This window comes from Carcharodon carcharias, chromosome 20 (genome assembly GCF_017639515.1).
Source record: "Carcharodon carcharias isolate sCarCar2 chromosome 20, sCarCar2.pri, whole genome shotgun sequence".
NCBI lineage: Eukaryota > Metazoa > Chordata > Chondrichthyes > Lamniformes > Lamnidae > Carcharodon > Carcharodon carcharias.
This window is the reverse complement of record NC_054486.1, coordinates 37,609,216-37,680,244: the sequence shown is the minus strand read 5'-3', so window position 1 is coordinate 37,680,244 and position 71,029 is coordinate 37,609,216. Positions and strand designations below refer to the sequence as shown.

The 71,029-nt window shown below is 48.4% G+C and overlaps 1 protein-coding gene across 1 annotated transcript; it reads right to left on the bottom strand.

The window, feature by feature from the left end:
• Positions 1-35,308: 35,308 nt before the first annotated feature.
• crip1 (cysteine-rich protein 1) lies at positions 35,309-55,114 on the bottom strand. Its single transcript, XM_041214685.1, has 5 exons — positions 54,963-55,114; positions 42,933-43,027; positions 42,774-42,831; positions 41,413-41,460; positions 35,309-35,830 (listed from the first exon to the last, which is right to left on the bottom strand). The coding sequence occupies exons 1-4, from the start codon at positions 55,000-55,002 to the stop codon at positions 41,420-41,422; spliced, it is 234 nt and encodes a 77-aa protein (XP_041070619.1). The 5' UTR covers positions 55,003-55,114; the 3' UTR covers positions 35,309-35,830; positions 41,413-41,419.
• Positions 55,115-71,029: the final 15,915 nt, after the last annotated feature.

Sequence of the window (71,029 nt, the reverse complement as noted above, 5' to 3'; positions counted from 1 at the left end):
GGGGAGTGAGTGTGAGGGGGAGAGGGCGGGGAGTGAGTGTGAGGGGGAGAGGGCGGGGAGAGATTGTGAGGAGGAGAGGGCAGCGAGAGAGTGTGAGGGTGAGAGGGCGGGGGAGAGTGAGAGGGGGAGAGGGCGGGGGGAGAGTGAGAGGGGAAGAGGGCGGGGAGAGAGTGTGAGGGGGAGAGGGCGGGGAGAGAGTGTGAGGGGGAGAGGGCGGGGAGAGAGTGAGAGGGGAAGAGGGCGGGGAGAGAGTGTGAGGGGGAGAGGGCGGGGAGAGAGTGTGAGGGGGAGAGGGCGGGGGGAGAGTGAGAGGGGAAGAGGGCGGGGTGAGGGGTGAGCGAGAGATGGCGGGGAGTGAGTGTGAGGGGGAGAGGGCGGGGAGAGATTGTGAGGAGGAGAGGGCAGCGAGAGAGTGTGAGGGGGAGAGGACGGGGGGAGAGTGAGAGGGGGAGAGGGCAGCGGGAGAGTGAGAGGGGAAGAGGGCGGGGAGAGAGTGAGAGGGGAAGAGGGCGGGGAGAGAGTGTGAGGGGGAGAGGGCGGGGAGAGAGTGTGAGGGGGAGAGGTCGGGGGGAGAGTGAGAGGGGAAGAGGGCGGGGAGAGAGTGTGAGGGGGAGAGGGCGGGGAGAGAGTGTGAGGGGGAGAGGGCGGGGAGTGAGTGTGAGGGGGAGAGGGCGGGGAGTGAGTGTGAGGGGGAGAGGGCGGGGAGTGAGTGTGAGGGGGAGAGGGCGGGGAGTGAGTGTGAGGGGGAGAGGGCGGAGAGTGAGTGTGAGGGGGAGAGGGCGGGGAGAGATTGTGAGGGGGAGAGGGCGGGGGGAGAGTGAGAGGGGAAGAGGGCAGGGAGAGAGTGTGAGGGGGAGAGGGCGGGGAGAGATTGTGAGGGGGAGAGGGCGGGGGGAGAGTGAGAGGGGAAGAGGGCGGGGAGAGAGTGTGAGGGGGAGAGGGCGGGGAGAGAGTGTGAGGGGGAGAGGGCAGGGAGAGAGTGTGAGGGGGAGCGGGCAGGGAGAGAGTGTGAGGGGGAGAGGGCAGGGAGAGAGTGTGAGGGGGAGAGGGCAGGGAGAGAGTGTGAGGGGGAGAGGGCTGGGAGAGAGTGTGAGGGGGAGAGGGCAGGGAGAGAGTGTGAGGGGGAGAGGGCGGGGAGAGATTGTGAGGGGAGAGAGCGGGGAGAGAGTGAGAGGGGGAGAGGGCGGGGAGAGATTGTGAGGGGGAGAGGGCGGGGAGAGATTGTGAGGGGGAGAGGGCGGAGAGCGATTGTGAGGGGGAGAGGGCGGGGAGAGAGTGTGAGGGGGAGAGGGCGGGGAGTGAGTGTGAGGGGGAGAGGGCGGGGAGTGAGTGTGAGGGGGAGAGGGCGGGGAGTGAGTGTGAGGGGGAGAGGGCGGGGAGAGATTGTGAGGAGGAGAGGGCAGCGAGAGAGTGTGAGGGGGAGAGGGCGGGGAGAGAGTGTGAGGGGGAGAGGGCGGGGGGAGAGTGAGAGGGGAAGAGGGCGGGGTGAGGGGTGAGTGAGAGAGGGCGGGGAGAGAGTGTGAGGGGGAGAGGGCGGGGAGAGAGTGTGAGGGGGAGAGGGCGGGGAGTGAGTGTGAGGGGGAGAGGGCGGGGAGAGATTGTGAGGAGGAGATGGCAGCGAGAGAGTGTGAGGGGGAGAGGGCGGGGAGAGAGTGTGAGGGGGAGAGGGCGGGGAGAGAGTGTGAGGGGAGAGGGCGGGGAGTGAGTGTGAGGGGGAGAGGGCGGGTAGAGAGTGTGAGGGGGAGAGAGTGGGGGGAGAGGGCGGGGAGAGAGTGTGAGGGGGAGAGGGCAGGGAGAGAGTGTGAGGGTGAGAGGGCGGGGAGAGAGTGTGAGGGGAGAGGGCGGGGAGTGAGTGTGAGGGGGAGAGGGCGGGGAGAGATTGTGAGGAGGAGAGGGCGGGGAGTGAGTGTGAGGGGGAGAGGGCGAGGGGAGAGTGAGAGGGGAAGAGGGCGGGGGGAGAGTGAGAGGGGAAGAGGGCGGGGAGAGAGTGTGAGGGGTAGAGGGCGGGGAGAGAGTGTGAGGGGGAGAGGGCGGGGGGAGAGTGAGAGGGGGAGAGGGCGGGGAGAGAGTGTGAGGGGGAGAGGGCGGGGAGTGAGTGTGAGGGGGAGAGGGCGGGGAGTGAGTGTGAGGGGGAGAGGGCGGGGAGTGAGTGTGAGGGGGAGAGGGCGGGGAGAGATTGTGAGGGGGAGAGGGCGGGAGAGCGATTGTGAGGGGGAGAGGGCGGGGAGAGAGTGTGAGGGGGAGAGGGCGGGGAGTGAGTGTGAGGGGGAGAGGGCGGGGAGTGAGTGTGAGGGGGAGAGGGCGGGGAGTGAGTGTGAGGGGGAGAGGGCGGGGAGAGATTGTGAGGAGGAGAGGGCAGCGAGAGAGTGTGAGGGGGAGAGGGCGGGGAGAGAGTGTGAGGGGGAGAGGGCGGGGGGAGAGTGAGAGGGGAAGAGGGCGGGGTGAGGGGTGAGTGAGAGAGGGCGGGGAGAGAGTGTGAGGGGGAGAGGGCGGGGAGAGAGTGTGAGGGGGAGAGGGCGGGGAGTGAGTGTGAGGGGGAGAGGGCGGGGAGAGATTGTGAGGAGGAGATGGCAGCGAGAGAGTGTGAGGGGGAGAGGGCGGGGAGAGAGTGTGAGGGGGAGAGGGCGGGGAGAGAGTGTGAGGGGAGAGGGCGGGGAGTGAGTGTGAGGGGGAGAGGGCGGGTAGAGAGTGTGAGGGGGAGAGAGTGGGGGGAGAGGGCGGGGAGAGAGTGTGAGGGGGAGAGGGCAGGGAGAGAGTGTGAGGGGCAGAGGGCGGGGAGAGAGTGTGAGGGGAGAGGGCGGGGAGTGAGTGTGAGGGGGAGAGGGCGGGGAGAGATTGTGAGGAGGAGAGCGCGGGGAGTGAGTGTGAGGGGGAGAGGGCGAGGGGAGAGTGAGAGGGGAAGAGGGCGGGGGGAGAGTGAGAGGGGAAGAGGGCGGGGAGAGAGTGTGAGGGGTAGAGGGCGGGGAGAGAGTGTGAGGGGGAGAGGGCGGGGGGAGAGTGAGAGGGGAAGAGGGCGGGGTGAGGGGTGAGTGAGAGAGGGCGGGGAGAGAGTGTGAGGGTGAGAGGGCAGGGAGAGAGTGTGAGGGGGAGAGGGCGGGGAGAGAGTGTGAGCGGAGAGGGCGGGGAGTGAGTGTGAGGGGGAGAGGGCGGGGAGAGATTGTGAGGGGGAGAGGGCGGGGAGTGAGTGTGAGGGGGAGAGGGCGGGGAGAGAGTGTGAGGGAGAGAGTGTGAGGGGGAGAGGGCCTGGAGAGAGTGTGAGAGGGAGAGGGCAGGGAGAGAGTGTGAGGGGGAGTGGGCCTGGAGAGAGTGTGAGGTCGAGAGGACGGGGAGAGAGTGTGAGGGGGAGAGGGCGGGGAGAGATTGTGAGGAGGAGAGGGCAGCGAGAGAGTGTGAGGGGGAGAGGGCGGCGGGAGAGTGAGAGGGGAAGAGGGCGGGGTGAGGGGTGAGCGAGAGATGGCGGGGAGTGAGTGTGAGGGGGAGAGGGCGGGGAGTGAGTGTGAGGGGGAGAGGGCGGGGAGTGAGTGTGAGGGGGAGAGGGCGGGGAGTGAGTGTGAGGGGGAGAGGGCGGGGAGTGAGTGTGAGGGGGAGAGGGCGGGGAGAGATTGTGAGGAGGAGAGGGCAGCGAGAGAGTGTGAGGGTGAGAGGGCGGGGGGAGAGTGAGAGGGGGAGAGGGCGGGGGGAGAGTGAGAGGGGGAGAGGGCGGGGGGAGAGTGAGAGGGGAAGAGGGCGGGGAGAGAGTGTGAGGGGGAGAGGGCGGGGAGAGAGTGTGAGGGGGAGAGGGCGGGGGGAGAGTGAGAGGGGAAGAGGGCGGGGTGAGGGGTGAGCGAGAGATGGCGGGGAGTGAGTGTGAGGGGTAGAGGGCGGGGAGTGAGTGTGAGGGGAGAGGGCGGGGAGAGATTGTGAGGAGGAGAGGGCAGCGAGAGAGTGTGAGGGGGAGAGGACGGGGGGAGAGTGAGAGGGGGAGAGGGCAGCGGGAGAGTGAGAGGGGAAGAGGGCGGGGAGAGAGTGAGAGGGGAAGAGGGCGGGGGGAGAGTGAGAGGGGAAGAGGGCGGGGTGAGGGGTGAGCGAGAGATGGTGGGGAGTGAGTGTGAGGGGGAGAGGGCGGGGAGTGAGTGTGAGGGGGAGAGGGCGGGGTGTGAGTATGAGGGGGAGAGGGCGGAAGAGATTGTGAGGGGGAGAGGGCGGGGAGTGAGTGTGAGGGGGAGAGGGCGGGGAGAGATTGTGAGGGGGAGAGGGCGGGGGGAGAGTGAGAGGGGAAGAGGGCGGGGAGAGAGTGTGAGGGGGAGAGGGCAGGGAGAGAGTGTGAGGGGGAGAGGGCAGGGAGAGAGTGTGAGGGGGAGAGGGCAGGGAGACATTGTGAGGGGGAGAGGGCTGGGAGAGAGTGTGAGGGGGAGAGGGCAGGGAGAGAGTGTGAGGGGGAGAGGGCGGGGAGAGAGTGTGAGGGGGAGAGGGCAGGGAGAGAGTGTGAGGGGGAGAGGGCGGGGAGAGAGTGCGAGGGGGAGAGGGCGGGGAGAGAGTGTGAGGGGGAGAGGGCGGGGAGAGAGTGTGAGGGGGAGAGGGCGGGGGGAGAGATTGTGAGGGGGAGAGGGCGGGGAGAGAGTGTGAGGGGGAGAGGGCGGGGAGAGAGTGTGAGGGGGAGAGGGCGGGGAGAGAGTGTGAGGGGGAGAGGGCGGGGAGTGAGTGTGAGGGGGAGAGGGCGGGGAGAGATTGTGAGGAGGAGAGGGCAGCGAGAGAGTGTGAGGGGGAGAGGGCGGGGGGAGAGTGAGAGGGGGAGAGGGCGGGGGGGAGAGTGTGAGGGGGAGAGGGCGGGGAGAGAGTGTGAGGGGGAGAGGGCGGGGGGAGAGTGAGAGGGGAAGAGGGCGGGGTGAGGGGTGAGTGGGAGAGGGCGGGGAGAGACTGTGAGGGGGAGAGGGCAGGGAGAGAGTGTGAGGGGGAGAGGGCGGGGAGAGTGTGTGAGGGGAGAGGGCGGGGTGTGAGTGTGAGTGGGAGAGGGCGGGGAGAGATTGTGAGGGGGAGAGGGCGGGGAGTGAGTGTGAGGGGAGAGGGCGAGGAGAGAGTGTGAGGGGGAGAGTGTGGGGGGAGAGGGCGGGGAGAGAGTGTGAGGGGGAGAGGGCAGGGAGAGAGTGTGAGGGGGAGAGGGCGGGGAGAGAGTGTGAGGGGAGAGGGCGGGGAGTGAGTGTGAGGGGGAGAGGGTGGGGAGAGATTGTGAGGAGGAGAGGGCGGGGAGTGAGTGTGAGGGGGAGAGGGCGGCGGGAGAGTGAGAGGGGAAGAGGGCGGGGTGAGGGGTGAGCGAGAGATGGCGGGGAGTGAGTGTGAGGGGGAGAGGGCGGGGAGTGAGTGTGAGGGGGAGAGGGCGGGGAGTGAGTGTGAGGGGGAGAGGGCGGGGAGTGAGTGTGAGGGGGAGAGGGCGGGGAGTGAGTGTGAGGGGGAGAGGGCGGGGAGAGATTGTGAGGAGGAGAGGGCAGCGAGAGAGTGTGAGGGTGACAGGGCGGGGGGAGAGTGAGAGGGGGAGAGGGCGGGGGGAGAGTGAGAGGGGGAGAGGGCGGGGGGAGAGTGAGAGGGGAAGAGGGCGGGGAGAGAGTGTGAGGGGGAGAGGGCGGGGAGAGAGTGTGAGGGGGAGAGGGCGGGGGGAGAGTGAGAGGGGAAGAGGGCGGGGTGAGGGGTGAGCGAGAGATGGCGGGGAGTGAGTGTGAGGGGGAGAGGGCGGGGAGTGAGTGTGAGGGGAGAGGGCGGGGAGAGATTGTGAGGAGGAGAGGGCAGCGAGAGAGTGTGAGGGGGAGAGGATGGGGGAGAGTGAGAGGGGGAGAGGGCAGCGGGAGAGTGAGAGGGGAAGAGGGCGGGGAGAGAGTGAGAGGGGAAGAGGGCGTGGAGAGAGTGTGAGGGGGAGAGGGCGGGGAGAGAGTGTGAGGGGGAGAGGGCGGGGGGAGAGTGAGAGGGGAAGAGGGCGGGGTGAGGGGTGAGCGAGAGATGGTGGGGAGTGAGTGTGAGGGGGAGAGGGCGGGGAGTGAGTGTGAGGGGGAGAGGGCGGGGAGTGAGTGTGAGGGGGAGAGGGCGGAAGAGATTGTGAGGGGGAGAGGGCGGGGAGTGAGTGTGAGGGGGAGAGGGCGGGGAGAGATTGTGAGGGGGAGAGGGCGGGGGGAGAGTGAGAGGGGAAGAGGGCAGGGAGAGAGTGTGAGGGGGAGAGGGCAGGGAGAGAGTGTGAGGGGGAGAGGGCAGGGAGAGAGTGTGAGGGGGAGAGGGCAGGGAGAGAGTGTGAGGGGGAGAGGGCTGGGAGAGAGTGTGAGGGGGAGAGGGCAGGGAGAGAGTGTGAGGGGGAGAGGGCGGGGAGAGAGTGTGAGGGGGAGAGGGCAGGGAGAGAGTGTGAGGGGGAGAGGGCGGGGAGAGAGTGCGAGGGGGAGAGGGCGGGGAGAGAGTGTGAGGGGGAGAGGGCGGGGAGAGAGTGTGAGGGGGAGAGGGCGGGGGGAGAGAGTGTGAGGGGGAGAGGGCGGGGAGAGAGTGTGAGGGGGAGAGGGCGGGGAGAGAGTGTGAGGGGGAGAGGGCGGGGAGAGAGTGTGAGGGGGAGAGGGCGGGGAGTGAGTGTGAGGGGGAGAGGGCGGGGAGAGATTGTGAGGAGGAGAGGGCAGCGAGAGAGTGTGAGGGGGAGAGGGCGGGGGGAGAGTGAGAGGGGGAGAGGGCGGGGGGAGAGTGTGAGGGGGAGAGGGCGGGGAGAGAGTGTGAGGGGGAGAGGGCGGGGGGAGAGTGAGAGGGGAAGAGGGCGGGGTGAGGGGTGAGTGGGAGAGGGCGGGGAGAGACTGTGAGGGGGAGAGGGCAGGGAGAGAGTGTGAGGGGGAGAGGGCGGGGAGAGAGTGTGAGGGGAGAGGGCGGGGTGTGAGTGTGAGTGGGAGAGGGCGGGGAGAGATTGTGAGGGGGAGAGGGCGGGGAGTGAGTGTGAGGGGAGAGGGCGGGGAGAGAGTGTGAGGGGGAGAGAGTGGGGGGAGAGGGCGGGGAGAGAGTGTGAGGGGAGAGGGCAGGGAGAGAGTGTGAGGGGGAGAGGGCGGGGAGAGAGTGTGAGGGGAGAGGGCGGGGAGTGAGTGTGAGGGGGAGAGGGTGGGGAGAGAGTGTGAGGGGGAGAGAGTGGGGGGAGAGGGCGGGGAGAGAGTGTGAGGGGGAGAGAGCGGGGAGAGAGTGTTAAGGGGAGAGGGCGGGGAGAGAGTGTGAGGGGGAGAGGGCGGGGAGAGAGTGTGAGGGGGAGAGAGCGGGGAGAGAGTGTGAGGGGGAGAGAGTGTGGAGAGAGGGCCTGGAGAGAGTGTGAGGGGGAGAGGGCCTGGAGAGAGTGTGAGGGGGAGAGAGTGTGAGGGGGAGAGGGCCTGGAGAGAGTGTGAGGGGGAGAGGGCCTGGAGAGAGTGTGAGGGGGAGAGAGCAGGGAGAGAGTGTGAGGGGGAGAGGGCCTGGAGAGAGTGTGAGGGGGAGAGGGCCTGGAGAGAGTCTGAGGGGGAGAGGGCCTGGAGAGAGTGTGAGGGGGAGAGGGCCTGGAGAGAGTGTGAGTGGGAGAGGGCCTGGAGAGAGTGTGAGGGGGAGAGGGCCTGGAGAGAGTGTGAGGGGGAGAGGGCCTGTAGAGAGTGTGAGGGGGAGAGAGCAGGGAGAGAGCAAGAAGTGTGAGGAGTGAGCATGAGGGGAGGGGAGAGCGAGTGTGAGGGGGGGAGAGAGCGAGTGTGAGGGGGAGAGAGAGCGAGTGTGAGGAGGAGCGAGCGATTGTGAGGGGGAGCGAGCAAACGAATGTGAGGGGGAGCGAGCAAGCGAGTGTGAGGGCGAGCGAGCGAGTGCGAGGGGGAGCAAGCGAGCGAGTGTGAGGGGGAGCGAACGAGAGAGTGTGATGGTGAGAGAGAGCGAGTGTGAGGGGGAGAGGGCGGTGAGAGAGTGTCGGGGGAGCAAGCGAGCGAGTGTGAGGGTGAGAGAGAGCGAGTGTGAGGGAGGGAGGGCGGTGAGAGAGTGTGAGGGAGAGAGTGGGGAGAGAGAGTGAGGGGGAGAGGGTGGGGAGGGAGCGAGAGATGTGAGGAGTGAGCATGAGTGGGGGGGAGAGAGTGAGTGTGAGGGGGAGAGAGAATGTGCATTGGGGAGGAGAGTGATTGCTGGGGAGGGGAGGGAGTGTGGGGTGGACAGAGTGAAGGTGAGGGGTGGGAGCAGGTATTGGGGGAGAGAGAGCAAGTGTAGGCGGAGTGCAAGTGTTGGGGAAGAGAGAGTGAATGTGAGGGAGGGTAGAGAGTGTGAGAGGTATGGAAAGACAGTGTGGGGGTGAGAGTGAGTGTGAGGGGGAGAGAGAGTGAGTGTGAGGGGGAGAGAGAGTGAGTGTGAGGGGGAGAGAGAGTGAGTGTGAGGGGGAGAGAGAGTGAGTGTGAGGCGGAGAGAGAGTGAGTGTGAGGGGGAGAGAGAGCGAATGTGAGGGGGTGAGAGAGCAAGTGTGAGGGGGAGCGAGTGAGTGTGAGGGGGAGCGAACAAACGAGTGTGAGGGGGAGTGAGTGAGTGAGTGTGAGGGGGAGCGAGGGAGAGAGTGTGGGGGGAGCGAGCGAGCGAGTGTGGGGGGAGCGAGCGAGCGAGTGTAAGGGGAACGAGCAAACGAGTGTGAGGGGGAGAGAGAGCGAGTGTGAGGGGGAGAGAGAGCGAGTGTGAGGGGGAGAGAGAGCGAGTGTGAGGGGGAGAGAGAGCGAGTGTGAGGGGGAGAGAGAGCGAGTGTGAGGGAGAGAGAGCGAGTGTGGGGGTAGCGAGAGAGAGTGTGAGGGGGAGAGAGAGCGATTGTGAGGGGGAGAGAGCGATTGTGAGGAGGAGAGAGAGCGAGTGTGAGGAGGAGAGAGAGCGAGTGTGAGGGGGAGAGAGAGCGAGTGTGAGGGGGAGAGAGAGCGAGTGGGCGGGGTAGTGAGAGCGAGTGTGAGGGGGAGAGGGCGGGGAGAGAGTGTGAGGGGAATAGGGTGGGGACGGAGCAAGAAGGGCGAGGGGGTGAGCATGAGGAGTGGGGAGAGAGTGAGTGTGCGGCGGGGAGGGAGTAAGTGTGCGGTGGGGAGAGAGCGAGTGTGAGGGGGAAAGAGAGTGAGCATTGAGGAGGAGAGTGATTGCTGGGGAGGGGAGGAAGTGTTGGGGGGACAGAGTGAAGGTGAGGGGTGAGAGCAGGTATTGTGAGGAGAGAGAGCAAGTGTAGGTGGAGTACAAGTGTAGGGGAAGAGACAGTGAATGTGAGGGAGGGTAGAGAGTATGAGGGGTATGGAAAGACAGTGTGGGGGTGAGATCGAGTATGCGGGGGAGAGAGAGCGAGTGTGAGGGGGAGAGAGAGAGCGAGTGTGAGGGGAGAGAGTGAGTGTGAGGAGGAGCGAGCGAGTGTGAGGGGGAGCGAGCAAACGAATGTGAGGGGGAGCGAGCAAGCGAGTGTGAGGGGGAGCGAGCGAGCGAGTGTGAGGGGGAGCAAGCGAGCGAGAGAGTGTGAGGATGAGAGAGAGCGAGTGTGAGGGGGAGAGGGCAGTGAGAAAGTGTGAGGGGGAGCAAGCGAGCGAGTGTGAGGGTGAGAGAGAGCAAGTGTGAGGGAGAGAGGGTGGTGAGAGAGTGTGAGGGAGAGAGTGGGGAGAGACTGTGAGGGGAAAGGGTGGGGAGGGAGCGAGAGGGGTGAGGAGTGAGCATGAGTGGTGGGGAGAGAGTGAGTGTGAGGGGAGAGAGTGAGTGTGAGGGGAGAGAGTGAGTGTGAGGAGGAGCGAGCGAGTGTGAGGGGGAGCGAGCAAACGAATGTGAGGGGGAGCGAGCAAGCGAGTGTGAGGGGGAGAGAGAGAGTGAGTGTGAGGGGAGAGAGTGAGTGTGAGGGGAGAGAGTGAGTGTGAGGGGGAGAGAGTGAGTGTGAGGGGGAGAGAGAGTGCGTGTGAGGGGGAGAGAGAGTGAGTGTGAGGGGGAGAGAGAGCGAGTGTGAGGGGGAGACAGAGCGAGTGTGAGGGGGAGTGAGTGAGCGAGTGTGAGGGGGAGAGCGATTGAGTGTGAGAGGGAGCAAGCGAGTGTGAGGGGGAGAGAGCAAGCGAGTGTGAGGGGGAGAGAGCAAGCGAGTGTGAGGGGGAGAGAGAGCGAGCGAGTGTGAGGGGGAGAGCTGGCAAGTGCGAAGGGGAGCAAGCGAGTGTGAGGGGGCACGAGCGAGCGAGTGTGAGGGGGAGAGAGCGAGCAAGTGTGAGGGGGAGCGAGCGAGCGAGTGTGAGGGGGAGAGAGCGAGTGAGTGTGAAGGTTGTAGAGAGTGACCGTGGGGGGGAGAGAGTGAATGTTGTGGAGGACAGTGAGTATGAGAGGGGGAGATACCGATTGTTGGGGGAGAAGTGAATGTGAGGGGGAGAGAGTGATTGTGTGTGAGGGGTAGAGTGACTGTTGGGGGGTGGAGAGAGAGTGTGAGGGGTGGAGAATGAGTGTGTGAGGGGGAGAGCGAGTGTGTGTGAGGGGGCAAGCGAGTGTGTGTCAGGGGGAGAGCGAATGAGTGCGAGGGGGAGAACAAGTGTGTATGGGGGGAGAGAGTAAGTGTGTGGGATGTCGAGCGGGAGTGTGAGGGGGAGAGAAAATGAGTGTGACGGGGAGAAAGCAAGTCAGTGTGAGGGGGAGTGAAGGTTTGTCGGGGTGGGGAGAGATTGAGTTTGAGTTGGAGAGAGAGTGTGTGTGTGGGGATGGAGAGGGTGAATGTGTGGGAATGGAGAGAGTGAGTGTGTGGGGATGGAGAGTACCATGCGGGAGGACAGAGTGAGTGTTGGGGCAGAGCTAGTGTGAGAGGAAGGACAGTGAGTGTGTGGGTGGAGAGAGTGCGAATGTGGTGGCAGAGAGAGCGACTGTGGAGGGATAGAGAGTGAGTGTGGGGGAGAGAGAGAGCGAGTGTGCAGGGGGACAGAGTGAGTGTGCAGGGGACAGAGCGAGCGTGAGGGAGGAAGAGAATGAGTGTGACGGGGAGAGAGTGAGTGTGAGGGGGAGAAATTGATTGTGAGGGGTGGAGAGGGAAAGTGTGAAGGAGGAGTGTGAGGGGGAGAGAGCAAGTGAGTTTGAGGGGTGGAGAAAGTGTGTGAGGGGGCTAGAGAGTGAGTGTTGGGGATAGAGAGCACTGTGAGGGGGGAAAGGGTGAGTGTTGGGGAGAGGGAGTGAATGTGGGGGGAGAGCTAGTGTGGGGGGAGAGAGCTAGTGTGAGGGGGAGAAAGTGAATGTTAGGAGGAGAGTGAGCGTGAGAGGGAGTGAGAGTGATTGTGGGGGCGAGAGAGTGAGTGTGGGAGGAGAGTGAGTCCTGCCACTTCAAGGACCTGTGAACATTTACTCAAAGGTCTCTCACTTCCTCAACTCCTCTCAGTAACTTCCTGTGTATTGAGTATTCCTTAGATTTGTTTGCTCTCCCCAGATGTATTACCTCACACTTTTCTGGATTGAATTCCAATTGCTTCTCCGCCCACTCAACCAAACCATCAACCCTCATCAACCCTCCTTGTTACTTGCTCAAAAAGTTCTATTAAGTTAGTAAGACACAATTTTCCCTTAACAAAATCATACTGACAATCCCTAATCAATCTGTGCCTTTCTAAGTGACAGTTTATCCTGTGAGTCAGAATTGTTTCCAATAACTTGCCCACCGCAGTCAGACTAACCAGCCTATAATTTTCTCTCTTATCCCTCTTACTCTTTTTAAATAATGGTATAACATTCGCAGATCTCCAGTCCCCTGGGACCTCATCTGTATCTAGTGAGGATTGACACCTGAGTGGCATGAACACTGTTCATCATAACAAGGAGCCATAGGCAAGGAGACTGCAATTACATATTCTTAACCTTCCTAAACCTGCCGCTATGTTTTGATGCTCCCCTGACATCTACAGCAGAGGTGGAAGCAGCCTGCTGACTGCTACGCCCTTGACAGGTGCCCTTTGGAAGGCTGAGACCCGGAGGGCCCTGGCCTGCTTTTGGGGTCCTACAGTGTGGCAGTGGCACCCTCCTCAGCTTGTGGAACTGGAACTGATGGGGACACAGGAAGAGGGGATTCAGATGAGCAGGACACTCCAGGAGTCATTTGGGTAGATGGTCCCAGGGTGTGCACCTGCTGATCCTCCTCCTTATGGGTGCCCGAGGGCCCCTGACTGATTCCATGAGGAGAAGGGGAAGCTGGAGTGAGATCAAGCTGCCCCACACCCCTCTTGCATTGACACTGTTGGAGGCCAACTATGGCGTCAGCAATGGAGTTCAGCCCAGGCAGCAGTGCAGGACTAATGTCCTGGACCGAGGTCTCCACGACAGTCACCATCCTACCAATGTTGTCTTTGGAGTGTTGATATGCCAGAGCTATCACCTCGGACTGAAGGTGAACGGACTCCTCCATCATACCTTAAAACCTAAGGCAGAGGACATCCTTTCCTGATCCCAAGCTTGCCTTTGCAGCTCCAGCAACTGAGGTATGACTGTGTCCACAGGCTTGTCATCTGACTTGGACTCAGCAGATTTCTGGCCTCCAGCAGTCCTCCGAGTGCTGGAAACCTGGGACGTCCATGCTGCTGCCTGCTGTGCATCAGACAGTGCAAGGTGCTTACCAGATTGTGACCCTGAGGTTACTCGAGAACTAAATCCCACCATGGTGTGTGTCTCTGCACTGGTGGGGGATGTAGGTGAGTGCTGTGACAGGTCTTCAATTGTGGTTACAGAAGACTCCTCTTCCAAGGTGTCTTCGGGGCTTGAGTCAAGGACCTGGGTCGTGGACTCCCTTGGCTGTTTCCTAGACGTGCCTGCGAAAGCAAGGAGTGATAATTAGTGCATGAAACAGGACACATCACTCACAGCATGGTTGTCTAATGGATGTTGCACTGCTGGATCCTCATTTGGTAGAGCAGCACCGACTTCACCGTCAGTACAGGAATGGTCCAGATCCTCGCTGGCCAGTTGGATGACTATTTTCAAATTCTCTTAGAACCTTGATGTCCGGCATTCCTCCACCAGTCTGTGACCTCTCCCTCTTGCTGTGTGCCAGTTTGTCCTGCATGAAGACAGATAGAGAGATTGTAAGCAGGATGCCTGTCAGGCCAGATGGTAAGGAAGCCTGGCATATGTGGGTGGTTAATGATGCCATGGACGGGATGAAGGTGTGTGTGAGAGAATGAATTGTGATGTCTCTTTAACTGGTAGTAAATGAGATCCCTGTGGATGTGAGATGGGTTTGTGAGTGTGAGAGTTGAGAGTGATGAGAAGAGTGACTTACCCTGGCCGAACGGAGGAGATCATTCATCCTCTTCCGGCACTGAGTGGCCATCCTCTTTTGCAGGGCATTGGCAGTGACCACTGCTGCCACTGCCTCCCAAGCTGGATTGGTGATGTTGCAGCCCCTCCTGTGACCATAGCAGGGTCACAGGACATCGCAGCGGGCCTCCATGGCATCCAAAAGGCGTTCCAGGGATGCGTCACTGAATCAGGGGGCTGCGGTCTTCTTGGCTTTTGGGGCCATGTCTTCTGTGCAGCAGTCCTGGGCTGGAAGCACTGAGAGGTGTGCATGCGGCTGCACTTAAGTATGGTGCCCAACGTGAGGAATCGACAATGTAATGGCATGGTGGGCGAATGAGAGCTCGCCTGCTATCAAAACGGTGTTTCCCAGGAATGCATGATTAACGAGACGGGATTGGGATGATACAGCGTGAGAAGCCGCCATTGTGGTTGGTGGGTAAACATTCTTTTTCCTGCCCACTATCGCATTTAGTGCAAACCTGGGATGATTCCATCCTCACTCCCTCTCTCCCCCAACGCTCACCCTCTCTCTCCCCCTCACACTTATTCTGTCTCCCCAACTCACTCACTCTGTCCCCACCTCACACTCAATCTCCCTCCACCTCTCACACTCAGTCTGTCTCCACCCCTCACACTTGCTCTCTCGCTCCCTCACACTTGCAGTCCTCTTTCACGCTCGCTCTCTTGCCCCCCACATTCACTCACTCCTCACCCCTCACACTCTCATCTTCAGCCTCTCTCCCCCATTACACTCTTTCTCTCTCCCCTTACACTCATTCTCTCCCCCAACACACACTCTCTCCCTCAACACGCACTCTCTACCCCAACACGCACTCTCTACCCCAACACGCACTCTCTCCGCCAACACGCACTCTCTCCGCCAACACGCACTCTCTCCGCCAACACGCACTCTCTCCGCCAACACGCACTCTCTCCGCCAACACGCACTCTCTCCGCCAACACGCACTCTCTCCGCCAACACGCACTCTCTCCGCCAACACGCACTCTCTCCCCCAACACGCACTCTCTCCCCCAACACGCACTCTCTCCCCCAACACGCACTCTCTCCCCCAACACGCACTCTCTCCCCCAACACGCACTCTCTCCCCCAACACGCACTCTCTCCCCCAACACGCACTCTCTCCCCCAACACGCACTCTCTCCCCCAACACGCACTCTCTCCCCCAACACGCACTCTCTCCCCCAACACGCACTCTCTCCCCCAACACTCACTCTCTCCCCCAACACTCATACACGCCAACATACTCGGATGATGCAGCATGGAGGGAATAATTCCGGCGAACTGGGTTTATAATGATATGCAAATGTATTACAATAAAATTCCCAATGTGTGATGGCAGGAAACAAGGCCCACCATTGAAAGGTGGAGTGGACGATTGTAAACGTGTTTCACAACGGTGCGAAACCGATTTCTGGCCTTCCTGCCATATTGTCCACTCACGCCCACCATCAGTGGGCATGGACGATTCTGCCCTGAGTGTGGGTGGAGAGAATGAGTCTGTGGGGAGAGAGAGGGTGAGAGAGTGAGTGTGTGTGAGGAAGGAGAGTGTGTGAGGAGGGAGAGAGAGAGTGTGAGAGAGAGGGGTGGAGAGAGGGGGGAGAGTGAGAGTGTATGCAGGGGCAGATCTCTCCGTAAGTCTGGTTCACTCCCAGTATCAGGGTTCTCATTCACTCATACACACCATCATGCACTCTCATCCACTCTCACAGTGGGTGAGTGAGTGAGCATCCTGAGACTGGGAGTGAGCCAGACACACACACACTCTCACCCTATTGCACTCTAATACTCATATTTATTTATTATTCATTGCATTTTTTTGCTCAGCAACTTGTTACTTTTCATACCTTTTTTAAATATTCATGTCTAACGTTGTGACGAACATTATCTTTCTGAAATTAGCTCATCAGCCCCTCCCCTCTTATCTTTCTACGAATCACTTTAAATCTATGCTCCCAAGTCACTGACCTTCTGCCAAAGTGAATAGGCCCTTCCCATCCATTCTATCCAGGCCCCTCACAACCTTGTACATCTCAGTCAAATCTCCCCTCAGCCTCCTCTGTTCCAAGGAAAACAATCCAGCCTATCTAAACTTTCTTCATAGCTGCAATTTTCCAGCCCTGGCAACATTCTTGTAAATCCCTTCTGCACCCTCTCTAATGCAATTACATCCTTTCTGTAATGAGGTGACCAGGACAGCACACAGTACTCAAATTGTGGCCTAAATAATATTTTCAATAGCTCCAGCATAACCTCCCTGATCTTATGTTATATGCCTCAGCTAATAAAGGAATTTATACATATTTATTATTAAGAAGGCATATATGCCTTCTTAACCACCTTATTGACCTGTCCTGCTACCTTCAGAGATCTGTTGACCAGGAATCTGTTGTTCCCATGCATATGCCGTCCTTGTTCTTCTAGATTGTAGAGGGCATGGGTTTGGAAGGTGCTGTCGAAGGACTGTTGGTAAGTCCCAGCAGTGGACCCTGTAGATGGAACACTTGATGCCAACATGGTTGAAAAGGAGCGCGAGAGGAGTTGGGGGTTGAAAAGGAGCTGAGAGAGCAGAAGTGACTGATGGAGTGATTGAGGAGGGGGAGGTGCTCCTTTTCTATCTTTCTTCAGAAAAAAAAGTGACAGCTTTGGTAAGTAGGACCTGGTGCGTAAATTAGAAAAGTGTGATATTTTTAAACAATTTGCTATATTTGGATTTAACTGAGAAGCAACAGGAAAAAGGGAAATTTAGGGCCAATCTAATAAAGTAATATCAAAATAATCCAAAATAGAATAAAGTTAACATAAGGGAAGTAGAGTTAAGATGTGGTAGGGCAGCTCAGTTGAGTAGAATGTGTGTCCTGTAATATGTGCGAAATCATGGATGCTACCGGTATCCGAGATAACCGCATGTGCAAGAAGTGCAGCCAGCTGCAGAAACTTGAACCCTGGGTTTCAGAGCTTGAGCGGTGGCTGGACTCTTTGTGGCGCATTCACGAGGCTGAGAGCTACGTGGATAGCACGTTCAGAGAGGTGGTCACACCGCAGCTTAAAGGCTTGGAGACAGAGAGGGAATGGGTGACCACCAGGCAGTCTAAGAGAAGTGGGCAGGTAGTGCAGGAGACCCCTGGGGTCCCACTCACAAATGGGTTTTCTGTTTTGGAAGCTTGTGAGGGCACTGGCTCCTCAGAGGAGTGCAATCAAAGCCATGCTTGTGGCACCACGAGTGGCTTGGCTGTACAGGAGGACAGGAAGAAGAAAGGAAGAGCTATAGTGATAGGGGATTCATAGGTTAGGGGAACACACAGGCATTTCTGTGGCTGTAGACGTGATTCCAGGGTGGCATGTTGCTGCAGGACATTCTTCAGGGGGAGGTGATCAGCCAGAGGTTGTGATCCACATTGGTACCAATGACTTAGATAGGAAGGGGGATGTGGTCCTGCAATCAGAATTTAGGGAGCTAGGTAGAAAATTAGCAAGCAGGACCTCAAATGTAGTAATCTCTGGATTACTCCCAGTGCCATGTCCCAGCGGGTGCAGAAATAGGAGGATAAGGCAGATAAATGCATGGCTGGAAAGATGGTGCAGGAGGGAGGGCTGTAGATTCCTGGGACACTGGGACTGGCTCTGGGGGAGATGGCACCTGTACAAGCTGGATGGGTTGCATCTGAACAAAGCTGGGACTGAATTCCTTGCGGAATGTTTTGCTTGTGCTGTTGGGAGGGCTTTAATCTAACTTGGCAGGGATGTGGGAACCAAGAGAAAATATTAGACAGGAATACCAGAGTGCACAAAATACTGGGAGGGACAGATAGCACTAGTATAGAGAATAGTAAGTTAATAGGTAAAGTCGGGGTAAGGGAGAAAGTAACAAAATCTAAATCAGGGTTACTATGCATGTATGTGAATGCAGAGAGTATAGTAAATAAGATTGGGGAGTCACAGATTGCCATGTGGAAATTTGATGTGGTGATAACAGAGACCTGGCTCAAGGAAGGGCAAAACTGGGTGTTAAATATTCCTGGGTACAAGGCATTCAGAAAACAAAGGAAAGGAAGAGGGGTGATGGTTGAGGAAAGCATTGCAGTTCTGGAGAAAGAGGATGCCCCAGAGGGTCCAAGGAGAGAATCAATTTGGCTAGAGCTAAGGAACAAAAAGGGTGCAATTACATTGCTCAGCAAAATCTACAGACCGCCAAATAGTGAGAAGGATGTAGAAGAACAAATTTGCAGGGACATTACAGAGAGATGCAAGCATAATGGGTGACCAATTACCCATAGGTAGACTGGGACTGTGATAGTGTAAAGGGTGGAGAGGGGCAAAAGTTCCTAGATTATGTTCAGGAGAATTTTCTAGAGCAGTATATGTCCAAACAGTAAGAAAAAATGCATTGTTGGACCTGGTTCTTGGAAATGAGGCTGGCCAAGTAGATCACGTGTCAGTGGGGGAACATTTAGGAGACAGTGATCATTGTATTGTACGTTTTAGGATGATGATAGAAAAGGATGCTAGGCAATCCAGAGTAAGAATAATTAACTGGACAAGAGCCAACTTTGATGGGACAAGAACAGAGCTGGGCAAGATAGACTGGAACGAAACGTTGGCAGGAAAAACTGTAGCTGAACAATGGGCTACCTTCAAAAAAGAGTTGGTTTGGGCACAACCGAGGTATATTTCGTCAAAAGGGAAAGGTAAGGTAAATAAATCCAGAGCTCCCTAGATGAAAAAGGAGATAGAAATTAAGAAAAAGGAGAAAAAGTGTGCTTATGACAGGTGTCAGGTAGAAAATTCAATTGAGAACCAAGAGGAATACAGAAGGTTCAGAGGGGAGGTGAAAAAGCATTTTAGAGAAGCAAAGAGGGATTATGAGAAAAGATTGGCAGCCAGCATAAAGAACAAAGAACAAAGAAAAGTACAGCACACGAACAGGCCCTTCAGCCCTCCAAGCCTGCGTCCATTGCCCGTCAACGAAAACATTTTGCACTTCTGGCGTCCGTGTCCCTCTATTCCCATCCTATTCATGTATTTGTCAAGCTGCCTCTTAAACACCACTATTGTACCTGCTTCCACCACCTCCTCTGGCAGCAAATTCTAGACAATCACTACCCTCTGCGTAAAAAATTTGCCCCGCAAATCTCCTTTATAGTTTTCTCCTTTCACCTTAAATCTATGTCCCCCTAGTAATTGACTCTTCCACCCTATGAAAAAGCTTCTGACTATCTACTCTGTCCATGCCACTCATAATTTTGTAGACTTCTATCAAGTCGCCCCTCAATCTCCGTCACTCTAGTGAGAACAATCCGAGTTTCTCCAACCTCTCCTCAAAGCTAATAACCTCCAGACCAGGCAGGATCCTGGTAAACCTCCTCTGCACCCTCTCCAATGCCTCCATATCCTTCTGGTAATGTGGCAACCAGAATTGCACGCAATATTCCAAGTGTGGCCTAACCAAGGCTCTATACAGCTGCAGCATGACTTCCCAGCTTTTATACTCAATACCCCTGCCAATGAAGGCAAGCATGCCATATGCCTTCCTGACTACCTTATCCACCTGCTTTGTCACTTTCAGTGACCTGTGGACCTGTACACCCAGATCCCTCTGCCCGTCGATGCACTGAAGTGTCCTTCCATTTACTGTATAATTCCTGCCTGTATTAGACCTTCCAAAATGCATTACCTTGCATTTGTCCGGATTAAACTCCATCTGCCATTTCTCCACCCAAGTCTCCAACCGATCTATATCCCGTTGTATTCTTTGACAATTCTCTTCACTATCTGCAACTCCTCCAACCTTAGTGTCATCTGCAAACTTACTAATTAGCCCAGTTACATTTGCCTCCAAATCATTTATGGATACCACAAACAGCAAAGGTCCCAGCACTGATCCCTGAGGAACTCCACTAGTCACAGCTGTCCATTCAGAAAAGCACCCTTCCAATTCTACCCTCTGTTTTCTATGATCAAGCCAATTCTGTATCCATCCTGGGGAATCTATCCATCCATAAAGGGGAATCCCAAGGTCTTCTATAGGCATATAAATAGTAAAAGGAGGAGCAGGGCCGATTAGGGACCTAAAAGGGAATTTACACATGGACGAAGGGGCCATGGGTGAGGTATTAAATGAATATTTTGCATCCGTCTTTACCAAGGAGGTAGATGCTAACCAGGCCATGGTGACAGACGAGGAAACTCTGTCACTAGAAGGGTCCAAAATTGATAAGGAGGAAGTGTTGGTACTTAAAGTTGACAAGGTGCCAGGACCGGATGAGATGCATCCAGGGATATTGAAGCAAGTGAAAATAGAAATTGCAGGGGCACTGGCCATAATCTTTCAGTCTTCCCTAGACTCAGGGGTGGTGCCAGAGGACTGGAGAATTGCAAACATTACGCCCTTGTTCAAAAAAGGTTGTAAGGTTAAGCCCAGCAATTACAGGCCAATCAGTTTAACTTCAGTGGTGGGCAAGATTCTAGAAACAGTTATTTCAGATAGAATTAGTAGTCACATGGAAAAACATGGGTTGATAAGGAAGAGCCAGCATGGATTTCTAAAGGGGAAATCGTGATTAACTAACTTGCTGGAGCTTTTCGAAGAGGTAACAGAAAGGGTCGATGAGGGTAATGCTGTTGATGTGATGTACATGGACTTTCAAAAGACATTTGATACAGTGCCGCACAATTGACTTGTGAGAAAAGCTATAAAAACAAAAAGACTGCGGATGCTGGAAATCCAAAACAAAAAATAAAAAATACCTGGAAAAACTCAGCAGGTCTGGCAGCATCGGCAGAGAAGAGTACAGTTGACGTTTTGAGTCCTCATGAAGTTCTGTTGAAGAGTCATAAGGACTCGAAACGTCAACTGTACTCTTCTCTGCTGATGCTGCCAGACCTGCTGAGTTTTTCCAGGTATTTTTCATTTTTTGTTTTGTGAGAAAAGCTACTGCTCATGGAATAAAAGAGACAGCAGCAACATGGATACAAAATTGACTGAAAAATAAGAAGCAGACAGTAGTGATCAATGGATATTTTTCAGGCTGGAGGAAGGTTTGTAGTGGAGTTCCCCAGGAGTCTTGGGACGCTTGCTTTTCCTCATACATATTAATGATCTAGATCTTGATGTGCAGGGGACAATTTGAAAGTTTGCAGATGATACGAAGCTTGAGAGTGTTCTGAACTGCGAGGACAGTGCGGAATTTCAAGAGGACATAGACAAGCTGGTAGAGTGGGCAGTTAGGTGGCAGATGAAGTTCAATGTGTAGAAATGTGAGGTGATGCATTTTGGTAGGAAGGGTTGGACAGACAATATAGAATAAGGGGTGAAATATTGAAGGGGGTGCAAGAGCAGAAAGACTTGGGTGTATATGTGCGTAGATCATTGAAGGTGGCTGGACAGATGGAGAGAGCGGTTAATAAAGCATATAGTATCCTGGGCTTTATTAATAGGGGATTAGAGTACAAGAGCAGGGAGGTTATGCTGAATTTATATAAGACACTCTTTAGACCTTAGCTGGAGTATTGTGTACAGTTCTGGGTGTTACATTATAGGAAGGATGTGAACACATTGGAGAGAGTGCAGAAGAGGTTTATGAGAATGGTTCCAGGGATGAGAAACTTCAGCTATGAGGATAGATTGGAGAAGTTGGGACTGTTCTCCTTGGAGAAAAAAAGGCTAAGAGGAGATTTGATAGAGATGTTCAAAATCATGAGGGGGCTTGACAGAGTAAATAGGGAGAAGCAGTTGCCGCTCGTAAAAGGATCAAGAACGAGAAGGCACAGATTTAAAGTGATTTGCAAAAGAATAAATTGTGTTGTCAGAAAAAAACTTTTTCATACAACAAGTGGTTGGGGCCTGGAATGCACTGCATTCCAGTGTGGTGGAGGCAGGTTCAATCGAGGCATTCAAGAGGGCATTAGATGATTATTTGAATAGAAACACCATACGGGGTAAAGGCAGGGCAATGGTACTAGGTCATAATGCTCCTTTGGAGAGCCAGTGCAGACATGATGGGCTGAATGGCCTCTTTCTGTACAGTTAAAATTCTGTGATTCTGTGACATACATTGGTGGTGGGGCAAGTGAATGTTTAAGGTGCTGGTGGGATGTCAATCAAATGGACTGCTTTGACTTAGATAGTATTGAGTGTTTTGCATGTTATAGGAGCTGCATTCATCCAGGCAAGTGGTGGGGAGGCAGTGGTGCAGTGGTATTGTCACTGGACTAGTAATCCAGAGACCTAGGAGTCTCTGGGGACCCAGGTTTGAATCCCACCATAGCAGGTGGTGAAATTTGCATTCAATAAAAAATCTCAAATTAAAAGTCCAGGCAAGTGGAGGGCATTTCACACACTCCTGGATTGTTGGACAAGCTTTGGCGGCCAGAGATGAGTTACTCGCTGTAGCCACAGTATTTATATAGCTGGTCCAGTCCAGTTGGGACAACGTTGATGGTGAGGGAATTCAGTAATAGTGATGCCATCGTCAAGGTGAGATAGTCTTGTTGGAGATGGCCAAAGCCTGGCACTAGTGTTACTTGACTCATATCAAGCTGAATGGTGTCCAGGTCTTGTTGCATGCAGGCACAGTATCTGAGTTATGAATAGTATGGAAAACAGTGCAATCATTAATGAACATCCTTATCCCTGTGAGAGAAGGACTGATGAAGCAGTTAAAGAAGATTGGGCCTGAGGAACTTCTGCAATGTTGTCCTGAGATGATCAGCCTCTAGCAACCACAACCATCTCCCTTTGTACTAAACATTTCCCCCCTGATGCTCATTGACTTCAATTTTTGCTAGGGCTCCTTGATGTCGAGGTCAGTCTGGCTGAAGGTGGGTGCAAATGCTTCAGCCTTGCTTTTTGCACTGACATGCTGGGCTCTGCCATGGCTGAGTTTGTGGAGACTTCTCCTCCTGTTAGCTGTTTAATTATCCATCATCATTCATGACTGGATATGGCAGGACTGTGGAGCTTTTACCTCATCCATTGGTTGTGGGACCATTTAACTCTGCCTATCACATACTGCTTCCATGGCTAAGCACGCATGTAAGTCCTGCATTGTTGCTTCACCAGTTGACACTTCATTTTTAGGTATGCCTGGTGCTGTTCCTGGCATGCTCTCCTGCAGTCATTGAATCAAAGTTGGTCCACCAGCTTGATGGCAATAGTAGAGTGGGTGATATGTCGGGCCATGAGGTTACAGATTTTGATTAAATATAATTCTGCTGCTGCTGATGACCCACAATGCCTCATGAATGCTCAGTTTTGAGCTGGTAGATCTGTTCTGAATTTATCCCATTTAGCACAGTGGTAACGCCACACAACTTAATTGAGGATATCCTTGATGTGAAAATGGGACTACGTCTCCATAAGGGCTGCTTTTACAAATATTGTCATAGACAAATACAGCTCAAATAGCAGATTTGTCATTCAGTGCTCAGCCAGCTTGAGGCGCAATGATTCTTCAGCTGAGGGTAGATGGTAAATGGTAATCAGTAGGAGGTTTTCTTGCTCATGTTTGATGTGGTGTCATGATACTTCATTGGGAATGGAGCCAATGTTGAGGACTCCCAGGGCGACTCTTCTGGGAAGACTGAAGCCATAGTTTTCAATCCCTACTCCAAGCTCCATTCCCTGGCTACAATGTCCATCTCTCTCCCTAGCAGGAGTTTGAGAATATGACTGGCTTAAGCCAGTCTATTCACAATCTTACTATAATTTCTGAACCCGAGATGTGCTTCTGATCACGAATTTGCTCCATCACTAAGACTGTCTTTTTGCAACTCCATAACATCCCCCAGTTGCACCCCTGTCTCAGCTCATCTGCTGCTGAAGCACTTGTTCGTGCCTTTGTTACCTCTAGACCAGGCTTGTCCAACCTTTGTGCATGGTGGGGGGGGCACATTTCAAACTTTTTCTCACTCTGATTATCAACCTGTAAATCTTTCTGATATGCCTAAGGCAGACGGTAAGAGCGGGAGCATCTCCTGGTCAGCCAGACCCTGCAAAGGCAACAGCAAACCACTTCAGTACCTTGCCAAGCATAACCATGAACCAACACATAGAAGTCCTTGGTTGCCAATGCACTTTTAGAGCATGGTACCTGAAGAGAGAAAGAGATTTCCATTGGGCCCTTCTATTTACTTGTTTTCTTCCTTGTCCTTCATGATTGCCTGGAGTACTGCATATTTTAACTGCACAGTTTAAGGTATGACAGGAGGTTTACCACATTCTGAGTAGGTGCAGAAGTAGCCACCATTGCTGACAGGTTAGGGTTCCATAGGACTCCTTTGTCTACATCTCTCTGAACTATTATGTCAGCTTTCTGTTTGCTTTCCCACTTGGGCTCAGTTTTCAAGTGGGCTTTAACATTGTAAATGTAGTCCTCATGTTCCCCTTTCTTCACAGTCTCCAATATTGTGACCAACACTGGAGCTGTGATCAAAGGTTTTCCATATGCTGACATGAATTATCATGTGACCCAGATGGCCAAGTATTCTGGTCAGGAATTACAGGTGAATATCAAATCAGAGCAAATGGTATAAGGAGGGAGTAACTTGATGTGGTTTGTAATGACATAAAACATGCAGCTAATTTTGCTGCTGAGCACTAAGAGTAATGGGGAATGATAGAGCCATCTCCACATTCTGATCCTGATCATAAATTCCACAATTTGTTTTCACAAAATTCATACTATCCACATCCTTTGGGATGTATGCTTGAATTAAAGCTTCATTCCATTTCTCAAATGCCTTCAACTGTGCAGATATGAAGTTTCCCTTGTAATTAATGTTGGCAGTTAACATAGGGTCTTCCATTGCTTCAACCTTAAGATACCTGCCTTCTAACAGTAATGTACATCTAGCTATTCATACACTAGACACTGTCTTTGATTCCACCATCAAATTAACCGCTCCTTATACCATTTGCTCTGATTTGATATTCACCTGTAATTCCTGACCAGAATACTTGGCCAACTGGGTCACATGATAATTCACGTCAGTAGATGGAAAACCTTTGATCACAGCTCCAGTGTTAGTCACAATATTGGAGACTGTGAAGAAAGGGGAACATGAGGACTACATTTACAATGTTAAAGCCCACTTGAAAACTAAGCCCAAGTGGGAAAGCAAACAGAAAGCTGACAAAGTAGTTCAGAGAGGTGTGGACAAAGGAGTCCTATGGAACCCTAACCTGTCACCATCTAAGAACAGGCAGAGTTCATAACGACAATGGGCTGGGTCCCTATGAACACCGCAAAGTGTCCCACCACCCAGAAAGTGGCCAGAGATGTCACTCACACATAGTGTAACCCTTCTCCAGTCCTGGCTGAACTCTGGATGCATAGGCTACAGGTCTGCACTGATGGTTCATTTCCTGCATGGTATTCAGACCGTTACCTGTAAGTGCCACTTGTAAATAAAAGTTCTTCCCACAATCTACATCTCCCAGGGCTGGAGCTGTCTGCATCTCTGGTTTTAACTGCACAAAAGCCTCCTCATAGTTCTTTCCATTTTCCTCCCTTCTTTGACCTCAGCAAAGGAGCTATTGCAGTTGTCAATGAATCACCTGTCAGAACCCAAAATGATCTAAGAGCAGTTATTGAGCCTGGCCGGTGCAATTCCTGTGTATCTTGTGCTTAACATGTTCTCCTGGGCAAATAGTCCCAGAAACTGAACCTCTACTTGTCTTATCTGTGCCTTTTTAGGGGTTACCTTAAAGCCTGCTGTTTAAAGCAGTTCTGGTAATGTCTCAGTAATTCCTTATGCTCCGTTTCGCTATCTGAAAACAACAGTATGTCAAGCATGTATTGTACCTGACTGACTGAGTTCTAATAAGCAGTTAGCCTTACGCTGATGGAAAATAGATGGGCTATTGTGAGATCCCTGTAGCTATCATGATCTTGGATACTGCTGTTCATTAAAGTTAAAGGCAAACTGATACTGATCTTCTGGATGTAATTGAGTCAACCAAGGTTTATTTGATATATCTTTTTTTTAATTCTTTCACAGGATGTGGGTGTAACTGGATAGGCCAGCATTTATTCCCCATCCCTAATTACCCTTGAGAAGGTCAGCATAAAAGCTAAAGAGAAAGCATACAATGCGGCGAAGAGCAGTGGGAAACCAGTGGATTGGGAAGCCTACAAAGACCAACAGAGGACAATTAAAAAAAAAATAAGGAGGGAGAAGATTAAATATGAGGGTAAACTAGCCAGTAATATGCAAGAAGATTGCAAGAGTTTTTTTAGATATATAAAGGGTAAGAGAGAGGCAAAAGTGGACATTGGGCCGCTGGAAAATGACACTGGAGAAGTAGTATTGGGGAACAAAGAAATGGCGGAGGAACTGAATAGGTACTTTGCGCCAGTCTTCACGGAAGAAGACACGAGTAACATCCCCAAAGTTCAAGAGAGTCGGGGGGCAGAGGTGAGTATGGTGGCCATTACCAAGGAGAAGATGCTAGGAAAACTGAAAGGTCTGAAGGTGGATAAATCACTTGGACCGGATAGATTATACCCCAGAGTTCTGAAGGAGATAGCTGAAGAGATAGTGGAGGCATTAGTGGTGATCTTTCAAGCATCACAGGAGTCAGGGAGGGTCCCAGAGGACTGGAAAATTGTTAATGTAACCCCTGTTTAAGAAGGGAGTGAGGCAAAAGACAGGAAATTACAGGCCAATTAGCCTGACCTCGGTCGTTGGTAAGATTTTAGGGTCCATTGTTAAGGATGAGATTTCAGAATACTTGGAAGTGCATGGTAAAATCGGGAAAAGTCAGCATGGTTTCATCAAGGGGAGGTCATGCCTGACAAATCTGTTAGAATTCTTTCAGGAGGTAACGAGTAGGTTAGACAAAGGAGAGCCAATGGATGTTATTTACTTGGACTTCCAGAAGGCCTTTAACAAGGTGCCGCACAGGAGGCTGCTCAGTAAGGTAAGAGCCCATGGTGTTAGAGGCAAGGTACTAGCATGGATAGAAGATTGGCTGTCTGGCAGGAGACAGAGAGTGGGGATAAGGGGGTCCTTCTCAGGATGGTGGCCGGTGACTAGTGGAGTTCCGCAGGGGTCAGTGTTGGGACCACAACTTTTCATTTTATACATTAATGATCTAGATGAAGGAACTGAGGGCATCCTGGCTAAGTTTGCAGATGATACAAAGATGGGTGGAGGGACAGGTAGTATTGAGGAGGTGGGGAGGCTGCAGAAGGATTTGGACAGGTTAGGAGAATGGGCAAAGAAGTGGCAAATGGAATATAATGTGGGCAAGTGTGAGGTCATGCACTTTGGTAGGAAGAATAGAGGCATAGACTATTTTCTAAATGGGGAGAGAATTCAGAAATCTGGAGTGCAAAGGGACTTGGGAGTCCTAGTCCAGAATTCTGTTAAGGTTAACTTGCAGGTTGAGTTGGTAGTTAGGAAGGCAAATGCAATGTTGGCATTTATTTCAAGAGGACTAGAATATAAAAGCAGGGATGTGCTGCTGAGGCTTTATAAGGCTCTGGTCAGACCACATTTAGAATATTGTAAGCAATTTTGGGCCCCGTACCTCAGGAAGAATGTTCTGGCCCTGGAGAAGGTCCAGAGGAGGTTCACTAGAATGATCCCAGGAATGAAAGGCTTAACATATGAGGAACATTTGAGGACTCTGGGTCTATACTCGATGGAGTTTAGAAGGATGAGGGAGGATCTGATTGAAACTTACAGAATACTGAAAGGCCTGGATAGAGTGGATGTGGGGAAGATGTTTCCATTAGTAGGAGAGACTAGGATCAGAGGGCACAGCCTCAGAGTAAAAGGAAGACCTTTTAGAACAGAGATGAGGAGAAACTTCTTTAGCCAGAGAGTTGTGAATCTATGGAATTCATTGCCACAGAGGGCTGTGGAGGCCAGGTCATTGAGTGTATTTAAGACCAAGATATAGGTTCTTGATTGGTAAGGGGATCAAAGGTTATGGGGAGAAGGCAGGAGAATGGCAGAGCAGACTTGATGGGCCAAATGGCCTAATTTCTGCTCCTATGTCTTATGGTGGTGGTGAACCACCTTCTTGAACCTCTGCAGTCCATCTGGTGTAGGTACACAAGCAGGGATGTTCTTATTCAACACCCTATAACTGATGGTCATTCACCAGGAGCCAGCCAGCTTCTTTACAAGCCATATAGAGGAATTTACACTTATGGCCAAGGCTCTCAAGATCCAATGCTCCATGAGGAATATTTCTAGCTTTTTTTGTTCTGATTTCAGATTTCTATCACCCATAATATTTTGCTTTTCTATCGATGTTAACTCATAATTTGATAGTGGCAACAATTGTTCATGGGGGGATTAGAAAGATATGAAGTAGCAGTAATATCTTTGAGGTATGGGGACACCTGGACTATAGCCCTGACAGGTTCCTATGATTTGGAGATCCTGACAGCTAGCAAAAGATGTAGGTGTGGTCCAGACTAATAAAGATTATTTTGCCACCCACAAACCCATATTACTGATTTCTGTAGATCCCTTTCTTATATTGTTTTTGTGAATGGGATATAGGCTGTCCTCCTATTCTGACTTCCACTCCTCTCACCTTTCCACAGTTGTATGAGTTTGTGGATGGCAAAATAGTCTTTATTAGTCTGGACCACACCTACGTATTTTGCTAGCTGTCAGGATCTCCAAATCATAGGAACTTGTCAGGGCTATAGTCCAGGTGTCCTCATACCTCAAAGGTATTACTGCTACTTAATTTCTTTCTAATCCCCCCCATGAACAATTGTTGCCACTATCAAATTATGAGTTAACATCCATAGAAAAGCAAAATATTATGGGTGATGTAAATCTGAAATCAGAACAAAAAAAGCTAGAAAAATTCAGCAGGCAGCATCTGTGGAGAGCAACAGAGTCAACAAGATCATCAAGATGCTCTTTTATCAGAACTGAAAATAGATAGAAATTAAACATTTTAAGCCAGCAGAAGGGAGAAAGGGGGAGGAAGAACAAAGGAGACAGTTTGAGAAAGGGTGGAAGGACAGGGGAGATTAAATAACTAAAGATTTCATGGTGCAACAGCCAAAGAAGGGGCTAGCGGATATCGGAAAGAAACAAAGCTTGTCCAGATGAGGTGTGAGTTGCCACATAAAAAACATCTGAATGCAACATGAATGGATAAAGGAAGAAACAAGATGAAGACCAACCCAGCAAAATAAAGACAAGGAGAAGGAAAAAAATACACAGAACAAGATGGAGGCAGAGGTTGTGATCTGAAGTTGTTGAACTTAATGTTGAGTGCAGGAGGTTGTAGAGTGCTGAGTTTGTTAAGGTGCTGTTCCTCAAGCTTGCGTTGAACTTCATCGGAACTCTGTAGTAGGCTGTGGATAAAAAGATCAGCCTCAGAGCAAGGTAGAGAATTAAAATGACAAGCAACTGGAAGCATGGGGCTTGTGCTTCTGGGCTGAATGGAGGTGCTTTGCAAAGCGGTTGCCCAGTCTGCATTTGGCCTCCCCATTGCTGTTCGGTTCTGATGAAAGGTCATTGACCTGATACATTGTATGGAATCTTGTCCTCTTACTGATGATGAGCTTGGAGGTGGAAAAGGCATTTATTTAGACGGGATGGTGGTGTACCAGAGCCCTACCCCTTTCTTGCCTCTGCCAGAATTAAGATCTGAGCGGGAAGGTCCATAGTCATCCTTCCTGCCCCACTGACAACTGAGGCCCTTAAAGAGTGAGTTAATAACCACTTAAGGGCCTCATCCCACCACCAACTGCAAGTGAGCCTGTCGCCATGAGGAGTACATAACAGGTAAACTATGCAGCCGGCTTTTCACCCGGGAAGCGTCCCATGATCAAAGGCAAAAGGCACCCAGTACCTGATCGAGGTACTGGACATTGGCACTGAGAGACTCCCCAGCAACCACCCCCCCCCCCCCCCCCCCCCCAACCCCCCACTTTACTTATCTGTGGCCTGGGTTGTTCTGTGATCCTGGGACTCTGGCCCCTATCCTTCCAGTAGCAGCCACGGCCTCCCCAGTGGCACTGCTGAACACAAGAGCTGCTGGCCTCTGATTGGTAGGTGAGACTTCCACCCACAAGGCCTTGATTCCAGGGGAATGCCTCACTACTGCCTGATTGGCATATAGTTCAGCAGGCCTTCCTGAAAAGAAAAGCGGATCTCTCACTGGCTTTCCAGCTGGCAGGCCAGACCCCCTGATGCCTCAGCAAGATTCTGCCTGTTAACTCTGTTTCTCTCCACAGTTGCTGCCTGACCTGCTGAGTTTTGCCAGCTTTTTTTGTTCTTATATGAGTTAACATCAGATCTGAGCCCAGAGCTCCCAGTCCAGGCTGATCCCATTTTATGAATAAACATTTGCACTTAGTCTAAGGGCTCCTACTTTAAAATTTATGGGTTTAGACAATTTCCCAGTCATCAAGTTGCCCGTAAATCCACCCAAAACATACAATTTTCCATTTGACCAAGATGGCCTCATTGGAGGCAGCATTAACCAAATGGTTTCCTTTCTTTCCCTCCTTAACGATGGCTACACAAGGTCTACAGTAATCATCGTACCCAAGCAGACACAGGTACTCAGGCTGGGCAAAACCCTTTCATGTCTGTGCTACTCAACAGTCTCCACTGTGGAGCATGGATCTTTCCCTTGCTTTTTCACCAACCTTTTCAAACATTTCTGTACTTGTTTGATCATTTTACTAGTTTTTATGACCTCCACCTCCTCTGGGGCTGTGTGGAGAGCACAGGATGATTTCTTGGGTCACTTTTATTCTTATGGGGGCTTCCGAAGTCATGGAAAAAGTGGCCCTTTATACCACAATTAAAACATATTGTTTCTCTTTTCACTTGTAGCCCCCATATTGCCACTTCCTAGGGACTTTATTTCAAAGCTCTTACCTTTTGGCTTGTTAATTGTCCCTGTATTTCTTTCATAAGGCTGTTTATGCCTTTCGAAAATCAGAGTGATATTGCTTAAGTGTCTCTCTTCAATATTATCTTCATCCACAGGCTCAAAATCCGACATCATGGACCAGCAGACTATAGGATATTAGTGTTTGAAGCCAGTGGTTACTGGCTGCTCCCCAAAGGTCATCTGTTCTCCTAAACCTCTCCCAGTGGCTTCCTTTTTTGTGGCACAGTCTCTCAGCAAAAGTCATGGGCGCCACATTCAGTCCCTGTTCTACCTTTGCCCTGCCCCCATTTCCTGGGCAATTCTTTAACTCTTCATATGTACTATTCTCTAGTGTGGTGAATAAGATTGGTGAGCTACAAGCACAAATAGCTGTGTAGGAATATGATGTAGTGGCAATAACTGAAATGTGGCTTAAAAATGGTGAGGACTGGGCACTTAATATATAAGGATATTAAGTGTTCAGAAAAGATAGAGAAGGAAAAAAATGAAGGTGGGGTGGCAGTACTGATTGGGAAAGACATTGCAGTGGAGTTCCTTGAGGGGGCAAGAACAGTGTCCATTTGGTTAATGTTGAGAAGCAAAAATGGGAAGATCACACTACTTGGGGTATTCTATGGGCCTAACCAGTAAGAGAGTGGTAGAGGAACAAATGTGTGAGGAAATCACAGAAATACGCAAGAACTGTAGAGCGGAATCATCCCAGATTTGCACTAAGTGTGGTAGCGGCCAGGAAAAAGGACATTTCACCGGCCGGCCACAATGGTGGCTTTTCACTATCGTCCCAATCCCGCCTCAGTAATCATGCATTCCCAGGAAACACGCCATTTCGATGGTGGGTGGGCTCTCTTCCGCCCACCACACTATCACCTTTCCACTTCATCACAGCGGACACCATGTTTAAAGTGCAGCCATGCGCACACCTCTCAGTGCTTTCAGCTCAGGACTGCTGCATAGAAGGCATGGCCCCAAAAGGCAAGAAGACTGCAGCCTCCTGATTCAGTTACGCATCCCTGGAATGCCTTTTGGACACTGTGGAGGCCCACTGTGATGTCCTCAACCCCTGCTCTGGCCACAGGAGGAGCAGCAACATTGCTAATTAAGTGTAGGAGGTGGTGGTCAGCGCCAGTGCCCTGCAAAAAAAGACAGCCACCCAGTGCCGCTACAGGATGAATGGTCTCATCTGTTCTGCCAGGGTAAGTCACTCTTCTCATTACTCTTAATTCACGCACTCACAAACCCATCACACATCCACAGGAATCTCACCTCAAGGGACAACAGCACTAACATCCATCACTAACACACCCATCAGGCTCATATCATCTGGAACTCGCGAGTCATTCTATTCATGTCTCCGCTCACAACACAAACATTCCACATAGTGCCATGTGTCCTGCTCACACTCTCTCCATCTGTTTTCAAGCAGGAGAAACCTGCTCATAACAGCAGGGAGAGGTCCCAGACCAAGAATAGAGTGGCCCACACTTGACCCCTCACTCACTTTGAGGAGCAGACCATTGTGCTGACTGGTGAGCATGTGGACGGTGCCTGCAGCAACAATAGGATTGTTGATGAACACCCTCATGAGGATCCTGCACCACATCATCCCTCTCTCAATGCAAATGTGAGTATTCTCTCTCCTGCTTTTGACTCTGCTGCCATGCACTAATTATCTCTACTTTGGTTTACAGAGAGCTCTGCCAAGTGACTGACACCCTCAGCCAGCCAGCTCCATCCATGTCCTCACCTCCAGCCAAGAGGACTCCTCCTCCATTGAAGAGCTAGAAATAAGCAGCCTGGAAGACCTGTCACAGTGCTTACCCACACCCTCCAACAGCGCAGAAACACACGTGTCAGTAGGACCTAAATCTAGAGCCGGCTCGAGTTCTCAATTTGGTGGTCACTGCATGGTCACATGTCCGCAGCAGGAGCAGGCAGGTTCGTGTGAGCTTCCCGGCACTCGGAGGACTGCTGGGGAAGAGGCATCTGTGAGGTCCGAGTCAGATGACAAGCCTCTAGATTTGGCCTTCCAACTCATCCTGGAGAGTCAGCAGAAGGCAGGGGAACATCATGCAGAGATGTTGAAAGCCCTTAACAGAGTGGCATACGAGCAGGAGGAGTGCATCAGTGCATCTGCCAACACTTCGATGAAATGGTGTCTGCACGTGCATGAATGGAGTTCTCAATGGGAAGGATAGTTCTGGTCCAGCCAAACACGGAAATATGCGCAGACCTGCACTTCATCGTGGGAGTCATGGGTGAGTTCCTGCAGTAACAACATTAGAGGGAAACGGGAACCTGAATATCCCCCCAGGTGCTTGTTCTCCTCAAGGAGTCAGGCTGGGGACCTTGGCCACCCGAAGGGAGGAGGAACGGCAGATAGTCACCCCTGGGTCATCCACTCAGGAATCTCTGAGGTTGTCCACTCCCTCTGAGTCCCCTTTGCCTGTGGCCCCCTCTAACTCATCCTCCAACACCACAGAGGGAGCAGCCAGCCCACAGGAGGACAGCCAAAGCAAGCTGGGGACCTCAAAGCCTCCGATCTCCAGAGGACCCATGCCGAAGAGCCAACAGGGCTAACCATTGCACAAGCTGTCTCCAACCCTGCTGCGGATGTCAGGCAGCAACTAGAAGTCTAAGGCGTTCAAAAGTTAAGAAATTTTGATTACATTTGGTTGCACAGGTTTGTCACTTTACAACCTGGAAATATATTCACTGAATAATGTGTAATGGTGTCCTTCAGCTTCATTGCCAGGCTTCGCCAGTCCTCTCAGTGTACATCTCGCCTCACCCACTAGCAGTTCAGCTGCATGCAGCTGACCCACGAATGATTCTGGAGGGAGAAGTGTGTGTGTGGCAAGGCCTTTCAAAGCCTCATGCAAGCACTCTCCCATGCACGGAATCCTTCCTGCATCACACTTACCTCAATGTCCTGAGCATTTTCAATGCTGCCTGCTGGTGTTTGCTTTCAGTTGACCACCTGAGCTGACCTGCATCTCCGCCCCACACTGATCCACCCCAGCACCTGCTCTTGCCCACCACGACTCGTTTCAGTTGCAATTTTTAAAAAATTCGTTCATGACTAGGCCAGTATTTATTGCCCTTGAGGGCATTTAAGCGTCAACCACATTGCTGTGGGCCTGGAGTCACATGTAGGCCAGACCAGGTAAGGACGACAGATTTCCTTCACTAAAGGACATTAGCGAACCAGATGGGTTTTTACAACAATTGACATTGGTTTCATGGTCATTATTAGACTTTTAATTCTAGATTTTTATTGAATTCAAATTCCACCATCTGCTGTGTTGGGATTTGAATCTGGTTCCCAGGGCATTACCTTTGGTCTCTGGATTACATGCCCAGTGACGATACCACTACGCCACCGCCTCCCTGATTTGGCAAGCAGGATCCTGCTATATTTTTTCCTATGCCCCCCCATCCTTTCCCCTCCCCCAGTCACCCATTTCCTTTCCCCCATTACCATCGACGCCCCTGGCATCACCTTCCACCTCCCCACCGGCCACAACCCTTTTCTTTTGGGAATGTCCAGGTGAACGTTCGCATTCCCTTCCATCCTGAAAATTCCATCCCAATCCACATTAACCTCCCTGACCTCCTTCCCACCCCAGGGTCTATGCCTGCCTCCATGTCCCCACTAACTATCCTCACTGTCCCTTCTACCAACATCATTGCACCCTCACCCTTTCATCTCACTCTGCTCTCAGACATTCTCACCATTCCCTTGGACCATGCCCAGCTTCAGTTTGCTCCCCATGAGGCAGTCAAGGACTCATCAGATCCCTCCCTTGCACGTTCAGCTGGACATCTTCCCCTTCCAGACTCCTTCCCCCTTGGAACTCCCCACAATTCCTCCACATGGCAGAATCCATACCCCCGGAATCCCTTCCCCCCACACCCCAGACCGCCCCCCCCACCCCCCACCACAGTCCTCCCCCATCCCACGACTCCAGTCCTTCCCACTTCCTGACTCCTTCAGACACCCTCACTTCTTCCTCCACCTTTAATCCTTCCTCTCCCTCCACACTCCTTCCCTTACACCTACCTCCCCAGTTGCCATCTTCTCCTCGTTGCCCCCTCTTCCTCCCCTATAGTCCCTCCCCCTCCCAAAATCACCCCCCCGAAACCTTTGTTCTCCCTCTCAACCTCAGCCCTGTCACCTTCATTCCTCCCTCCCACCCTCACACCCCAAAACCTTCATTCCCCCTCCCAAACACACCCCCCAACACCTTTTTCCCCTGCTCCCAACCTCACCCCTAACTCTTCTTTCTCTCCCACTCAACCCTAGACCTTCCTCTCCCATCCCTTCAATGATCATCCTTTGTGAGCAGACCTTTAACCGTGACTTTCCACCTTCCGTGAGCTGCTTTACGGTGGAGCCATGTCCATGAGAATCCAACCAGCATGCGATGGATGTTTCTCCAGGGTCCTGCTGCTGTTGGGCTCCAACATCTTCTGCTCATCAGATGTCTGCAACGTGAGCAAGGCTGTAATGGTAAGTCCCGACTTCTGCATGTCTTACTTGTCAAGACATGTTCTGCATTGGTATGATTTCCCACTGAGGTGCCTGGATGATCCAGCCACGGGGTATGATTCCAGCTGGCTGGCATTATAATGATATGCAGATGTATTACATTGCGTTTCCCCATGTCCGATGACAGGAAATAGCAGACGCTTGCAAACTGGTGTTATGACATTGTGAAACCGATTGTTGGCCATCTCACCATATTGTCTGCTTATGCCATCTCCGGCTCAGTGCACGGGCCCAACGGGCAGGCAGGTAGGTGATTTTTTTACAAGCCTCATCCAGTGGCGGGATGAGATTTGATAGCGGTTTTAAAAACATTTAATAAAGTTTTTGTTTATTTCGTTAACATGTCCCATCTTGTGTGACATTTTCACATGAGGGGGACATGTTAATGAATTTTTTATTGTTCTATTTTTTATATTTGCCAGCCTTTCAGGTCCCTCAAAATCGATGATTGGCAAGTTAAGGGCCTTAACGAGGCCTTTAATTAATGGCGGGCGCGCGTCCCACTGCATAGCGTGCCCGCTGACCGAAATATCGCGATGCCACGCAGTGACATTGGGACGCTGCGTGATATTTTAAGCGCTGGCGTGTGGGCTCCGCCAGCTGCACGCAAGCCAGAAGATTCTGCCCATAACATTTACGACATACTTTATTTTTTGTATGCAAAGAAATGATAAATTGGTTACAGCCTGACTTTGAAACAAGTGTTTTCATCATCTCAAGTTTCCACAATGATATCAGGATACGCAGAGATAACTCCTGAAGATCAAGGAGAGACAAATTTCCACTGACATAACACATAACCCTGCCTTGTCCTGGCTCTTTGGGAGATGAGTGGAATTACCCTCCCCCTCCCACTCTCCCCTACATGGAAATTCAACCTCCAAGAGTCATCATCAGTGGCTGTTGCTAGCTTTAAAGGAATTATTTGTATATATCGGGGCAGGTTGTTCACTCTGTACAAACAAACATTCTCAAACCTTGAAGTGGATTTTGAGAAGGCTGGATTGTACACCAGTGTACAAACACAATGCCAGATTGTAGGAACCATTTATACTGGGCTGGTAATTCATAAACAGGCTTTTCTCTGCTTTTGCTTTCCAATCTTGTGGCCTCTCCAACTTCTTGTTGTCAGTCACTGCAAACTCAAAACCTAGAAAAGGAAAAGACTCTGGTTATATTCATTAGATAGTCATCTGCTCTCTGCAATTTATCAATGGAACATTGGAAATAATGATCACTTTTCCATGTGTTGTGTGACATCGACATCTCCTACTGTGACACTGAGTTACCCAGGACATGAACCTTTGTGGTGTTTATAATGTGGTGTTATGAATGCAGGCTGGCCCCTCCCATTGATATCTCTTCTGTATGTCATTAATCTATCAACATAAATTAATATTGAATTACACAAGAGTGTGGAAACAGAAGGAGGCCATGAACCCCCTCAAACTTGTTACAGCATTCAATTAGATCATAGTTGATCTAATCGCCTTGGTTTTGTAGCCCTTAATACCCTTCCCTAAGAAAAATTTGTCAAAATCAGTATTGCAATTTTCAATTACCAACAGCCTTAACAGCCTTTTGTGGGGAAGTGCTCCAGATTTCTATTACCCTTTGTGTGGAGAAGTACTTCCTGACACTACCCCTGAATGGCCAATTTAAAGATTGTCAATAAATCTCATGCAAATGCTGATTCAAAAATACTCAGAGAATAGTTTACATTTCTGTGTATTCTTCATCTAATTTACTGCATTACCAGAGATTTTGAACAAAATGCAATAGGTTTGTCTTTTCATACTGTGCAGGGTCACAACCCTTTCTGTGAGGAATCTGTCTCCAAGGTTGTTGTTTCCCTACAATCATATAATTGCAATGCCAGTGCTGAAATGCACGTCCTTTCTCAACAATTCCCTTAGCGAGGGCAATTCTTGAGCAAAATTGGGAATGTATGGGGACAAGAAATTAAAGAGACCTAGATATCGTCGAAGATTGTCCTGATCTTAAGGAGTTGTCACGGCTTTAATATGCTCTATTTTACTTGGATATACCAGCACTGGAATAAATAGAACCAAAGAAATTGATCTGCTGCATGTTGATGGAACATTTCAGACTGTTGAACACCAATCTTTCATTACGTGTCACTTGCATCAATACTTGCAGATCATGATCATGTTTTTGCACTCTTTTAATGATTCCATCTTTCTGCATTTTGTCTAGCTTGACCTTGATTCGTCTTGTAAGTGAATGCAGCACTTAATGGGCTGCAACTTCCGAGCTCCAGGGCAGTGTATCTTGGGGGGACTACAAAGATGCACTGGGGGACACTCCCTGCCAAAGTTCCCAGGTAACAATTGCATGGCAAGTGCCTCGGAAGTTCAAACTTCCGATGGGCAATTGCCCTGCACTAGGAACTATCCAAAAATACAATTTAAATCACAAACTTTGGATAGTTCCAACTGCCTTACAATAATAGTTACCCAGAAAAGAGTTAGAAGAATTAGAACCACTTCTAGCTTCTGGATAACAATTGTACTGATCTTCCTTGACCCCCATGGGACTCCCCTTACCTCCACAATACTGCACGAGACTCCTTTCCCCCCACCCTCCTCAACCGCCCACAGGGCAACCCACCACCATCCTGACCTCCATGGCACTCACTCACTGCCCCTTGAGCTCCCACAGGACTCACCCCACTACCACCCCATCAGACTCCCCATGGAACTACCCCACCTGACCCATGGGACCACCCCCCCATACCCCCAACTACCCTTGCCACCACCCACAGGCCCCACCTCACTCCTGCAACCCCCCTACCCACAGGCCCGCCTCCAAACTCTCAACGGAGTACCACTGGTACAGAGTGGAATTACTATAAGTTTGATGAGTAAGGAAGTTCAGTGAGGAGGAGAGGGAGGCGCTTTTTATGTCTTGTTCTTTTTTCTTTCTCTGTCTTTCTTAGCCTCCCAGAGACCAGGAGTTGAAAAGCTGCACAAGAGGGCTGAGATTGAAAACATCTAAGAGTGACATCACAAGAGAAAGATAAGTTCATTGGTTGGTAAGAAACTGCTGTTAGGGAGGGTCTTCAGCAGCTGAAAATTAGAAAAATGTATTTGTTTTAAAAGAAGGAGCTCCTTAGATTTAAGTAAGAAACACAAGTAATAGGTAAGTAAAGTTAAGTCATGGTCAGGTAAAATAAAGTTGTATAAGTAAACCAAAAGTAAAATAAAGTTAACATAAGAGAAGTAAATTGAAGCCATGGCAGGGCAGCTCAGTCATTTAGAATGTATGTCCTGTAATACGTGGGAAGTTGTGGATGCTACTTATGTCTGAGATGACCACATGTGCAGGAAGTGTCACCAGCTGCAGGAAACTTGAGCTCTGGATTTCAGAGCTCGAGCAGCAGCTGAAGTCACTGTGGTGTATTTGCGAGGCTGAGAGCTCCATGGATAGCACATTCAGAGAGGTGGTTACACCGTAGCTTAGGAGTTTGGAGGCAGAAAGGGAATGGGTGACCACCAGGCAGTTCAAGAGAACTAGGCAGGTAGTGCACGAGTCCCCTAGTTCACCAATTGGTTTTCCATTTTGGATACTGGTGAGGGCATTGGTTCCTTGGAGGAGTGTAGTCAGAGTCAAGTTTGTGGCACCATAGGCAGCTATGTACAGGAGGGGAGAAAGAAGAAAGGAAGAGCAGTAGTGATAAGGGATTTGTTAGCTGGGGAGACAGACAGTCATTTCTGTGGCTGTAGACATGACTCCAAGATGGTATGTTGCCTCCCTGGTGCCAGGGCCAACGATGTCGTGGAGTGGCTGCAGGACATTCTTCTGGGGGAGGGTACCAATGATTTAGAAAGGAGATGAGGTCCTGAAAATAGATTTCAGGGAGCTAGGAAGGAGATTGAAAAGCAGGACCTCTAAAGCAGTAATCTTAGGATTATTCTCAGTTCCACATGCTAGTGAATATAGAAATAGGAGAATTGAGCAATTAAACACTTGGCTGGTAAGCTGGTGTAGAAGGGAGGGCATCAGATTTCTGAGGCATTGGTTCAGGGGAAGGTGAGATTTGTACAAGCCGGACTGTCTACATCTGAACAAGACTGGGAAAATATCCTAGCAGGGAGATTTGCTACTGCTGTTGGATGGGTTTTAAACTAGATTGGCAGGAGCTAGGAACCTGAGGGCAAAGTCAGAGCAGGAACGGAGGCTGGAGAATTAGTGAGTGACTCTGAAAGATAGAAGAAGCAAAGGTTAAAAAATGCATAGCATGGGAATTTTGTAGTGTTAAAAGGTATATATGTAAATGCAAGGAGTATAGCAAATAAAGCCGACGAGCGGAGGGCACAGATAGACACATGGCAGCATGATATCATTGCTATAATGGAAACTTGACAGAAAGAGGGGCAAAAATGGCAGCTCGACATCCCTGGATACAGAATTTTCAGGCAGGATAGAGAGGGGGAAAAAGGTGGTGGTGTAGTATTATTGGTTACGTAGCATTATTGGTTAAAGCCTCAATCACAGCTGTAAGGAGGAATGAAATACTAAATGAAGCATCAAATGAGGCCATATGGATTGAGCTGAGAAATAAAAAATGCCATACTGCTAGGAGTGTACTAAGGACCCCCAAATAGTTGAAGCGAGTTAGAAGAGCAAATATGTAGGTAAATTCCTGAGTGTAAAAACAATAGGGCAGTAACAGTAACAGTTGGGGACTTCAACTACCCTAATAACAATTGGGATACGGACAGTGTGAAAGGCACAAAATTCTTGAAATGCATTCAACAAGAAGTGATGCAATTCTAGATTTAGTTTTAGGAAATGAAGCTGGGCAATTGGATGAATTGGAGACTAAGGGGTGAACTAATTGAGGTGTACAAAATTATGAGGGGGCTAGATGGGGTAGACAGGAGCCATAGATTTAAGGTGATTGGTAGAAGGATTAGAGGAGATCTGAGGAAAATCTTTTTCACTGAGAGGGTGGAATTAGAATTCACTGCCTAAGTTGGTGGTTGAGGTTGAAATGCTCAACTCATTTAACAGGTACCTGGATCTGCACCTGAAGTGCCGTAACCTGCAAGGCTACAGACCAGGTGCTAAAAAATTGAGTTAAAATGAACAGCTAGTTTTTTCTTTTTTCTCTTTTAAGGCTGGTGCAGGCAGGATAGGGTAAGCAGCCTCTTTCTGCACCACAACTTTTTTATGGTTCTCCCCCACCATAGGCCCGACACCTGACTCCTCCCTGCCCCCACTCCCAGACCCAACTCAACCCCCCACCCCTCCAGGCCAAACTCCTGGACTCCTCCTACCCAGACTGGATTCCCAACTCTCCTCGCCCCATCCCCCCCACCAGGCCTGAAGCCTGACTCCTGCCCTCCCCCCACACCCTTGGCCTGACCCCATCCAGGCCTAACTCCCATACCAGCTACCCCCCCCCTACCAAATTCTACCCATTTACCTTATACACTTCTCCCTGGCTTGTCAAAGACCTTTAAACTTGGCTGCATGTTTAAACTTACCTGGTTTACGGCAGCTAGTGCTTGCTTACCTGTGTTTGAGCTGCCCTTGACTGTAGGCCCGGGGATGCGCTGCACTGCGCAGATCACGCTCAGACTGAGTTGGAAAGCCAAGTGAGCTAGGATTGTCTGGTTTTCCAGGCAAGTAATTTTGGGTGGAGTGCCAATCCAAATCTATTGCCAATCCACCAGAGGTTACGGCCCAATGTTGTGAGATGAATACAGGAGCTAATTTTGTTCTCTGTCTACTCCACTGGTTTCCATTCTACATTGAGAAACCTTAAAGCGCAAAGCAATTGGCTACAAGATTTTTGCAATGCATGTTGGGCCATAAAAATCTACTGGTTCAAATAATGGCACCTAAAATCCCATCTTCCAACTGCTTGGTGGCTCAACAAGTTTATATAGAGAATCACACCCATTGGTTTCAATACTGGACTGAACTCAAACCACCTGTTACAGCAAGGGCAATCCTTCTGAATTAGAATCCAACATCCAGATATCAGCACACTGCAGTTCTATTGTGATACAGGAATCTTACAGAAGACGTAGCCCAGCATGACTGTCAACTCTTTGAAAGTACAATCCAATTAGTTTGCTCTTTCCTCATCATCTTATAAATTTCTTCTTTCTTCAAGCATTTAGCCCATTATCTTTTGAAAATTATTATTGAATCTGTCTCCGCCACCCAGTGCATTCCAGGTCACAGCAACTCTCTGCATAAAAGAATCTGTCTCCTCTACCCTTGGGTTCTTTTGCAAATTATTTTAGATCTGTGTCCTCTGTTTATCGATCCTCCTGCCATTGGAAACAGTTGCTCTCTACTGACTCTATCAAACCATTCAGGATTTTGAACACCCCTATTTAATGTCCCTTTAACCTTTTCTGCTCTAAGAAGGATGATCCCAACTTCTCCAGTCTCTGCATGTAATGTAAGTCATTCACCCAATACCATTCTCCTTTGCACCCTCGCCTTGAGATTCTTCCTTAAGATCTTTCCAGCATTATATTTGCTGTGGCAGTTGTAATCGTTTAGCATTTCCTTACAGCATAGTATGTAGTTTCACTGTAGTTTATTTAACAGCATTATTCAGGAATTTATTGTGTTGTGCCATTTTAAAGGTATATTTTGTAATGTACTTTAAACTGAGAGGGCACATTAAACACTGGAACTCAGAGTAATTTGCAATATGGAGTAACACAATTGCTCCACATACTGTACCTTGTGTTTACTTATATGCGTGGCTTTCATTACCACCACGTCCAAAGCCTGTAAGAGATGAAAGATGCCGTCAGCAACAAGCGCAAACAAAGAATCAATGAGTAAGGCCAGAATTGACCAAGTTTGTTCCATTATTCCCAGCAAACACTTTTCAAATACGGTCAGTGGTGGCATCTGAAAACAGAGCAACTTCTCACGAGTAAAATTTGCTCTCACCCACCTGCTGATCTTTCCTACTGGCTTCTGTTGTGCCAACTGCAAAACCATGAGTTCAAAATCAGCTTAGGTCACACTGCTGAGATCAGGATGAATTTTTTTCTGACCTTGGCCCCTGTATTATAATGGGAATCTGTGTCTTTTGGATAAGATGTTGTACCCTGAGAGGGCAGAAGGAATTTTAATTTAAGATCCTGTGGCACTATTTCAAGGAAGACTGTGGATTTTTCCCTTGTGTCCTAGCTAATATTTATCCCTCAACCAACATTACTAAAAAAACACATTATCTGGTTATCACAATGCTGTTTGGGAATTTTGATGTGCACAATTGGCTGTTGCTTTTCCTACATTACAATAGTGACGACACTACAAAAGTGCTTCACTGGCTGTGACACATCCTGAAAATGTGATAAGAAATGAGAGTCTTCCTTCCACATTCCCTTCCGTGGCAGACTTTCCAGCTCTATCTTTAAGTGGTATTTGGTGTTTGAGCTGTTTTTGAATTTGTTGGAGCATGGAATAGCTTTTTAGGAATAGGGGTGAAATTTGAGTCTTGAAGGGAGAAAATGTGAGGGTTGGGGGAAATTATTTGTTTTTGTAGCTGAAGTCTATCAAGGTTATCCAACACTGGATTATCATTCAGCAACCTCTCTATTCTAGATGCTGCTGCAGTGATTGCTGGAAGAGCCCATAGGAATATTGGGAACAGGAGGATGTTTTCAATTCCTCAATCCCAACCTTGAAAGCTCTAATTGTCCTCAAGCATTTGAAGGAGAGAGTTCCAGATTTCCAATGCGCTTTGTGTGAGTAACTTTCCTGATTTTACTGTATTAATAGCCTAGCTCTAATTTTATGGCTATGCGTCCTCTGGTTCTGGACACTCCTATCAGTCCTATCAGTGGGAGTAGTTTCTCCTCGAACCCCCTTGAAAATCATTTCAAACCCCTCAATGTTCCATTCATGATGGAATACAAGCCTTGTCTATTCAGTCTGTCCTCATAGTTTGACCCATTTAACACTGGTATCATTCTGCTGAATCTCTGCTGCACCCCCTCCAAAACCAGTATATTCTCCTTGAGGGGCAGTGCCCAGAACTGAGCAGTTTTTACAATCTGCCCACTTTCACTCTCCGGTAGATGTCTCACCTTTTGGCCCAAAGAGAGCACCATAGCATGGGTTGTTACAGTAAGGCTTTCCATCATGCTGCAACAAGAAGACACAAAATAAAGATCTCTTTTTAAAAAGGGAAGGAAACAAATTCAGTACATTTTTGGGGCGAGGAGACAAATTAAGAAACAGCTTACGTCAGAGAAAGAGCCAGGTGTCAAGGTTTTCTTGCATCTTTCACACCTCAAGCAGGATCTGTGCCAGTCCTTTCCCAGCGATGTCACTTTTTCAGCTGGGAAGAAAAGAATCCAATGTGACAAAAATACTTTTATAATAAACTGGACAACAGCCCCTTGCAACAGGAACTTATGGACGAAGTTTAAAATGTTACATACATGAGTATAGCCAACAGTCATAGCTCTTTGGTGAGTTTTTGGGTGGTTCTGTTTGAAAGGGCCACAGTCCTCAAAAAACAAATCCTTTGCATGAGGAGAGGTCAAGGACCATTTTCGCTATTGCACACAGATGTCACTCGCTGTGAGGAAATGAGAAGGATCGTAATAGACAGAGGAGGCACATTCTACCCTAGCCCAGCCATCAGGAACCCAGGGGGTCAGGTGCCAAGCAGTTTTTACACTCTGCACATGTTCACTCTCCATTATGGACAGTAATATTGGGTAGGATGCAAATCCAGTGGGTTTTTTGCCTGGTGAGTTAGGCTAAAATGACCCTCAAAGCATAAATGCCACAGGAGCAGACTCTGGTAGTAGGGACTGTCCCAGACATTGGAAAGGAGCAGAAATGGCGGTGTGTAGTTAATACTGAGGAGAACTGCAACAAATGCAAGACAACATTAATAAACTTGCAGAAGGGCATGTGAATAACGAATGAATTTCCATCTAGACAAATGTGAGTGCACTTTTGGTTGGAAGAATAAGACAGCCACATACATTCTAAGTAGGATAGAGGAACAAAGGGATTTGGAGATACAGATTCACAAAACATTAAACACAGCGATATAGATCAACAAGGCTATAAAAATGCAAGAGATATTGATAGACCAAGTGGATCAGCAAAAAAATGGCAAATTAATTTTACTGTAGGCAAATGTGAGGCCATCCACTTTGGACCTAAAAAGGATAGAACAGGGTACTTTCTAAATGGTTAAAAGCTAGAAACAGTGGAGGCCCAAAGAGACTTGGAGATCCAGGTGATCATTAAAATGTCATGAAGAAGAACAGAAAATAATGGCCCGAATCTTCCAAGCAGCGGTAATGATGAGCAGACTGTTGCTAGGCTCTAAGGCTCTCCTGACTTGATGCTGCTGTGCATTTCTTCCAGGTCCTTCCTGGCTTTCACAGAAATGCACAGTGCAGCGTCCTTCGGGAAAATCCAATGGCACGGAATAGAGTCGGGGGAAGACAGGACATGTCCCCATTTTACAGCACTAGCTGTCAAATGGTGAGTTTAAAGGTCCAGCCTTTGAATGTTAGTGGGTGGATGGGTGAGTGGGTGGTTGTTGGATCAGGGGCTGTCGGGTGGTTGTGGGGTCGTCGGGTCAGGTAGGGGATAGTTGGGTGGTCAGTGGGTAGTCGGTTCAGGGTTGAATGAGGCGATCGGGGATAGTCAGGTCAGGACAGTGGGGTAGTCAGGTGGTCGGAGTATAGTCAGGTGGTTGGGGGTATTTGGGTGATCAAGGGCGGGGAGGGTGGAGTTGTGTAGTTACCCAGGTATTTGACCAGGTTTTAATCTGTCTAACATTTCCTGGGTAACTAATCAGATATGCACCATGTCCGAAGTCTTAGACTCCAGCTCAGAGTTGGAGACATTCACAGGCGATCCCGGGAAGTTTCAACTTCACAGGCAATTTCATTTACAGCGAGAGAGTGTGAGAGAAACAGCCTGGTCATTTACAGCGAGAGAGTGTGAGAGAAACAGCCTGGTCATTTACAGCGAGAGACTGAGAGAGAAACAGCGTGGTCATTTACAGTGAGAGAGGAGTGTGAGACCATTAAAGAGTGCAAGAGGGAAAAAAGCGCAGAGAGCAGCTGATTGGTGAGTATTTCTAGTCGTTAAAGTAAAAGTAAGATCTTTAGTTTGTGTTTAGATCTCCAGTCTTTTTTTTCTCTTTTCCTTAAAGATAGCTTGTTAAGTATAAGATCGATACAGATGTTTATAAAAAAATAATTATAATAAAAAGTGCAAAGAGTGAGGATACTAGAGTAATTAATACATAAATTGAATAAAACACAATAGCAATGGCAGGATGGATGTTGTGTTGCTGCTGCAGCAAACCCCTGCTGGACACCAAGGTGATCCACAGCGGACACATCTGTACCGGTATGTTTGCAGCTCGAGGAACTTCGGATCCAAGTTAAGGAGCTGGAATTCGAGCTGCAGACATTGCGCAACATTAGGGAGGGGGAAAGTTACCTGGACACTTTGCTCCAGGAGGCAGTCACGCCTCTCAGATTGGATAATTCAAATTTGGTCTGTGATCAGGGACAGGAGGGTGTGACTGCAGGTAAGGTAGGTTAGGGGATCCAGGGAGTAGTTTGAGGATCCTCGGGCCCTGCAATTGTCCAACAGTTACAAGGTTCTTGAAAGCTTTGTGGATGAGAGAGGGGACTGCAGGGATGATGAGTGAACTGACCATGGCACCGTGGTACAGGGAGCCATTCAGATAGGGCAAGGAAATAGGAATGTAGCAGTGGTAGGAGGCAGTATAATTAGGGAGATATATACTGTTGTCTGCAGCCTTGAGCGTGAGTCCTGAAGGCTGTCTGGCTTGCCCGGTGCCAGGATAAAGAACATTCTCCTCAGGGCTGGAGAGGAACATGGAGTGGGAGGGGAGGGATCCCGTTGTCTTCATCTATGTTGGTACCAATGACATTGATAGGACAAGAAAGAACGTTCTGCTGCAAGAATTTGAACAGTTAGGAGCTAAATTAAAAAAACAGAACCTCCAAGGTAATAATCTCGGGATTGCTGCCTGAGCCACATGCAAACTGGCATAGGGTAAATAAAGTCAAGGAGTTAAATGGGTGGCTCAGAGATTGATGTGGGAGGAATGGGTTTCAGTTCATGGGACACTGGCACTGGCTGGGGTAGAAGGGAGCTGTTCCGTGGGATGGGCTTCACTTGAACTGTGCTGGGACCAGTGTCCTGGCAAATTGAATAACTAGGGCTGTAGAGAGAGCTTTAAACTAAATGGGGTGGGGTGGGGGGGGAGGAGGAGGCGGGGAGCACAGGGGAAGGATTCTGGAAAGGGGATACGTAGGCTTACAAAGCAAAAGGATATGGCAGCCTTGCAGGACAGCTATTTAGGTAAAAATATCCAGAGTGTGACAAGAAGGGACAGAGTGTACAAACATACAAAAAAGCAGCAAATAGGGTCAAAGGGGTAAAAGGCAAAATTAATGGCTCTTTACTTAAATGCACATAGTATTCAGAACAAAATAAATGAATAGCACAAATAGAGGTTAATGGGTATGATTTTATAGCCATTACGGAGACGTGGTTACAAGGCAATCAAAGCTAGGAAATAAATATTCACGGGTGTGTGACTTTTCGAAAGGACAGGCAGGAAGGAAAGGGTGGTGGAGTAGCTTTGTCATTATGAGATGGAATAAGTACGATACCAAGAAAGGATCTTGGATCGGAAGATGTAGAATCCATATGGGTGGAGGTAAGAAATAACAAAAGGAAGACGACACTGGTGGCAGTAGTCTATAGTCCCCCTGATAGTAGCTATTCTGTAGGACAGAGAATAAATCAGGAGATAATAAGGGCATGTAAAAAAGGTAGTACATTAATCATGGGTAACTTTAATCTTCATGTAGATTGGGAAAGTCAAATTGGCAGAGGTAGACATGAGCAAGAATTCATAGAGTGTATTCGGGACAGTTTCTTCGAACAATATGTTGTGCATCCAACCAGGGATCAGGCGATTTTGAATCTGGTAATTTGTAATGAGGCAGGTTTAATAAATGATCTCAGAGTAAAGGATCCCCTAGGAAACAGTGACCATAATATGGTAGAATTTAGCATTCAGTTTGAAAGTGAGAAACTTGGGTCAGAAACACCAAACTTAAATAAGGGTAATTACAATGGAATGAGGGCAGAGTTGCCTGGAGTGGACTGGGAAAGCAGTTTAGCAGAAAAGATGGTTGATGAACAATGGCAGACGTTTAAGAAAATAGCTCATGACTCTCAACAAAGATACATCCCAGTGAAGAAAAAGGATTTGAGGAAGGGGATAAACCAACCATGGTTAACCAAGGAAGTTAAGGACAGTATCAGATTGAAAGAAAAAACATATAATGTGGCAAAGATTAGTGGTAAGTCAAAAGATTGGGAAAGTTTTAAAAACCAACAAAAGATGACCAAAAAAAGGAGGGAGAAAATAAACTTTGCGTTAAAACTTGCAAGTAGTATAAAAACAGACAGTGAGAGCTTCTTTAAGTATATAAAAAGGAAGAGAGAGGCCAAAGTGAACATACGCCCCTTAGAGAATGAGGCTGGAGAAATAATAATGGGGAACCAGGAAATGGCAGAGGAGTTGAATAAATATTTACTTCAGTCTTCACGGTAGAAGATACTAATAGCATTCCAAAAATACTAAATAATCAAGGGGAAAAAATAGGGGAGGAAATAAATACAATAACTATCACGAGAGAAAAAGCACTAGGGAAATTAATGGGGCTAAAGGCCAATAAGTCATTTGGACCTGATGAGTTGCATCCTAGGATATTAAAGGAAGTAGCTACAGAACTAGTGGATGCACTGGTAGTAATCTTCCAAGAATCCTTAGATTCTGGAAAAGTCCCAGAGGATTGAAGAATGGCCAATGTAACACTCTAATTCAAAAAGGGAGGGAGACAAAAAACAGGTAACCATAGGCCAGTTAGCTTAACATCTGTCATTGGGAAAATGTTGGAGTCTATTATAAAGGGTGTAATAGCAGAGCATTTAGAAATACATAATCTAATCAGGCAGAGTCAGCATGGCTTCATGAAGGGGAAATCATGCTTAACAATTTTTTTAGAATTCTTTGAGGAGGTAACAAGCAGAATAGATAAAGGTGAACCAGTAGATGTAGCATATTTGGATTTCCAAAAGGCAATTTCCAAAAGAAAAGGTACCACACATAAGACTACTTAATAAGATGGTGTTGGGGGTAGTATACTAGCATGGATAAATTAGTATGGTTGGCTAACTAATAGAAGACAGAGAGTTGGGATAAGGAGGGCATTTTTGGGATGGCACCCTGTAACTAGTGGAGTGCCGCAGGGATCAGTGCTGGGGCTTCAATTATTTATAATATATATTAATGCCTTAGATGAGGGAAGTGAATATACTATCTCCAAGTTTGTGGATGACACAAAATAGGTGGGAATGCAAGTGGTGAGGATGACACAAGGAGTCTACAGAGGGATATAGACAGGTTAAGTGAGTGGGCAAAAACTTGGCAGATGGGATATAATGTGGGAAAATGTGAGGTTATGCACTTTGGCAGGAAGAATAGAGGAGCTGAATATTATTTAAATTGAGAAAGACTGCAGAAGGCTGCAGCACAGAGGGATTTGGGAGTCTTTATGCATGAATCCAAAAAAAGCTAACATACAAGTTCAACAGATAATGGGGAAGGCAAATGGAATGTTGGCCTTTATTTCAAAGGAAATGGAGTATAAAAATAGGGAAGTCTTGCTAAAACTATGCAAGGCATTAGTTAGACCACACCTAGAATACTGAGAACAATTTTGGTCCCCTTATCTAAGCAAAGATATACTGGCATTGGAGGCAATCCAGAGAAGGTTCACTAGGTTGATCCCGGGAATGGAGTGATTTTCTTATGAGCAGAGGTTGAGTCTGCACTCACTGGAGTTTAGAAGAATTAGAGGCGACCTTATTGAAACATATAAAATTCTTAGGGGGCTTGACAGTGTAGATACTGAGAGGTTGTTTCCCCTTGTGGGAGAGTCTAGGACCAGAGGGCATAATCTCAGAGTAAGGGGACGTCCATTTAAAGCAGAGATAAAGAAGGATTTCTTCTCTCAGAGAGCAGTCAATCTGTGGAATCCTTTGCCGCAGAGGGCTGTAGAGATTGGGTGGTTAAGGCTGAGATAGATTTTTAATCAGTAAGGGAATCAAGGGTTATGTGAAGAAGGCAAGAAAGTGGAGTTGAGGATTATCAGATCAGCCATGATCTCATTGAGTGGCAGAGCAGACCTAATAGGCTGAATGGCCTACTTCTGCTCCTATGTCTTATGGTCTTATAGTCCCAAGTAGGCCTGCATATCAGGACTTCCAAAGGGTCCAAATGTGCATTTTCAATTGCATGTCTGGTCTCTGACAATCTGGAGACCAGGAGGGTGTGGCCCATTCAAAAAGGATAATGTAATGCAGGCTTTTATATACAGAAATGAGAATTCAAGTGGGTAGAAGTTATACTTCAACCATACAAAGCCCTGCTTAGTTCACACCTGTAGTACTGTGTCGGCCCTGGAGAGACTGCAGTATAGATTTAACAGAATGATACCTGGATCCCAATGGTCAATTACGAGGCAAGATTACACAAAGTAGGGTTGCATTCCCTGGAATTTAGAAGATTAAGGAGTAATTTGATCCAAATTTTCAAGATATTAAGGGGAATAGATAGTTTCTCTCTGTCTATTCTATTTCCACTAGTTGGGGAGTCCAGGATTCAGGGACATTGTCTAAAAATTAGAACCAGATCTTTCAGAAGTGAGATTAGGAAACAATTTTACACACAAAGGATTGCAGAACTCTCTTCTGCAAATGACAATTGTTTATTTTAACTCTGAGATTGATTAATTTTTGTTATCCAAAAGGTATAAAGGGATATGGGACAAAGTTGGGTATATGGAGTTAGATCATGGATCAGCCATGATCTCATTGAATGGAAGAACAGGCTCAAGGGGCTAAATGGCCTCATTCTATTCCTGTGTTCTAAACCAAGCACAGGGTTCATTTCTAGAGATAGTATTGAAAATCGGAGCGGTAACATCAAACTGATATAAAACCATGATTAGAGTAACTGCCTGCGATTGGGAGCTGCTAATCAGTATGAGACAAAGTTGGTAAGGGGGAAAACGACTGGAACATTTGCTTAGCTGGAAGCAAAAGGAAAAAGTCTACAGTAATCCTCTCAATGAAAGGCAGTTAGTTACAGTTGGAGCTCTGGAAGTATTCGGCTTGGTTGCAGCCTGAAACCATAACAGTGGGCTACTGGAAACAAAGGGAGCTTTTGATGTTTTAAGCCACTGTGCATGAGTTTCAGGGAGGCCCGTGCTGGCACTGTGGAATCCAGAGCGGTGAGGTTAGTAAAGAAATTGGAGAGTTGCTGAGCCAAGAATTAAAGGAAGGACCCCGATGAAATCTTGCACCTTGATGGCTAGCTTGAACATCAAAGAGAAAACAGAATAAATTCTGGAGAGCTGTGACGTACCTTTGGTTTGGTCACTGAGAAAAGTGAATAAACCTTGAAAATTTTGTAAGATAAGGGAACTTGTAGGGGAAATAAAAAGTTGAACTGAGTTTAAAATTTAGAAGTCTTAAAAAATTAGAATCAGATCTTTCAGAAGTGAAATTAGGAAACACTTCTTCACACAAAGGATGGCAGAATTATTTATGTGGTTTTTTTTTCTCACCTGACCTTTTGATTCAGGCTGGGTGAGGTCCAAGCAGCTCAGCTTGACTGAGGCCCAGTGTCAAAGTCCAGCTCGATCGAAGTGAAGAATGACACACCCTCTGTTTTACAGCACTAGCTGCCATAATACAGGTAAATTAAAATTCCCATTGAAATTTAAAGCTCTTTGAAAGGCCAGGGAGAAGATAAATGTCTAAGGTAAGTAGATAGGATTTGGGGGAATCTGAGGTCGGGGAGGAGTTGAAGGTCTGGGGTGTGGTCGGAGGTCAGTGAGGGGCGGTTTAGACTTTGTTGGGGGGGGAGGGTCGGACCTCAGTGTTGTAGGACCTCGTTTGTGGAGGGGGGGAGGTCGGACCTCGTTTGAGGGTGGGTCGGACCTTGGGGGGGGGGGGTGGGGGGGTAATATCTCTTTGCGGGGAAGCTTGTTGGGGGGGGGTGGAACTTGTTGGTGAGGGTTGGACCTCTTGGGGGAGGGGGGGTGGTCAGACCTTGTTGCGGGGTGGGGGTTGGACCTCAAGTTGGTCCTAGATGGGGGGGTGGGGTCAGATATCAGTGGGAGGGCGTGAGGGGGTTTCGACTTCAGTGCTGGACCACAGGTGGGTGTCGGACCTTGGGAGCGGGCTTGGGCTGTGTGGTTCTGGGCCTGAGGGTAGGGAGTCAGGTCGGGTATGGCGGGTTAGGGTCGGTTCGGGGGTGAGGGTCAGGTCAAGTCGTCAGAGGGGTGTTCGGGCCTCGGGCTGGTGTCGATGTGACAGTCAGTCATGGGGGTGGGGGTGTGCAGGTGGGGGTAGTTCTCTGGGGACTTGGGGGTGTGGGGGTTTCCCATGGGGAGCCCTTGTGTGGGGGAGGGGGGAAACTCAGTCTGGGTCTTTACAATACTTACCCAGATGTTAGAAGAGGTTTTAATTATTCTAACTTTTTCTGGGTAACTATTGGTCTAGCCCTGTTGGGGCCATCTGAAGTTTACGATTTAAATCACACTTTTAGATGGTTCCTAGCGCAGGGCAATTGTCCAGAGGAAGTGTGCACTTCAGGGCAACTACTGTGCAAACAATTACCTGGGGACCTTCTGAGAGGGATTCCCCGGTGCATCTTTGGGGCAACCCCCATCTGACACGGGGGAGCTTGGATGTTAGCATTAAACTAAAAGTGCTTACTTTGTTTGATTCTTTTTGACATACAGTTTGTTTTAGTTTCACAAGACGTGAAATCTTGTGACATGGTTCAGTCAGTTAATTGCAGAGTGTTTGGATTTCTTCTTTCAATGCCAATGGTCCCTCACAGCATTGTAACACCAGCCCATCTCAAAAAATTGCACAGTGTCATGACATAGTAAAATATCCAAAGGAGTTTCATAGGAGGATAATCAGACAAAAAAAAATGAGGCTAAGTGACTTAAGGAGATATTACATCAGATGGCAAAAGCTTGACCAAAGAGATGGGTTTTAAGGAGCATCTTAAAGGGAGAAAGTGAGGTAGAGCGTAGGAGAGGTTTAGGGAATTGCAGAGCTCAGGGCAGCCAATGGTCAAGCAATTAAAATTGGGGATATGCAAGGGATCAGAATTGGAAGAGAGCAGACAGCTGAGGATTTCAGGGCTGGAGGAGGTTACACAGATAGGGGTCCCAAATCATACCAATTGACTGAGTTGGATTAAAGTATCTGAAAATAATCAGCAGACTGGTCTAGTCAGACTGAGATAGAGAGAGGTAGGCTTGGGTCTGTTCAGGATAATCCAGGCGTCAAATGAGTATCAGCATCAAGGCCAGCTTATTCATCACCACCGATTCATTTGAACCTGCCGACATCTTTAGTAATACACAAAGATAAAAGCAAAAAACTGCGGATGCTGGAAATCCAAAATAAAAATAAAAATACCTGGAAAATCTCAGCAGGTCTGGCAGCATCTGCGGAGAGGAACACAGTTAACGTTTCGAGTCCAGATGACTCTTGAACAGAACTAAGTAAAAATAGAAAAAAGGTGAAATATAAGCTGGTGTAAGGGGGCTGGGGGGTAGGACAGGTAGAACTGGTTAGAGGGCCAGTGATGGGTGGAGGTAGCCAAAAGATGTCATAGACAAAGGACAAAGAGGTGTTGAAGGTGGTGATATTCTCTAAGGAATGTGCTAATTAAGAGTAGAAAGCAGGACAAGCAAGGTACAGATAGCCCTTGTGGGGGTGGGGTGGGGTGGAGTGAAGGGAAGGGATTGAAATAGGCTAAAAGGTAGAGATAAAACAATGGATGGAAATACATTTAAAAATAATGGAAATAGGTGGGAAAAGAAAAATCTATATAAATTATTGGGAATAAAAAGGGGGGGGATCAGAACAGGGGTGTGCAAAATGCTGGAGTTGGCGGAAATGGCAGAGGATGATCCTTTGAATGTGGAGGCTGGTGGGGTGATAAGTGAGGACAAGGGGGACCCTATCATGGTTCTGGGAGGGGGAGGAAGGCGTGAGGGCGGATGCGCGGGAGATGGGCCAGACACGGTTGAGGACCTTGAGGGTGGAAAACCTCGGTTAAGGAAGAAGGAAGACATGTCAGAGGAACTGTTTTTGAAAGTGGCATCATTAGAACAGATGCGACGGAGGTGAAGGAACTGAGAGAATGGGATGGAGTCCTTACAGGAAGCAGGGTGTGAGGAGCTGTAGTCGAGGTAGCTGTGGGAGTCGGTAGGCTTGTAATGCATATTGGAGGACAGTCTATGATGCCACTTTCAAAAACAGTTCCTCTGACATGTCTTCCTTCTTCCTTAACCGAGATTTTCCACCCACAGTGATTGACAGGGCCCTCAACTGTGTCCGGCCCATCTCCCGCGCATCCGCCCTCACACCTTCCGCTCCCTCCCAGAACCATGATAGGGTCCCCCTTGTCCTCACTTATCACCCCACCAGCCTTCATATTCAAAGGATCATCCTCCGCCATTTCCACCAACTCCAGCATGATGCCACCACCAAACACATCTTCCCTTCACCCCCCCCCGGCGGCATTCCGCAGGGATCATTCCCTCCAGGACACCCTGCCCCACTCCTCCATCACCACCCTACACCTCAAACTCCCTCCCACAGCACCTTCACATGCAACCACAGAAGGTGCAACACCTGCCCCTTTACTTCCCTTCTCCTCACCGTCCAAGGGCCCAAACACTCATTTCATTTGCACTTCCCTCAATTTAGTCTACTGCATTCGTTGCTCCCAATGTGGTTTCCTCTACATTGGAGAGACCAAACGCAGACTGGGTGGCAGCTTTGCAGAATACCTTCGGTCTGTCCGCAAGCATGACCCAGACCTCCCTGTCGCTTGCCATTTCAACACTCCACCCTGCTCTCATGCCCACATGTCCATCCTTGGCCTGCTGCATTGTTCCAATGAAGCTCAATGCAAACTGGAGGAACAGCACCTCATCTTCCGACCAGGCACTTTACAGCCTTCCGTACTGAATATTGAGTTCAACAATTTTAGATCATGAACTCTCTCCTCCATCCCCATCCCCTTTCCAATCTTCCCTTTTTACCCAATAATTTATATAGATTTTTCTTTTCCTATCTTTTTCCATTATTTTTAAATGTATAAATTCATTGTTTTATCTCCACCTTTTAGCCCATTTTGACCCCTTCCCTTCACCCCACCCCACCCCCATTAGGGCTATCTGTACCTTGCTTGTCCTGCTTTCTAACCTTAATTAGCACATTCCTTAGATAATATCACTACCTTCAACACCTCTTTGTCCTTTTGTCTATGACATCTTTTGGCTATCTCCACCTATCACTGGCCCTCTATCCAACCCCACTACCCACCCGCCCCCCACAACCCCAAATCAGCTTATATTTCACCTTTTTTCCATTTTTACTTAGTTCTGTTGAAGAGTCATCCGGACTCGAAACGTTAACCGTGTTCCTCTCCGCAGATGCTGCCAGACCTGCTGAGTTTTTCCAGGTATTTTTATTTTTGTTTTAGTTATACACGAATGGCTACAAGAGGGCGCTATTACACCGCCCGGCTCTTTGCATCTGCACCTTGACTGCTTACAGATAGGGCAATCTGCAGCTCTAACTGAAAATTCCTCAGCTTTCACATTCAGCCTCACAAAGGAAGCTAGGTGCCACATCCTGTAAACAAGAGCAGATTTTATCAGATAAGGTTCTAACGACATCTAATGGCTGAGAAAATACAGTTGAACGTCCAGAAACATGAGCCAACACCCCATCCCCGCTAAACGAGAAATATCAATTGACACCACGGACCAAGACGTTGTAAAATCATCAATCTCTGCTGGAAATTCGGAAGGAACTGTAACAATAGGATAATGATACAGAAGCACTTTCTGTATTATTTAACCAGCGGTCAAATCATAGAAGATTTACGGCAGAGAAAGAGACCACTTGGAGAGATGGAACATCATCTGTGCCTTAAACAGAGAATTTGTCTTTAACAAGTTTCAGGAAGTAATAAATTTACACTTCAGAAAAAAGACGCGACTCATTTTTAAGTTTCAGAAAGTAATAATATTCTGTTGAAAACGTTGCCGTTCTATAGTGAAAACAAGATTGCTCACCAAAGTACACCTCTTTAGCACACTTGGGACACTTGGGCATGTTTGATCCGGGATTCACTTGTCCGATGCCTGCAATTCACACTCTCTCTGGCCCTCGCTGACACAAGTCAGTTTATATATTTCTGCAGGAGGAGCTTTGCACAGGGAGGAGGGAGAATGGGCCAACCAATTGCACACGGAACCCTCAACTGGTGCAAGTAGGATTGCAAAGTGTAACCACTGCCGAGACACTGCTACATAGAAGGAAGAAATGATTAATGCAGGGCAACACACCGGAAAACAGCAGAATACTTGAAACTCTTTATTAGATTAAACACTGTTTTCACATTGCTAATTGTTGTGACTTTTGAGTCCCAATTGCATACTAGTTGTGGGGTGACCTAGTTGGGACCTTAGAGTAGTTCTGCAGACATTTCTTAGATGGAACACATTCAAAACTTTGACGTAGCTTCTCAATTGTAGCAGAAGACATCGGTGACTTCACCTCATATGTATCCATCTGTTTTGAGTAGGCATCGACAATGAGCAGAAACATTGTTCCCATGAAAGGTTTCACATAGTTGATGTTTAACTGCACCCATGGCCTTCCTGGCCCCTCCCAAGGGTGTAACAGAGCTGTTGAAGGAAACTTGTGCAATTGATGACATTGCGCACAATTCTTCACTAAGCTTTCTATTTCACCATCAATCCCAGGCCACCACAGATAGCTGTATGCTGTGGTCTTTATTCGGGATATTCCTAGATATGCACTGTGTAGTTAAATTAACAATGGCTTTCTTCCCTTTGGAGGAACTATCACTTGTGCTCCTCACAATAAAATACCATCCTGACCAGTTATTTCATGTCTTCTGTTAAAGTATGGTTTCATTTCGTCTGATACAGGTTCTTGTGATGAACTGTAAAGAACATATATTTTTATTTTTTGTTGGACTGTGGATTAGAATTACAATGGCTGCAGGTTGAAAGACATGTCCAGTGGAACAGGATGAGGGATATATACAATGTTGCAGTCCTGGAACAGAGTGTGCCATGAAAGACAGGATGGTGCCCGGAAAGGAGTCCTGGACCTGCCAATAGCATTTTAATTGGCCCCTGCCCAAGTGACCAGGTTTTGTGTGAGAGCAGTGCAGTATACCTGAAAGGAACAAGACCTTAAACCTCTTTCTCCTGCGTGTGGAAGATTCCAGGAATTCCACAGCAGCAGAAAGCTCCTGGCCTGCAAAGAGAAACATCTAAAATCTCTCTTCCTCATATCTCCATAACCTGCTCTTTCTCTGGGGAAACGCCTGTCAAAAGGAAAAGGGGAAAACCACTGTTAGAGACATTGAAAAGCAAGTTCTCAACCAGTGAGCTAAATACTGAAAGTGCTGGAAGACCAGCTCGTGTCATCAACAAAAACTGAAAGGAATTTAGAAGCCATTGATCAAAATCAACCCATCCCTGCTCTGGAATTAGTGCTATTGAACTGTTTTATCCCACCTGTGTGTGTGTGTGTGTGTTTGTGTGTGTGTAGGGATTTAAGGAGGGGGTAGAATTTAAGTAATTGAGTTAGAAGTTAGCAATTCAAATTTCTTTATTTTGCCTGTAGTTAGAGACAATTTGTTCAATAAGCAGTTATTTACTTATTAAGTTTACAAACCTGGTGCTTGTATTCTGTTAACCTATATTAAACAGTTAGGTAGAATTGGGGCAATCTGGTGGTTTAGTCAAACTTTTCACATTTTTCGCGACTTGGGGAACAGTGGGGCTGATATTATGGCGCACTATCCCCAGTAAGTCGCGACACCGACCATGAAGCACTTGTTTTCAAGCTTGAGAAAGGACTGGGTCCCTACTTGACTAATCTTTGATCTGTCTAGCACATACTGGTGATGAATCTATGAAATTTAACAATAACATGAGTTTTTGTGGAACTGGGACATCTTCATCATTTTCTTGTAAAGGCAAACAACTCAGTGCATTGGCATTTGCAATTTGATTTCCAGGCCTATGTACAATGTGTACTTGAATGCTGCCAGGATCAGGGCCCAGCATTGTATTCTCGCCGAGGCTATGGGAGGTATAGCCTTGTCCTCACTGAACAATCCTAGTAATGGTTTGTGGTCAGAAACAATGGTAAAATGACAGCCGTGTATGTATTGGTGAAATTTCTTGGCACCAAAGATGATTGACAGGTCCTTTTCTATCTGTGAGTATCTCTTTTCTGCTGAGGTGAGCATTCTTGACACATATCCTATAGGTCATTTTGTGCCACTGTCCATCCGATGAGAGACCACTGCTCCCACTCTATAGGGGGATGCATCACATGTCAACACCAATTCTTTCCTCTGGTCAAAATCTACTAATAGGTTGGATGAGTGCAACAATTGTTTCATCTTAGTGAAAGCTTATTTCCGAGGTGCCTCCCAAGACCAATGTTAGTTCTTCTTGAGTAGAGAACGCAGAGGTGCCAGTTCTGTAGACAAATTGGGTAAGAACCACCCATAATAATTGATCATTCCCAAGAATGATTTGAGCTCGGAGGTGTTCTTTTGCACAGGTGCCTCTCTTATGGCTTTCACCTTTTCCTCAACCTGGTGGAGGCCCTGTGAATCTATCCAGTGATCCAAATAGATTAGTTCCCTCACTTGGAACATGCACTTTTCTTTTTTTAAAATGCACCCCAGCCTGCAAGAAACATTTTAAGACAACTTCTATATTCACCAAATGCTCTTTTTCTGTGAGTCCTGTCACCAGATATCATCTAAATAAACGACAATGTAGGGCAGTCCCTGCAGTAAACTTTCCATTGTTCTCTGGAAGATGGCACAAGCTGAGGAGATGCTGAATAGTAATTGAGTGTGCTGGTACAACCCTTTGTGGGTATTAATTGTGACAAATTCCTGGAAGGCCTTCTCTAACTCTAATTGCTGATAAGCATGACTCATTTTAAACTTCGTGTAGGCAGTTCCACCTGCCAGCTTGGAATACATGTCTTCAATTTTTGGTATAGGGTACCTGTCCAGCTTAGCCACTTTTTTAACTGTCAATTTTGTAGTCTCCACAAATTTGGACGGGTTCAAGTACGGGGACTATTGGCGCTGCCCATTCTGAGAACTGTACAGGTTGTATAATGCCCTATTTCTCTAATCTGTCCAGTTTGGGCATTGACATCTTCCCTCAGTGAGTAAGGTACTGGTCTTGCCTTCATGAATCATGGGGCTGCCTCTGGATCCACTTGTATTTTTTCTTGCAGCCCCTGGATCTTCCCAAGTTCATCCTTGAAGACTGAGGCATATTTTTGAAGTAGCTCTGATAACCCACTTGCACTCAGCAGGAAAATATCAGCCCATTCTAACATAAACTCCTTTAGCCAGTTTTGTCCTAGGAGACTTGACCCTTCACCTGCTACCACTATCAAGGGTGGCTTTGCTGATTGGCTTCTGTAATGGACAGTTACTCTGCTTGTGCCTTTGACTTGGATGTCTTCACCTGCATAGGCTTTTAATTTGGCATCAGTTTCTTCTAAATTTATGTTCACCATAATTCAGGTATTTGAAGGTGTGTTCACCAATTACTGTAGTGGAAGCTCCTGCGTCCACTTCCATTCGAATAGGTCTGCTATTCACTATTACTGTTACATAAATTGGTTTTGTTTACCCTGCCTTCAAATTAAATAATGAATGAATATCTGAATCTGTTGCTTCAAACAACTGTAAATCTCATAGGGTTTTCTCTTTTGCTTGAAAGTCTGGCTGATTCTTTCCTTGTACTGTCTCATTATGTGTCTATTTCAATGACAATAAAAACATTCGATTTTTTTAACTGCTAATCATTACTAGTCTGCTTATTTCCACCTTTGTTGCTATTATTCATATTCTTGCTGTTGAGTCAAGTCTGTTTATTTTTCTGTTAGCAGGGGCTGTTTCCCGTTTCTCAACAGAGTCTTGTATTTTCACACTCTTTTTGGCTGGAGCTTCCTGCCCGATGTGGAGGACAGCGCCATTTTGCACTCCCTTTTGAATCCCTTACTGCGCTCTCCATGGCCAGTGCTATCTCTAGCGCCTTCATGAAATCAAAATTTCTTTCTGACAGCAATCTCTTCTGAATCGTGAGCTCATTCACACCACACACTAAATGATCTCTGAGCATATCATTTAAAGATGTACCAAACTCACAATGTTCTGTTAACTGTTTCAAACTTGCTACATATCAAGCAACTGTCTGCCCCGGGGCTCTATTCCTTGAATTAACAAACTAATTCCTTGCATCATTACCGAGGGCTTAGGCTGGTAATGACCCTTCATGAGTTCCACCAATTCATCCAAATTTTTCGAATCTGGGGCAGTGGGTGCCATCAAACTTTGAATTAAGCTGTGGGCTTTATTCCCGCATGTAGATAAGAGGATTGCCCACCTCTTCTCCCATAATGTCATTTGCTAGGAAATAGAACCTGGATTGGAAGGATCAATTCTTCCAAATTGTGGAGTTCTGTGAGAGGATTACTTTGGCAATTTGGAAATCCAACTTACAATTACCATGTGACGTGCAGCTTGGTTTCACTTCTCTTGATTTCTTCCATTAAGTGATTTTACTCTCGATGCTAGTTCATTGTATCTTCCTTTTATCCTTCCTTTTTCTTTGTCACTGGTTTGATGCGTCCTTGTCGCAAGTTTGTTGGGTCTCTGCCTTATCCTTGTTTTATCCTCATTTTATCCTCGTCGCCAGTTGTTGTGACTTGAGTCCCAACTGCACGCTAGTTGAGGGGTGACCAAGTTGGTACTTTAGATAGAGTAGTTCTGCAGACACTGCTTAGGTGGAACATTCTGTTTATTTACAAGGTACTTAGCAGCTACACGTGTGTGCTTCTACACCAAACTTTATCTACATACTTCTGCTGCTCACTTGCAGACTACTGACTTCCAACAGACTACAGAGTTAACCTGTGCTACTCCACTATTGGTTACACAAGTCATGTGATCTTCCTTTATAACATTATTCTTAATGGTATACTACGCATTAGATAAAGCCACAGTTACCACACTAACAGCCTTTTCCACTTCACATTGTAAAGAAAGAGGAATGCTGGCAATTTGGAGTAGTTACCAAGAGAGTGAGGGTTTTCTGCTTTACAGTTTGATTGCCACTGCACCAACTCTCTTCTCCATGTTCCCCACTGCAATACTGTACTTCACCTTCCTCAAACTACTCACAGGTATCTACAGAACAGATGGGAAACTGTTCAAACTAGACCACTTTCAATCCACTCCAACCTCAGTCATTGAGCTTCAGTGTGCAGGTAATGCTTGTGTGTGTGCTCGCTCAGAAACTAAGTTCCAGGTCATTGTCAACTCCTTCTCCAAAACATATGACTAAATATCTGGAAAACTAAGGCCCACTTCTAACCAGCTCCTACAGCACAACATCTCGCACCATTAATTAAGATCACGGTGGGGTCCTGGGATAAGTGGACCATTTTCCATATCTTAGGAACCTCCTCTTCACAAAGATAAACATAGACGACGAAACTCCAATGTGCCGGCTCAGCCTTTGGCCAACTGAGGAAGAGCATTTGAGGATGAGGATCTCAAACCCAAGACTAAGATCATGGGTTACTGGGCATTAGTGATCCCTGTGCTCCTATCTGCTTCAGAATCTTGGGCAACCTACAGTAGGGACCTCAAAGCACTGGAGAAGTACAATTAGTGGTGCCTTTGCAAGATGCTCCAAAACCAGTGGCAAGAAAGGTGGTCCAGAAGCATTGTCCTCTCCCCAAGCCAACATGTCCAGCATGAAGGCGCTAATCACTCAAAACCAGCTCCACTGTGAGGGACATGTCATTCACTTGTGAAGTGACTGTTCTATATGGAATTTGGTTGCAGCAGGAGACTCCCAGATGACAGCAGAAGTGCATTAAGGGTTCCCTCAAAGCATCCATGAAGAGGTCAAACATCCCCACTGACTCAGGGGAGACCCCGGCTTGTGACTGAACAAAGTGGAGAAGGCTCATTTGGGAAGGCACCAAACACATCCAGAGACTTCATCGGGAATGTGCAGAGGCGAAATCGAGGTGTCAGAGAGAGCAGACAAACCTCGAAACAACTCATCTCCAGCACCATATCCCCCTTATGTGGCAGAGTGTGCAGATTGTTCACTGGACTTATCAGCCATCTCAGAACCCACTGAACTGGAGTGGAAGCAAAGTCATCCTCGATCCCGAGGGACTGCCCAAGCAGAAAACGACAGTTTGCTGTTCTCACTGTCTGTGTTGCTGGAGTTTTCAATACTGATTCAGTCATTACCCCTCTGCCTCTTTTTTTTAAAAACAACAAACTCCGAATTTCTTTCATTTTTGGCCTGAGTCTTGGCACACTTGCCCCTGAGTCAGAAGGCTGAGTGTTCAAGTCCCACTCTGGAGATTTGGGCAAAAAATCCAGGCTGACATTCCCAGTTCAGTGCTGAAGGTATCTCAAATTCAAATGAGAGATTAAACTGAGGCCTGACTGCCCTCTCTGATGGATGTGAATAATCCTTCAGCAAGATTTTGTGGAAGAGCAGGAGAGTTCTCTCTAGTGCCCTGGCCAATGCTTATTGCTCAATCAAAATCACGAAAGCAAATATCACATAGTTATTTGTGGGAACTTATGCACAAATTGGCTGCAACGTTTCCTACATTACAACCACGATTAAACTTCAAAGGTATTTCATTGGCTGTAAAGAGTATTGGGGCAACCTGAGGTTGTGAAAGGAGCTATTTAATGCAAATCCTTTCTTTTTTTGCTGTGACACCCAAAATGGCAGGGTTACCATTGACCAGAAACTTCACTGAACTAACCACACAAATATTGTGGCTACAAGAGCAAGTCAGGGGATGGGAAATCTGCAACAATAACTCACCTACTGACTCTCCAATGCCTGTCCACCATCTATCAGGCACAAGTTAAGAGTGTGAATGAATACTCTCCACTTGCCTGGATGAGTGCAGCTTCAACAACTCTTAAGAACCATCCAGGACAAAGCATTAAATATTCACTCCCTCCATCACTAATGCACAATGGAAGCAGTGTGTGCCATCTACAAGATGCACTGCAGCAAATTGCCTTGGCTCCTTCGATAGCATTCTTCAAACCCACAATCTCTAACATCTAAAAAGGCAAAGGCAGCAGACACATGGGATCACTATCACTTGCAAGTTCCCCTCACATACTACCTTTCTTAGCTGAATTTATTCAATTCAGTAACATCCCAATTAACTTATTCAGGAATGATAATTTTATAATCAGCGATATGGATATAGGAAATACTACCACTTGCTGACTGGTGAAGCTATCCTCCAGCCTAACTGCTCACAAAACCTGCAGCTAAAAATAAACTACCACTAAACCAGCAATAACTAGCACAAAGTTGACAACCTTGTCTACAGGGATTTTTGGGCTGATGTGAGAAAATGGCACACTGATATATTTGGGAAGAGTCCCCTGCAGTTGTGCTCTGGCACAGTAGAGGAACTTAACTCTCTAGTTAACCATACATGATCTGCGAGTGCTTAATGGGACAATGTAGGAGCATTACTCTATATTTAACTTGTGCTCAACCTATCCTCCGAGTGTTCGATGCAACACTGTAAAGGGAGCTTTACTCAAAATCTAACCCATGCTGTCAAGGCCAGCATTTATTACCCATCTCTAATTCCCTTTAGAAGGTAGTGGTGTCTTTCTTGAACTGTTGCATTCCATGTGCTGTTAGGGAGAGAGTTCCATGATTTTGACCCAGTGACTGTGAAGGAATGGCGATTTATTTCCAATACAGGATAGTATGTGAGGGGAACTTGCAAGTGATAGTGATCCCATGTGTCTGCTGCCTTTGCCTTTTTAGATGTTAGAGATTGTAGGTTTGAAGAATGCTATCGAAGGAGCCAAGGCAATTTGCTGCAGTGCATCTTGTAGATGGCACACACTGCTTCCATTGTGCATTAGTGATGGAGGGAGTGAATATTTAATGCTTTGTCCTGGATGGTTCTTAAGAGTTGTTGAAGCTGCACTCATCCAGGCAAGTGGAGAGTATTCATTCACACTCTTAACTTGTGCCTGATAGATGGTGGACAGGCATTGGAGAGTCAGTAGGTGAGTTATTGTTGCAGATTTCCCATCCCCTGACTTGCTCTTGTAGCCACAATATTTGTGTGGTTAGTTCAGTGAAGTTTCTGGTCAATGGTAACCCTGCCAGATGTTGGTGGTGGATTCAGGTAATACCATTGAACATCAAGGGGAGTTGGTTAGATTCTTTCTTGCTGGACATGGTCATTATCTTGCAGTTTTGTGGCACAAATGTTACTTGTCACTTATCAGCCCAAGCAGAATGTTGTTCAGGTATTGCTTATGTGGGAACTGACTGCATCAGTATCTGAGGAGTCACAAATGATATTGAACAGGTTCCCAACCATCAGTGACCATCATTTCTGACCTTATGATGCAGGAAAAGTCACTGATGAAGCAGCTGAAAATGTTTGGGCTGAGGACACTACCCTGAGGAACGCCTGCAATGATGTCCTGTAGCTAAGATGATTTGCCTCCAAAAGCCACAATCATCTTTCTTTCTGTTAGGTTTGACTGCAACCAGTGGAGAGTTTTCCCCCTGATTCCCACTGACTTCAATTTAACGAGGGCCTTGATTTTATTTTTATTCATTTGTGGGATCTGGGTGTCACTGGCTAGGCCAGCATTTATTGCCCATCCTTAACTTTTTTAAGAGTCAATCACATTGCTATGGGTCTTGAGTCACATGTAGGCCAGACCAGGTAAGGATGACAGATTTCTTTCCCTAAAGGACATTAGATGCCACAATTGTTCAAATGCTGCCTTGATGTCAAGGACAGTCACTCTCGCCTCACCTCTGGACTTCAGCTCTTTTGTTTATGTTTGTACCAAGGCTGTAATGAGGTCAGGAACCGAGTGGCCCTGGTGGAACCCAGACTGAGCCTCGATGAAGAGATTATTGCTGATTAAGTGCTGCTTGATGTCAATGATATCTTCCATACCTTTGCTGATGATTGAGAGTTAATGCAGTCCAGAGTCCTAGGGCAGCTCCCTGCTGATTGTATACCTCTGAGCCACCACCTCTGGTGGCTCTGTCCTGATGGTGGGATATACTCACATACTCAAGGATGATGATGGAGGAGTTTGGCACATTGGCTGTGAGGTATGATTCTGTGAGTACAACTTTCTTAAATGGTCTGAGAGACAGCTCTTCCAACTTGGCACTAGTCCCCGGATGTCCCCTTACTTCGCAGGATTGACTGGAATCAACTCTGTGATTTCTAGTGCATTGGTGGTCCACCTGTTTCCAGCCTTTTTCCCCGCAATATGATACAATTGAATATCTTGCTGGGCCATTTCAGAGGCCAGTTAAGAGTCAACCACATTGCTGTGAAGCTGGAGTCACAAGTAGGTAAGGACAGCAGATTTCTTCCACTGAAGGACATAAGTGAACCAGATGGCTTTTATGACAATCTGGTAGTTTCATGATCTATATTAATGAGACAAGCATTTTATTCCAGATTTAATAATTACATTTAAACTACCCCAACCGCCATTGTGGGATTTGAACTCATGGGCAGAATTTTATGGTACCCAGCTGGTGGGCTTGCAGGCGGGTGAAATTCACTGGCCTTCCCACAGCCCTCCTGCCTGCCTCCAGCCTGTCTGCAATTTTACATGGGGTGGGCGAGGCTTGGGGCCTGCTGTTGCTCCAATTGAGGCTCTTAAGTGGCCATTTATTGGCCACCTATCAGCAGCTTCCCACCCAGCCTCAACTTTGAGGCTGGTAGGAGAGGTTCAGGGGCAGGCGGAAACCTGGCAGGTCACCGTACTCTGCCTCAGGCCAGAAAGGGGGCACTTCCCTCAAGGCCTCCTTTCCACATCATGTGTGGCCCCACCAAGGTCTCCTGGCACCCCCCTCCCCCCACCCCCAACACAGGGTGTTCCCCTACCCTCCCTGCCTCTCCATTAAGACCCCAACCATCCGGGCCTCAACTCCTCTCCCAACCCTGAGACCACCCCACACTTACCTTGGCCTGGACTCTGGGACTTAGAACCTGGGGACTGCTTGTATTCCCAGTCCTAGCCACTGCTGCCATCGGCGCTGCTGGAACTACAGAGCTTTCAGCCAATCAGACTGGCCAGCAGTTCTATAAGGTAGGGCTTCCATCTGAATGAGAGACGTGAGTCCTACCTCCAGCTAATTAATGCTCCTCAGAGCATTAAATGTCTTTGGGGCTGCTGGGATCAGCAGGGATTAACTCGCCATTGACTCTGAGTTGCAGAGCGGGAAACGCCACCATCCAAAGAATCCTGCCTCATATCTCTCTACCATTAGTCAAGATCTTTGGATTAATAGTCCACTAACATTGCCAAGATGTCCCAAAACACTTTAGAGCCAATGAAATATCTTTTTAAATGTACTCATTTTGTGATGTCAGAAATGCCGCAGCCAGAACTGTTTTCCTAACAGCACACTGAGTGTACCTACACCACATGGACTGCAGTGGGCCAAGAAGGTAGCTCACCACCACCTTCTCAAGGGAAATTAGGGATGAACAACAAAAGCTGACCTATCCAGTGACAGCTTGAGAATGAATGAAAAATGTCAGTTGTCCCTGGATCAGCAAACAAACAGTTCTATAATGACACTGACAAGCAGGCAAAAAGTGCAGTGTAATTATTTTACCAGGCAATCTGCAATCACAGTGAAGGCACTGGGCCAAACAGCTGCAAATCTCCCACGTCTCAATGTCATTAACAACTGGCTTGGAAAGAAATCTACAAAATAAAACAGCAAAGTATTTACATGGTTCTCGGCATAGCACAGACTGAAAAATGTTTCATGTCTTTTCCACTTGGGCCAAAACCTAATTAAAACCACTGGCCAATGTAGGAGGAAGTATAAGAACAGAAGGAGGCCATTCAGCCTCTTCAGCCTGTAATACAGGAACAGGGGGAGGCGATTCAGCTCCTTGAGCCCGTTATACAGGAATGGGAGGAGGCCATTCAGCCCCTTGAGCCTGTTAAACAGGAACAGGAGGCGGTCATTCAGCCTCGAGTTTGACAGCGCCCTTGAACAGCCTAGTTCCAACTTTAAGGTTTTGCTTTTTGCTCCCCCCACAAGATGAAACAGTTTCTCTCTATCTACTCTATCAAGTTGTTTAAAAATCTTAATTAGATCACCCCTTAATTGATATTCAACGAAATACAAGTCTAGTCTATGTCCTCTTAATTCAATCCTTTAACCTCAGTATCATTCTGATCAAACTGTGCTGCAAGGCCAATATATCCTTCCTGAGGTGTGGTGCCCAAAACTGAATACATTCTCTGAATACTCTGAATAAACAATGATATCATCTCCAGGTAGGGTCTGACAAGAACTCTGTACAGCTGTAACATAACCCTTTGTATTCCAACCACCTTGCAATAAAGGCCAGCATTCTGTTAGCCTTTTTAACTATTATTTGTAACTGCCTGAAGTATCCAAAAATAATTGCTTGCTGTAGGTATTTTATACCTTAACATTTTTCGTGTGAAGAGTGGAGGTTAGGCAGGAGGAAGTGTAAAAGGTGTTGTAAACCACCCTACTTCACAGAGACAATCTCTTTTCAAACCAGCACAGCCATTGATTGTGACTCTATTCTTGTTCATGATGCAGAATAGATATAGGCCCAGAATTTCTGTTCTGCAAATGGTCATACCCTAGAGCTCCACTGGGGAACCCCTCAGAAGTCCCCATGCACTGACAACATGGGAATTGCCTGGGAAGTTGAGACTTCTGATGGGCAATTATCCTGCGTTTGAACCCTCTGACTTACCTGATAGTTACCCAAGAAAGGTTAGAAGGATTAAAATCAGTTCTAACTCCTGGGTTACTATACTAATGGCACCCCCAACTCCCCACTGGACCCCTCCCCACTCGACTACCCCCACCTGACCCGACTACTCACTTCCCCGACCACCTGCCCAATGGAAGATACCCCTGACTCCCCAACTAGCCCCCTACCCAACTATTCCCCTGACCCCTGACTAACCACAACCACCCAACTATCACCCCTGCAGCCACCTGACTAACACCCCAACTCTACTACCCCACCGACCCTCAACTACCTACCACCTGAGTATACCCCCAACGCTCCTGATTACCCAATGACTCCCATGACTAATACCCGACCACCTAAGGCCATAAAAAGGGGGTATGACTTGGTTTCCCCTGATGCTTCTGCACTACGGAGGAGGACTTTATATTCCACATTTCTGAGGAGGCCCATTCCGGAAGTCTGGATGAAAAATATGAAAGTTAAGTAAATGGGAATGGAGTGACAATCTGATGGTGATTGCCACTCCTTGGAAGATTCAGCCTGAGGTATATAGGCCCTGCAAACAGCGGTATGATAATGACCAGATAATGTGCTTTAGCTATGTTGGTTAAGATTTTGCCCAGGACAACTCCCCAGCTTTTCCATTAAGTAATGGCCATTTTTCTCTTTACATCCACCTGAGAGGGCAGACAGAGACTTGGGCTGAATAATATGGGGGTGTGGGGGGTGGAGGGGGGATGTGTGGGAGGGGGCTCACGTGCCTCCATCCCTCATTAGGGTGGTAGTCCATCAGTCCTGGCAGCACAAAGACAGCATTAGTGCACGCTGCCGGGAACGCAACCAGGAAGAAGAAGGCCCAAAGGATCCCTGGAAACAGGTAAGTCAAGGGTTTCGGGCAGGTTAGGGTGGTGGGTTTAAGGCAGCAGGTGGGTTAACAAGCCTAAATGACCCTTGGCTATCTATTTAAATATGGTGGGCAGTATGCCAATTTCAACATCTGTCCACCTCCCTGTATTATAAAAATGAGCACCCACCTTATTTTACACTCCACTGAAAACACACCCAGCAGGGGCTTGCGAAATGCAGCCCCTGGCTTAGCATCTTATCTGTAAAGCAGCACCATGCTAGTGTAGCACTCTCTCATTATTGGCACTGAGTGTTACATGCTCAAGTCTCTGGTATTGAACTTGAACCCATGAGCTTCTGACTCAGAGGCAAGAATTCTACCACTGAACCACAGCTGACATTAAAACTAATAAGAAAGAAAACTGCAAAGTAATTCAGTAACTGACTTGTCATATAAATTTAGGCATGATCATCTAATGCTGTTATTTATGCAATGGTGATTATCAAGTGTTTTCACATTGTTTGCTTTGTTTGCAGAATTCCTTATGTGCTACCAGGAAGTTTGTAATGACCTAAGAGAGATTTTGCATGCAAGCATTTAAAAAGGAAAAACTTGTATTTATTTAGCATTTTCTTTGACCCCAGGATGCCCGAAAGCCCTTTACAGCCAAAAAATTATTTTGAAATGTAGGAAATACAGCAGCCAATTTTCACATAGCAAGATGGAATGTGATAATGACCAGATAATCTATCTCAGTGATGTTGACTGAGGGTTAAATATCATGATCTCCCCTGTTCTTCTTTCAATACTGCCATGGGATCTTTTACTTTCACCTGACATGGCAGACAAGGCTTCAGTTTAACATCTTATCCAAAGAATGGCACTTCCAACAGTGCTGCACTCCCTTCAAGGGCAATTAGGGATGATGAATAAGTGCTGGTCTTGTCAGAGTTGCTCACATCCCATGAACTAACAAGAAAAGAGATACGAGTGTTACCCCACAGCTGGCATAAAGTGATTGACAAAAGACTGAACAACTGTTGATAAGCAAAGCTCTGATGGGCTCAGTAAGATGCCAGAATGCTACTAAATAACAATTTCAATAAAAACTGTCAAATAGTTCTGTCTGTCAGCCTTAAGTAAGCAGCCTGAAAGAGTGTCAATCAACAGCAGTGATTTTTCTGCCACATTAACAGGATTGGCAAGAAGGTGTGGTCATCATCATGGGTTACACAAATAAACTGCTCTGGTGCACCGTTATTATCAACCAATATCTTAATTGCTGCTAGGTAACCATGCTGTCACCATGGTTTGAGTTGCCTTAATGTGTATATAAGAATATCAAGATTGTGATTGGGAACTAGGGGCGGAATTGTCCCCTCCTGCCTGCAGCGGGTTTCATGGCAGGCGGGACTTGAAAATTTGAAGAGAGGCCAAAAATTGGATTCCCACTGGTGGAAAACCACTTTGAAATTTTCCCCTCGCTACTTCCATGGGGGGCTGAAGGTGGGTTGGGTTTCCTGCTGATCCATGGCGGGAACGTCATTTACATGCATTCCTTTGTCATGAAAACTTATTAAAAATGCTACTCGCTGGAATCATGTAGCCCCTCCCAATCAGTGGCAATTGAGAACGGTCTGAAACACATTTGGAAATGAGTGGCGTGCAGCTCCTGCTGGTGCAACACTCAAATCCTTCCTGCAAGAGTGCTGTTCTGGGTTCTTACCAATGCCAGTGAGACACTACACTGGTAGGGGCATGGGGCTGGTCTACTCACTGGGTTCTTTGGGAAGGTGTCTTCTACAGGGCTCAGGCAAGGCTGCAGATGAGGCAGAGACCAGCATTGCGACTGTGGGAGGTGGTGGGAGGGAAGGAGGAAGGAGACACAGGTGACAATAGGCAATGGTGGGTTGGGGGGGAGATGTTGGCAGGCAGAGGTGAGACCGAGGGTGGGGAAGCTGGAACCGACATGGGAGGCTAGAACACAGACACAGAAGGGGCTGGATGGGAATTGAACTGTATGAATGAGAGGGGGTATACTCTGGAAAATTGGGGGGCAGTGAGGTGTTAGTGTGGCATAAGAGGGATGGGTTGCACAGGGACTCATAGAGGTGGGGGAGGGGAAAGGCTTGCACATGAGGGACAGCTTGCACAGAGGTTCATGAGGGGGTGCAGAGGAAGACTATTGTCATCAGTAAAGAAGGAACTGGTGAGCTCATTGAAAGATAGTCATAATCCCTGGTCTGGGGCCAAGAGGTCAGGGTAAGACATTAAAGGCAGTCCTGGGTTTAGTGGACCTCATAGTGAGAGTGAGAGATTAAAGGTAGTCTTTGGGATTTGTGGGCTATGATACAAAGCTATGCATGGCACACACGTCGTAGTCCCGCTCCAGGAAGGGGCAAGGTCCTTGTGCTTAATTGGGATAAGGCACAGCTTGGTATGCATGCAGATCTTACTGTCGATGGCCGTGGTCTTGTCTGGCTTGGTACAAGGCTGCAGAGGGGATGGTCAGAGTTAAGGGAGGCATCTGCAGCTTGTAAAAGGGGAATACATAATACAGAGAGGGTATTCAAAACGCTCTTGGGGGGTGGGGGAGGAATCTCCTCTTTACGTGACCATGCACACAGCCTCAAAATGGGGAGGGGCGAAATTCATTGTGGGCATGGGGACATCTACAGTGATGGCTTCAGGTGGGAGGGTTGGAATGTCAACCACAATTGCAATGGGATCCAGGATTACTGGGGTAGGCTGGAGAATAATGGGAGGGAGCTCAGCCTGCGCACTGTGAAGGTCCAGGAAGGTTGGAGGGACCAGAATATTCGCAATGGGAGGATCGAACCTGGTCTCAAAATAAAATCACACAACCACCATCTTGTAATAACTAAGTTGTGTCGCAGTTAGAAATTGAAACTGGAAAAGAATCTGCACAGGAGAATCATGTGAGAGGAGCCCAGGGCTGCACTCAGGGACCCATTTCATGGGACACTTTCAAACTGCTTGGATTCAAAGGGCAGAATCGTCCCAGATTTGCATGAAGAAACGTCAGGAAAAAAGGTGTTTTACCCACTGCTGCGATGGTGGCTTTTCATGCCGCATCATCCCAATCCTGTCTCAATAATTATACATTCTTGGGAAATTTGCCATTTTGATGGCAGGTAGGGTCTCATTCACCTGCCACACCATCACCTCGCCACTTCTCTCACCAAATGCCACGTTTAAAGTGCAGCCACACGCACACCTCTCAGTGCTTCCAGACCAGGACTACTGCACAAAAGATATGGTCCTGAAAGGCAAGAAGACTGTAGCCCCCAAATTTAATGACACTTACCTTGAGCGCCTTTTGGACACAGTGGAGGCCCACTGTGATGTCCTCTACCCTTG

What these genes read in the sequence shown, in the direction of transcription:
- crip1 (XM_041214685.1), bottom strand. Translation starts at nt 55,002, where the DNA reads ATGCCCAAGTGTCCCAAGTGTGCTAAAGAGGTGTACTTTG. An exon ending in TGCTAAAGAGGTGTACTTTG is followed by an intron (nt 43,028 to 54,962) that starts GTGAGCAATCTT and finishes TTTTCTTCCCAG; the next exon opens with CTGAAAAAGTGACATCGCTG. An exon ending in CACCTGGCTCTTTCTCTGAC is followed by an intron (nt 42,832 to 42,932) that starts GTAAGCTGTTTC and finishes TTCTTGTTGCAG; the next exon opens with CATGATGGAAAGCCTTACTG.